The sequence below is a fragment of the Salvia miltiorrhiza genome, unplaced genomic scaffold (assembly GCF_028751815.1).
Source record: "Salvia miltiorrhiza cultivar Shanhuang (shh) unplaced genomic scaffold, IMPLAD_Smil_shh original_scaffold_266, whole genome shotgun sequence".
In the NCBI taxonomy this organism is placed as follows: domain Eukaryota; kingdom Viridiplantae; phylum Streptophyta; class Magnoliopsida; order Lamiales; family Lamiaceae; genus Salvia; species Salvia miltiorrhiza.
This window is the reverse complement of record NW_026651513.1, coordinates 303,431-375,519: the sequence shown is the minus strand read 5'-3', so window position 1 is coordinate 375,519 and position 72,089 is coordinate 303,431. Positions and strand designations below refer to the sequence as shown.

General features: G+C 35.8%; 4 protein-coding genes and 2 long non-coding RNA genes across 7 annotated transcripts; 3 read left to right on the top strand and 3 right to left on the bottom strand.

The window, feature by feature from the left end:
- Positions 1 to 1,322: 1,322 nt before the first annotated feature.
- On the top strand, positions 1,323 to 2,040 carry LOC131003751 (uncharacterized). The gene is made up of 2 exons (XR_009094783.1): positions 1,323 to 1,469; positions 1,806 to 2,040. It is a non-coding gene; the product is annotated as an uncharacterized LOC131003751 (long non-coding RNA).
- A 10,532-nt stretch (positions 2,041 to 12,572) lies between these two features.
- On the bottom strand, positions 12,573 to 13,728 carry LOC131003752 (transcription factor bHLH36-like). Its single transcript, XM_057930300.1, has 3 exons — positions 13,395 to 13,728; positions 13,008 to 13,328; positions 12,573 to 12,936 (listed from the first exon to the last, which is right to left on the bottom strand). Exons 1-3 carry the CDS (start codon positions 13,644 to 13,646, stop codon positions 12,871 to 12,873), a joined length of 639 nt encoding a protein of 212 aa, XP_057786283.1. The 5' UTR covers positions 13,647 to 13,728; the 3' UTR covers positions 12,573 to 12,870.
- A 24,702-nt stretch (positions 13,729 to 38,430) lies between these two features.
- LOC131003754 (transcription factor bHLH36-like) lies at positions 38,431 to 39,650 on the top strand. 2 transcript variants are annotated; one of them, XM_057930301.1, is made up of 3 exons: positions 38,431 to 38,879; positions 39,028 to 39,339; positions 39,412 to 39,650. In XM_057930301.1, the coding sequence occupies exons 1-3, from the start codon at positions 38,586 to 38,588 to the stop codon at positions 39,475 to 39,477; spliced, it is 672 nt and encodes a 223-aa protein (XP_057786284.1). In that variant the 5' UTR covers positions 38,431 to 38,585; the 3' UTR covers positions 39,478 to 39,650. The 2 variants fall into 2 exon arrangements, with proteins under 2 accessions (XP_057786284.1, XP_057786285.1); XM_057930302.1 differs by having other exon boundaries at positions 38,470 to 38,879; positions 39,028 to 39,333.
- A 5,470-nt stretch (positions 39,651 to 45,120) lies between these two features.
- Positions 45,121 to 46,676, top strand: LOC131003760 (transcription factor bHLH118-like). The gene is made up of 3 exons (XM_057930309.1): positions 45,121 to 45,581; positions 45,843 to 46,190; positions 46,435 to 46,676. Exons 1-3 carry the CDS (start codon positions 45,297 to 45,299, stop codon positions 46,498 to 46,500), a joined length of 699 nt encoding a protein of 232 aa, XP_057786292.1. The 5' UTR covers positions 45,121 to 45,296; the 3' UTR covers positions 46,501 to 46,676.
- A 14,985-nt stretch (positions 46,677 to 61,661) lies between these two features.
- LOC131003749 (uncharacterized) lies at positions 61,662 to 63,150 on the bottom strand. Its single transcript, XM_057930297.1, has 4 exons — positions 62,618 to 63,150; positions 62,487 to 62,554; positions 61,774 to 62,397; positions 61,662 to 61,669 (listed from the first exon to the last, which is right to left on the bottom strand). The coding sequence occupies exons 1-4, from the start codon at positions 63,148 to 63,150 to the stop codon at positions 61,662 to 61,664; spliced, it is 1,233 nt and encodes a 410-aa protein (XP_057786280.1).
- Positions 63,151 to 64,676: 1,526 nt separating this feature from the next.
- On the bottom strand, positions 64,677 to 66,309 carry LOC131003764 (uncharacterized). The gene is made up of 2 exons (XR_009094787.1): positions 65,445 to 66,309; positions 64,677 to 64,975 (listed from the first exon to the last, which is right to left on the bottom strand). It is a non-coding gene; the product is annotated as an uncharacterized LOC131003764 (long non-coding RNA).
- Between the last annotated feature and the right edge of the window lie 5,780 nt (positions 66,310 to 72,089).

Here is a 72,089-nt window from a genome sequence, read left to right as displayed (position 1 = left end):
TAGATTTTCATTGTTATTTAGCCCATTAATACATTCCTTTGAACATGAATTAATAAAGTTATGAACTTTGTATTGAACATGGGAATTAGTAGTGTTTTTCGTTTCAGATGTTCTTATGTTGTGTGGAGTTCACTGCGTTGTTTTTTAGAATTTTTTAGATATTTATTGATATGGATTTCGATTAATGATCCGCATTTGGATGTCAGCAAGTCTACAATGACAAAGGTTATAGACATATATACAATAAAAATTCCATTATAAATATATTTAATCTACAAAAACAGGCATACAATGTTTAAAAACATTCCGTTTACAAAAATATGGATTGCGTTTGTATTTTATTATTATTGTTTGATACATGTTCGGCAAAAACTCCCCTAAGTTCAATAGAAAATGTAAAAAGTTCAACGAAAATATTGTAGTAAAGAAAACTTATGTTTGGGTATGACGCAACCAACTAGCTGGATAATAAGCATGCAAGTTCAGAACATGTTTCTGAGACCAGGACAAACTAAATAGATTGCAAAGAAAAATCTATAGGTTCATTTATAACCTGTATATACTGAACATAATGATGCACTTTAATGAACATATTTTTGCAAGAATCAACTATGCAAGTTCAGCACTCATCTGAACCATTCACGACATAAATTTTGAAATTAAGCTATGAATAGTTCGTTGCAGTCAAATGAGCTTAGGCTGCTACTAAAAACCTTAGTTAAATTATCAATTATAGTTATTTTATTATTTGAAACTTAAAAAAATATTAAATTATACATTTACGTCACTAATGACTAAACCATGCGCTGCCAAAAGTAAAAAAACTGATTCCGTAAAATATGGAGAGCGTCGGTTACAGAAACTAAAGAAAGACACTAGTAACCTTAATACGTAAAATAAGGCAGACGGATGGAATTAATCGTGATCGTCAAATCCAGCAGATCGAATGGACGACAACCTTTCTCATTTCTTTAAATATTTACCTTTCTCAATAGAACTTTTCCCTATATATATATATATATATATATATATATATATATATATATATATATATATAGGGTTGAGATCTATAAAGAAACCCCTTACATATAGAGATTAAGGAATTAATCATAACCGCCCAAGTAGTGGAATTGGACGGTTAGATTGATTTGATGCTGTACTATTTTAATTCCATAAATTAATAATTAAAATAGTTTTTAAATTGAATAAGGGCAACTTTGACAAATCTATTCGGATGAAACTTACCATCCGAAATTAACTCCCATGAAAATAGGATTTATTCATCCCCACCAACCATGACTACACCTCATTCCAAAAATCCTACCAAATTGACGACGATTTCTCTCCAGGCAAGAACAAACCTCAAACCCTACTTCTTGATAGATCGGCGACGATTTCTCTCCAAGAACGAACACACCTCAAACCCAGAAACCTTACTTCTTGATAGATCGGCGATGATTCTTCTCCAGGTATTATGGTTTTTTATTCAATTCTTCCAAAAAAAATTCATCTTTTCTGATTGTTTATTGTTCAACTTTCTCGATCCAGTGTCGGTCGGAACATTTAGATTCATGGGAAACAAATTAATCTTTATTATTTGCTCTTTATAGTTGGTCGGAAAACATAGAAAAATGCGTTGATTTATTTGTTGAATATTCAATGTATGTGTTGGAAATTATCATTTTTGTTTTCGGATCAATAAATTACTTCCGTTGGAGATTTCGATTGTATGTTATAGATTTTACTTCATGAATGGTTAATACATCATTATTTGAGTATTGAATACCTATTATTGAATTCTCCAGTATGCAACATTGTTCTTATCTGATGAAGGTCTCAGCGAGCCTGCTGCTCGAATATTCGAAGGGTGAAGCTAGAGGCTTGGCGGTGAGGAAAGGATCGTGTCTACAATATCTGTTTTTCTTTTGGATGTGACGATTCAGATATTTTAGTTTTGTTTGATTTTATGTTAATTGAATTTTTATATTCATGAGTAATATTACTTTATTCGATATAATAGTTTTCTTATTCACAATTTAATTATGAGTATCATATAAATTATTCCACAAACTATTTTCCTTATTCGCATAAATATGATTTTTATTCGGTACGTCTTGAACAATATTCGAATATGATATATTCATTAATAATGCTACTTTATTTAACAACCTTATTCACAATTTATGAGTATCATAAAAATTATTCAGCAAACTATTTTTCTTATTCGCGTAAATATGATTTTTATTCGGTACGTCTTGAACAATATTCGAATACGATATATTCATGGATTATGCTACTTAATTCAACAAAATATATTCCTTATTCACAATTTATGAGTAACATTTACGTTATTCAGCAAATTAGTATCCTTATTCGCAAAAATATAAGTTTTATTTGGGTACATTTTGAACAATATTAAATTACAATAAAATTATATTTATCGAACAAAGAAAATTATTCAAAAAATTAATATCCTTATTCGTAAAAATATAATTCTTATTTAGATACATTTTGAATAATATTCAAATACAATATAATTATTGGCTATCGCACAAAGAACAAAAATTAATATGTACAGGTTTTGAAATAACACTTGATATACAAACGTACTAATGAAAAAAAATACTACATGAATTACTAATTTTATTTAAGCGATTAAGACTTAAATTCTTCATAATTAATTACTGAATTAATAAAAATATAAATTAGGTGAAAATTCTATATTATTTATTCAGATAATATTACTTTGTGAATACATATTAAAATTATTTGAACAAATAAATTATTTGAACAAATTATTCAGATAATATTACAATGTTTGCGAATAAAGTGAAAAGTATACTCAATATGTTACAAAATATGAAATACAGACTCTGCTGAATGAACATTTAATTGACCTGAATAATTTAACATATTAAACTGAATAAACTTTCAAGTTGTGCGAATAATATGAACAATCTACTGAATATGTTACAAAATTTGAAATAATGTCGCAATTGGCCATTATTTAATCTAAAAAACAAACAAAATTAATGAAATGTCATCCATAAAAACAAAAATCAATATTTTTGCAATTGCTTGTTTTTGAACTAGTGTTGAAAATTTTATGGTGAAAGAAAAAAAAAATGCACAAATTAATAATTATGTGAAATAAAAAAATAAATAAAAGAAAGACGCAAAGAGTGAAAAAAATCAGACTAAGATCTTCCATAAAACAAAAGAAAATTAGAATTCATCAAAAAAATAAAAATAATTGGAACAAAGAATAATTAATACCTAACCAATTCATCATTGTCGGTTAAATTATAATGATAGATATGCATGATCTCTTTCCCAAATTCAAAGGAATATAATTAGCTTAATTATAGTAGATATCGGTTACCTAAAATTTAGTATAGAGTTTTACATATCTATCCTTTTACCTATTAAAAAACGCAGCAATCATATATTTAATTGGCCGTTGGATGCAAAGAAATAAACGTCCATGATTAATTCTTCATTCTCTCTACATTTAGCTTTCTTTTTTGATCCATTCCCTATATATATATATATATATATATATATATATATATATATATATATATATGGGATTCAATCCCTAAAGTGCCGATCACCCCTATGTAATGGGCTTTTCGACCTTAATCAAAACAAAAACCCAAAGTTAATTAAAACATGAATTTTGGGTATAATTAAATCCAGAATATAATTAATCCAAGCCCAATCTCTAATTTTCTTCCAAATCAACGTCATCTTAATCAAATTCACGTCTTCCTCCATCTTTCTTCATCCATGAGCTTCCAACCACACTTCATGCAATTCCTGCGCCAAAACACCAACGAACTTGGGCAAAATCAAATAAAATATACGATGATAAACACAAATCTAGACTGTTAAATTGCAGACATCAGAAGCGTAAAAAACCCATGAAGAATGATCTAACATAGAGACAACTAGGGGTGTAAATTCGGGTTGCGGGTATCGGGTATACCCTCACCCGCCCTGATACCCGCGCGGGTATCGGGTACCCGATACCCGCAAAATCAAGGAAGAGGGTCGGGTGCGGGTATTGTTTTCCTAAAAACTGCGGGTATCGGGTACCCTCGGGATACCCGTGGGTACTGTGAGGTTGGCCCATTTCTCATTTATCTTCTTTTTTCTTTTTCCTGGGCCATCTTTCTGGCCCAGAACCGAGCCCACTTCTTACCCTAGCCCATCTCTCCTCCTGATATATCCCACCCCAGCCCCACTCTCTCTCACTTCACTCTGCGCCGCTCCATCTAACCCTAATCCTCTCTCTCCCTCTGACCTCTCGACTCATCCACCTTCCCACCACCCTTTTGCCTTGGTTTCTCCATCGCCTTCAATGGCGATTCTCCCTCCCGTTAACCTGCTGCTCTCCTATTAATCTCTGATGCTCTCTCAAATGGGGACAACCGGATTATCAAAGTGAGAAAGGCTCTGCTATTCCTTTCAAGTGTGGTTGTTTTCTTTGATAGTACGGGATTCCCTGTTTGAGTGGTGGTATCACCGGGCTTTTCTGTTCACCGGAGCCCTGATTGGTGGTTACCTGAGGTGTTTCTGAGCCAACGGAGTTCTGTACTTAGGCTCCTGCTGTTGGTGGCTCTGTTGGTGGCTGAGATCTGAGAAGCCGCTCCATATCCATCATTTTTGGGTCTTGATCGAACTGCTGCCGGAAGGGTTGCCGAGTTCTAGGGGAAAATCTGAGCTCCACCGTGTTCCGAGGACACCTTTTCCCCTTCTCTGAACTCTATCTTTCTTCATCTTTCTATTCTTTCTTTCCTGTTATCACTGTTACTTGCCTTCATTCTATTGTGTAGATCTGAAGCTGAAGAAGAAGAAGACTTTGAAGAAGAAGAAGAGAAGGAGTAGCAGAGGAGAGAAGAACTGAAGACCTGAAGCGTTGAGAAGACGAAGATTCAAGTGCTTGAGCACGAGTGGGGAAGACAGGAGGTTCGGGAATCAAGTGGTGAACCCTGGCTAGGCGAAGATACCCAACAGGTACCCTCGGGATACCCGCGGGTACCCGCATGTAAGTTTTAATTAAATAAATAATTTTTATAATTATTAATTAATCTTTAGGAAATATTAAAATACGAATGTATAGGAGATCAAGTCTTATATTTTTGTGTAATAATCACCAAACTACATAAGGGAGGTAAATTTAATTTACGACAAATTATAAATCACTGGTAAAATTTGACCTAGAGAACTTTTAATTATAGGGTTAACAGTATTTGCAGAAATTGACCTTCAGAAGCTTTAACTCCTTTTATGATTTAATCCGATATTGTCGAAGGGATGCTTGAATCAAGTTCACAAGATAATTAATAATCTTTATCGCAATATATCGAATGAACTCATTAGAAAATGGTAATTATGAGAATACACACTAAAGAGTCATTTGAGGACTCTTAGTTGTGGTTTACAATTCAGGTCTCGGTTTTAATATCAACTCGTGCAGTCCCTAAGGGGACACCAAGCGGTGCAACCTCCTGTGTGTAAACAGTGAGGTCTTGGGTTCAAACCTCACTGCTCTCCCTCCCCAATTCCCCCAAGTCAAAAAAAAATATCAACTCGTGCACATTAGTTGTATAACTCGGCCACATTATTGAACGATAAAAGAATTAGGAATATTTTTACCTAGATGAATTTACTATAAAATAAAATAAAAATATCCTTCCTATTTTTTTTTTAAATAGAAAGGATATTTTTTAAAAAAATTGTGAAATGAGGGACAAAATACCCACGGATAAATGAGGGACAAAATACCAATTGGTGAAGGTGGCTTTGACCAACATAGAGATTTAGTATGAAATGAGAGAAATCTAACCTATAAATGAGACGCCGGTCTTTCTTTAATCAGTAATAGACCGAATCAGAGTCTTCGCTAGAATTAGGCTGCTTCCAGGTTCCGTGATATGATTCAGATGGGAGATAATGGTTTGTTTTGATGACAAGTGTAAAGACCTAAGATATTTTGAATGATGAGGGTGGATTTTTAGAGTGTAACACTAAGGAATTCAAATGCAAATAAATGCCAAGTGTTTTTAAAACTAGAAAACTTGTAGCAGAATTTTTCGTGTTGAAAATGCAACGTGCCTTTGATAAATATGGAAATAGTACGACCAAAGGTAATTCCATCTTTTGAACTTCCTTCTTGATGTTAAGGGGTAATTTGGTATGTTCAACCTTTTCTTTTTTTTCAAATGTGCCGATAATGAAATATTCTTCCTCCTCCCATCTACGGAATTGTTGTGGGACCACCTGTAAAACGATTACGAGATCACTCTCAGATGCACTCTTTTTTCAACTATAAATTATTTCTTATCCTCTTCCTTAGATCTGCTGCATTTAGGTGCTCCTATCAATCAGCTCTGCCTTGTGATGATTATTATTTTACAGAGTCACTTGAACAACTCCTTTCCCTAATTTGCTTGATATCTTCTATTAGCTCTACCATGCCTTCATTGCTTCTCAAACTATTCTTAAGTTATTTGTAATGTATTGAAACTATATCATTTAATTATGAAAATATTATTCATTATTATTACTATTATGTTTATTTAAAAAAAAATCAAAATATCAAAAAAAATTAATTCAGAGGCTATCACCCCCAAACCTACTTAAAAGTTCAATTGAGTAACCCATTTTATTTGTTAATTTATTGTTTATGCCTATTTATTTAATTTTCATTTTAATATATTGCGTTTCACTACAAATACATAGTAATTAAAAATTACGTATTGTGTACTAATAAAGTTTTAATCTATTATCGGCTAATTTGACATATAATTAATATGGAGATTCACGGAAGTACGAAAATATATACAAATGGCCATTAAACTAATGGTTAAAACTTAAACGTACAAGAAACAAACGTGTTGCCAACTCTAGATAATCGAACTATACCGTTTACGGCTGAGTTTGTTTGTTGTGTTAATAGGGAAAAATGCCCCCTTCTTATAAAAACTTGTAAAATTGCCCACTTTTGTTTATGAAAGTGGGCAATTTTACAAGTTTTTATAAGGATGTGGGCATTTTTGCAAATGTCCCTTGTTTGTTTCCGTTTTTTTCTTTTTCTTTTTCTTTTGAGGCATTCTATTTTTTGTCTTTTGTTTTCCGGTGTGAGTAGATAAAAGTCTCGAAAATTTAAATCCAACCGACAGCCAAACACAATTGTCAACCAAATTCGTACTTGACTACTATAGTGACAACCAGAAACTTATTAGGGTCAAAATTTAAAATACTCACCTCTATAATCTATCTATAAAAAATATTCGCTTTCATAAAACATATATCAAACCTACTCAACTCATAATTAATGATAAAACTATCATTTAACAAAATCCTCTAGTAATTCATCATAATACAATTCCATAGTTAAATTGAAAATAGTCGGTGAAAACTTATCAGGCCCAACATGCTTCCGTAACATTCAAAATTAATCTAAACATAAACCCACATTATACATTTAGTCGAATGGTCTTCTTCAGAAGTCAGTACTTGTTGCGTTTTACGGATCGTTTGCCCCCAGGCTCCATCCAACCACGCGCGTTCGGGAGGGATGGTTGCAACATTCCTCCTTCACTAAGTTCCGACGTATAATATTTTGTTGGAAAATGATTTTTTTTTTTACTAAACCGAAAAGTTGAGCAAAAACAAAGCGTTTAAAGATGAATTATAAAATACTTAATTTATTTCATAAAATCTCCCTAAGGGAGGAGACAAACTTGTTTAGCTACTCATTAGTAGCTTAACACTTGTGTACATAAAATAAAAGAACTAAAATTAAAACTTTGAAAACTAAAATTTAAATATTACAAAGATAGATTTCTAGAGAGAGAATGTGTTGTGTGAAATTATGATGGTTTTTCGATGCCCTTTTTCCTCTCCAGAGCTTGGTTTATATAGAGGTCTGATACCCTCTATTTCCCTTGGGGATTCTTTTTCCGAATGGCCAGCTTGTGTTGAATGTGATGGCCATTTTCTTTTGTCGGCCATGATTGCCGACGCTTGTTAGTGCCTTCACATGAGGCTGGACCCTTCCTTTGTTATCTTGTGATAATGCTGGTAGGGGCCGGCTACTTTTATCCTACACTCACCTCTATCGTCTGCTTTTGGTGAGTGGCCTGTATTTCCACCAACTTCTGTCGTTTTCTTTTGGTGGGTTGTCCGCCTGTATGATGGCCCACTCACTTTTGTCGTTTTCTTTTTGGTGAGCGGGTTTCTTGTTGTGAGTCACATGACTCCCTTTTCTCTGTCGGGCATCTTACTTTTTTGGTACCCGAGGTGCTCGTCCACGTGGATTTTTGTGTTCCTCGTGTTCATCAGACCGAAATCTCCTTCGGTCAGGTTTCGAGTGGAAACCCTTTCCGAACTCCGGCTCCTTCTACGTTGGACATTCCGCGCAGATATGCTCGATCCAATGACCCAAGTGAGCCATGTTACAGAACTTGCGGCGAGTTTCTTTGCTCCCCGTGATCTTATTTTGCCAAAGTGTTGGCCTTTTTTCTTCAAAGGCCTTCTCGGCAAATTTGGTGGTGGTTCCTGTCATAGAGTTTAACAGGAACGATTCCAAACTTGAATTCTATAAGATTATAAAATTTGGTGGTGGTGGTTCCTGTCATATACTTGAATTTAATAGGATTTTTGGGTACATGTAAGTTTCTTGTTTTGAAGAATCAATAAGATTATAATATAAGTAATTAATGTTATCCCTGTAATAAACAACTTTTTTTTAAGCCTGTAATAGACAACTATAAGGGAGAAAATGGGATCATGGAATAAACCACTTTTGCATACTTTGACAAATGCGATCTTCGTTTTGACTTCCAAGATTTACTTAAATTCTTGATCCTTTTTTTAAAATAAAAAATAAAAAAACAAAGAAAAAATCTGAAAGTTTTTATATCTATTTATATTGGAAGTGGCTAGTTTTAGTTTTTTGTTTGTAAGTGAATCCTTTATCGTTCCATGTTGACCCTAAAACCGAATAATGGAGAGCCAGGTGGCCGGCCAGCACACTAACATCAGCATTTAGCAAGTTATGATGGAACATCAAACAATTTTTGGAGCAACTTGCTGTTTCTAAATGACACATATATATTGTAAAATTGTCCATTTATGTCTTATCAAATAAAAGCTATTACATGAAAACAGCTCACGCGTATGAAATATTAGTACATTTATTGAGGTGGGGTATAAGTATTCACTCTTTTATTCATATGTATACTGTAAAATGTATATGTACCGATGCAAACAAGATCGTATCTATAGAAATTAATAGTATAGAATGAAAGTATGCATAAATAATATAAATATGCTATAATCTATTTAGTCTAATGAATTCAATGAGGATTTGAAAAATCAAATAAAGAAGCTCATATAAGAAAGTACTTAAAACAAATGAAAATTAATTAGAAGATTTATTCTTGGAATAAGATTTCAAACTACGTGTGATGCATCGAAAATAATTTAATTTTTTAAAATTTTAAATTATACCATAAATATGAATAGATTTAGAAATTATGATTTGCAGTAAAAATTAATAATGTGATATTGATTTAATTGTTAAACTACCAATATATATTGTATAATTTTAAGTTGAAAAAATATTTTAGAACTACTTCATCATAGTTATATAAATATAAATGAGATATATATAAATTCATATTCATTAAATAGTTAAAATATTGTACGAAAATAATCAATATTTCATTGCAAAGAAGAAAAAATAGAAATACAATATGTTTCAAAGTTCGTAACATACATAAAAAGTACTAATAAATATATCTACAAATATGTGTGGACGTTTATTTCACCAAAATCTATTCAAATAATATATAGATATACATTTATATTATATTTATAATATATATATATATATATGTTTAAACTTTATAATAACATTTGTCATACAAAAAATAAAATTGAGTGAAATGAGTTGGTTAACTATGAAAATTCTTTATGCAAATTAATTATATATGCATATAGCTACATACATATTAATTTAATTAATAAATGAGTTAATTATTATTAATTAATGATTATATGGTGAATGGAAAATATTGTACTCCCTCCGTCCCCAAAATAAGTTCCTCTTTGGGGACGGCACGGGTTTTAAAAAAAAGTGGTAAAGTGTATTGATAGTGGAAAAAAATATGTTATAATTAGTATTGAGATTGATGAAAAGGTGAAAAAGTGTTATAATTAGTATTGAGAGTGGTTAAAAAGTGAAAAGTAAGAATAAATAAAGTATTATTAGTGGTGGGGTAGTTTTCCAAAAATGAAAAGAAAGAAAGAGAAACTTATTTGAGGGACGTCCCAAAAAGGAAAAAGATAAACTTATTTCAGGGACGGAGGGAGTAATAAGTAGTTATATATATATATATATATATATATATATATATATATATATATATATATAGGAGGCCGCTCCAATGAGACCCCCTAATTTTAGTGAGATCTAGGGCACGATTTGGTGCGTTTATTTTATCAATCCTATGGCTGATATTGTATCTGGAGGGTGATTTTTTTTTTGCAGGGTTCGAATCCTGGAGGGAACAGAATATTTTAAATTTTGTTATTCATCAGTATATAATGCATTGTTCATCAGTATATATGGCTCTGTTCATCAGTATATATATCTTATTCATTACGAATTTTTTAAATTTTTTTTTCATCAGTATATACATCTTGTTCATTAGATATACGTTTTGTTCATTAGTATTATATGTCTTATTCATTGTACTCATGTTACACGAAAAATAGGGGGTCTCACTGGAGCGCGCCCCTATATATATATATATATATATATATATATATATATATATATATATATATTGAAGATCTACGGTGGATGTATCATTTTCATGGATGAATACAACATTTGGGTTCGAATCGTGGAGGGAACGAATTTTTTCTAGTGTAGTAAATTTCACTATGAATACAGTAATTTTATATGTCCAGTGCAGTGTTCTCACATTCTCACTATAAATGTAGTTCTTATAATAATCAACTCCTATGCATATAAGGATTCTAGAATTCATTTCCTCTAGAACTTGTGAGAATTCAATTTTTTTTATTAGAACTCTGGTGCTTGTTATCGTGAAGACATGAGAATAATGCATATTTCCTATAAAAACTAATGCATTCACTGTTAAATTTAATGCATTCAAAAGAAATAAAATTTTCACTTCATCTAGAATTCGGACACATGTGTTGCATTCATCCATCAAGATGAAGCATCGTCGTAGATCTTGACAATAGAAAGACTGAGAATGGTTTCCCTTTCTTATTTGTAATAAGGACACCAAGAGATGTGTTACAAAATTTGTTACATCTTTAATTATAACAAAGTTTAGCTACACCCACACATATATCTATATAATTAGTTACACATAAAAATATAATTTAAAAAGTTTGTTACGTTTAAAAATGTAACAAATTTGTGACATCTTTTTTTTTTTTTTTGATCGGGCAAAATCATGTTAGATGTTAGTAATTAGTTCCCCATCCACTCCAAGAACCACCTTATATCTCCAATCTCCAATTCGCTCCCAAGAGGAATCGAACCCGGGTCACTTCACTTAAGTGAGGACCCGGTGGCCAGTGGGCTAAGCCCCCTGGTTAACAAATTTGTGACATCTATCCATATAAATATTTTGTGATAGTGACATCTATCACAAAATATTTTTACTACACATATGTGTCACAATATATTTTTGCTCTCTCTTTGTATATGTGTGTGTCACATACACTCACAAAAACCCAAATATACACACACAAATATTATTACTTACTTTAATTATTAATAAAATTATTTTTTTGTAAATAATCAATTATAAAATATATTGTCATAAAAAATAGCTACACTTTCATGTCACAAAAGTAACTACACTACATGTTACAAAAATAATTACACCTATAAATGTCACTCGTGACGTGTACTACAATATGTCACAATTTTATTTAGTGACATTTATAAGTGTCACTATTTATCAAATATTATATCACTACTGAAACGTTTTATTGTAGCGCGAAAATATTTTTTGTAAACAAATAATCTTGACATTAATAAACGATTTTATATACTTTCAAATTTTTGTGTGATTTTAATAAATATAAAGATAATCTGCACAATAACTAATAATCAAACTAGTATGGAGTATATCAATTAGGGTGATTCTATTAATAGCCTTCATTTTACTCTTTATAACTCTCGTATTTAAATAGAGATGGTCTTGGGTGTAACATGTTGCACCATGCAACATAATAGTGTAAAGGGTCCGAATCGGAGCTCCATGCCGCGGATCGATCATGTTGCATGGTGCAATATGTTTGCACCCAAATTTTTATCATTTAAATTTAAAGTAAAATTTTAATTATTATTTTAAATAGTGACTATAAAGAATAGAATGGAGGCAATGAATAGAACTACCAGTACCAAATGAATGGAACCAAAGCCCCATCTAAATTTGACCCCATTGGCTCATGGAATTTTAACTTTCATTAGGCAGCTTTCGTTAAAACGGTGCTAGAATTGCAGCATATCGCTGAAATGCCTCATCTTCCAAGGTTTCTATTGAGACTAGGGCAAAGATGATTAAATATTTTTAGTACAAATTTTTTATGTACAATATGAAGATATAGTATTTCTTACAAGCTGTACTAACACATTCTTGATCGACGACGATTCAATCGAACTTAATTTCCACTAAGAACTCCAAATTAATAAAATCCCAAACATCCAAATATTTACCTCCAGCAGACTATTTAGAGAAGCCCAAGCAAATTTCGATTGATCTTGCCACAAAAGTCAAAATTGATCCCCAAAAGATTCAACGACTATTAATTGATCTCATACGCGAGCCTCTGCTGCAGCTCAGCCAGATTAATATATGCCAAAGCATTTACCTGCAAATCGATGATTCCCAGAAATGAAAAAATGTAAAAATAAAATATATACTGTAGGATAATAGAGTTACCTGAGTATGGATTTTGTACAAGAATCTGCCGTTCACTTTGTTTGAAATGCAGGTGACTACATCGAGTCCGCTGTGAGTCAATTCCACAATCACTCTTGATAGGGAAAATCCATAACCCTCTTTGACACCACAGTTGATCAAAATCTCAAGCCCATCACAACAACAATTCACCGTTACAAAATTTGGCAGATCAAAAGTAGTATTTGAAGCCGATGCATTTTTCAGCTCATCTCTCCGCAACTGCAATTCCTCTATCTTCTTCTCCATATCCTTTATGTAACTTGCGGCCTCGTGCATGTGATCAGAGACCGACCGTTTCCCCTACCATGTATATTGATTTAGGGCTTCTTTAAAATAATATTTAAAAGGAAAGAAACATATATATACCTTGATGTATTCAAGAGGGAGAAGTTCTCGAAGTGAGGCGTAAAGAGTAGACATTTCTTGCCTTCTTTGCCTCTCAATTTCTCTATGCGTAGTTTTCCTCAGCTCATCGCTTACTTTGTTTTCTTCGTTTTGTTTGGGACCTGATTTTGATGTTCTTCGCCTCTTTTTCGTTACAAGTTGAGGGCTTTCCAAAACAGCCTCATTCGATATCGTCAAATCTTGTTCAAGAATCATTTCGGAAAAGCAGCTCATAATTTGGAGGAAACCTATTTTTATGATGATGAAAATAAATATTAAGCTACATGTCGATGGAGCATATATATATATATAGGAGAGGAAGATGTGAAAAATAAAAATAAAAGAATCTAGTGAATGCAGGTTACCAATAGATGTCAGCATTTCACAATGTGCTACCGAGATCTGAAATGCCCCTACTATAGCTACCTAACCCTTTCTCTTCTTCAACTATTTTTTTTTATTTTGTATTTTGTTATTTTTTATCTCACTATAAAAAAAAGTTTCACTAGTGACATAAGATTTGGTAACTATCATATGTGTCATAAAAATTAGTGACATTTGATTATGTACGTAACCAATCACTAATATATATATACACACTTTTAGACGCCACTAATTTTTATGAAACGAATATCAGCTATCAAACCTTATATCACTAATAGAAACTTTTTTTTTAGTGTTTATTTGGTTTTGGGAAGAAATTGATGAGATGGATATCATTAACAATCATTTTAATAAACATATATCTGTCTTTTATTATTATTATTAGTGCCCACAATACCTATCATTATAATTATGAAGATTGAATAAGTCCACGTTTGTTGAAGAAGGTTATGTCAGAATCACTACATGATTTAACCAAAGTTTTTTTATTTGGATTCTAACAATGTTATATAGCTCATGGCCTTAGAGTAGAGCGAGTGAACATATAGTTTAGTGGAAAATATTGAGTTCAGTCACTAGCTAGCTGGGATTTCATTTAATAAAATATACATTTATGGAGATAAAGCAAAAGGAGAAATAGATATGGCATTTGGATTAATTTTCTATTAATTCCACTTTTGATATTCCATTATTATGTTTTGTTTTATTATATTTCTTTAATTTTAATTTTCTATATTTTAGTTTGTTGCATGATGGATGATTTGAACTTTTGCGTTAGGTGATGGTGATTGATAAATGAGTAAACGTGTGCGCAGACTATATATTTTGGAGAGAGAAGCCAGTATCTGATTTTGCTAGGAGTGGACTAGCAACAGCAATTTCAAGCTTCTCTTATTTTTTTCATTACAACTATTGCCGATATACAACATAGTTTTAACGTCACGTAATGTATGCACACTCCTCCGATGAAACACGTTATATTTCGAATGTCGTTTAGATATTTAAGTGTATGTACATAGGTTGAAACAGCAAATTAATCAAATATTTGAACTTCAAAAGTCTCGACTAAAATGAAATATTGTTTAATGTGGTCGGAGATAGCAAATTACCCAGACGACTCTTTTTCCCAGATTCTTTAATGTGGCTAGTTTATAAGATATATCCAAAACAGATTCTTGAGGTAGATCTATGTATCTATATGTGTGGATTTAGATATACACCTTTAACAAAATTGAGTACTTTTATTTGAATTAAATATTTGTCGTCAATATATTTATGGTTAGTATTTTATAGAAACATCAAAGTTGAACTGAAGAAAATATTTTAATAACTTAATTGAATTAATACTTTTTTATTTTTACAAAATTAATATTATGTTTTTGTCGTTTAGATATTTAAGTGATTGACAGAAACGCTTGTTATATAATTAATTTGTGGACTTCAAACTCGTAAAATCTAATATAATGTTAACTCTATTTTTAAATGATATACTATATTAGGAACCTTATCTAATCATGAAAATTAATTATATCCAATTCCTAATCGATGATTAGCCTAGAAAAAGACTTGTTATCAACTTTTAAGTGAGCAAAAGATTATGCAGGTGTGGTGGACAAGAACAGTACAGAGCTATCCTTCCCGACCAAGAGCATCAACTAAAGATTTTAGCTGAAATTTTGTACATGTTGTCCGATAAACAAATAAACTGACATCAGACATGACCTCAGTAATCATAATTTAAACAAATAAAGCGGCCTGACCCAGTAATCAACTTACTAATCTCTTAACATATATAAGTAATTAATGACAAAACGAAATTTTTATAAGTACTTCTATATATCATTAAGAGTAAAATTTTGAAGTAACCAAAATGAAGCATAAAACACAATTTATGGCCACACATTGAAAAAACACAAATTTTGGTCATTTTTATTGATTTGGACGTTTTTATCCTTAATGAGGCGGACCGGGTAGGATTAGGCACGCGGGTCGCGTGCCGGGTCGGGTTAGGCACTTATGGCACTATTAGTGCCATAAGTGCCAAGATTTTACTTTGAAGTGCCATCGGAAATCCAAAATAAAACCAAGTAAAATAGTCATCTTGGCACTTATGGCACTAATAGTGCCATAAGTGTCAACGGAAATTCAAAATAAAACCAAGTAAAATGATCATTAACCAAGTAAAATAGTCATCTTGGCACTTATGGCACTAATAGTGCCATAAGTGCCAACGGAAATTCAAAATAAAACCAAGTAAAATGATCATTTGGGCACTTATGGCACTAATAGTGCCATAAGTGCCATACGTGCAGCACAAATACAGAAACAACATCATTTAAACCCTAAATGGAACATCTAAACCCTAAATGGATAATCTAAACCCTAAATGGAACATCTAAACCTCAAATGGATAATCTAAACCCTAAATTGAATATCTAAACCCTAGGGGGAAGTGTGCAGTACTTATGGCACTTATGGCACTAATAGTGTCATACGTGCAGCACAGATCAGATCAGATCAGATCTGTCGATGGCTGAAATCGAAGGAGGCGAAGATCAGATCTGTCGATGGAGGAGGCGGCGCAACGATCAGATCAGATCCACCGTCTCCGCCTTATCAGATCAGATCCACCGCCGCCTTATCAGTTCAGATCTGCCTTCGCCGCCGCTTCATCCTCCGCCACCTGACCGACCTCCTCCACGCTGTCGATTTCAGAGGACCGGATCTCCTCCACCGCCGCCGCCTCATCCTCTACTTCGACGAAGTCTGCCCAAGCCGCGAGAGCTCCGACGAATTCTTCAAGCTCGGCGCCGCTGGAGAGAGAGAGAGAGGGAGATGAGAAAGAGAGAGGAGAGAGCGGCAGCCGAGATGAGAAAGATAGATGAGAGAGAGAGAAGGGTAGAATAGTCATGACATACAAAAAATGGCCAAAATTTATGTTTTTTCAAATGGTGGACAAAATTTGATGTTGTATGTTAAATAGGGCCATTTGACCCTATTATCTCTATCATTAAACTTCTATTTGATTTATTTGGATCCTCAAATTCTGTATTCCGTAATATATCTTGATGTATCAGCAAATACTTATAATTAATTGGCTCCAATGACACACCACAAATTTTGAGGTCCGCACTAAACCATATAAAATTGGATAGCTTTTACCCATTTTTAAAGGCAGAAAATAAAAAAATACCTATTGGAAAGAAAATTATAAAACTACTCATTTTGAACTTAAAAGGGTAAAATTCTTTTTATTTAACTAATTTAAAATTCGATCTCGCTGTTTTATATTATTCGAATCGCGAACTTTTCTTAACATGCTCGATAGATGCGAGTCGACCTAATCGAGCATTAGTGTTAAATGAACTAATTCTCAACATGCTCGACTATGTCAAACATATTGAGTGTGGTAAATGCACTAATGCTCGACCTCTGTACATTAATGATAAACACTCATTTTGTATTGTTTTTATTGACATTTTAATTAGTGCTTAAAGTGTTAGGATTATGCATGATAGTGATGTCATTGATGGTGTAAGTTTTATATTCTTTTGTGATATTACGTTTGGGTATATTTTTTGCTGTTTTGGTATAGGTTTGAGTGTTTTGAAAGCTTAGCACCGATAATGAAGTACCAAGGTTCGAGTTTCAAGTGTTTCGAACGCGAGACTCAAGAAAATGAGCTCGAAAGGCTTGAAAAATTGAAACGAAGGAGCGGGGACCGCCAAATGGGTCGCTGCGATGAGGAGAAATTTTACACTATGCCCGGCGATCAGCACGGCGACCGCCAGCTGGATCACTGAAAATCGGCGTTTGTGGCGGAGGAGCGACGATCACCGCGTGAAGAAAGAATTTTGTGCTGAAGGTGGCGACCGTCATCTGAGTTGTCGTGGGTCCGAGTTTTTTGATTTTTATGCGTTATTCTGTATTTTTTGGGTTTTTAGACTGGATTTTACCCTGACCCATAAATATGTCTTATTATTGACCTATTGAGGGTTCTAGACTCTTATTTTCATATCTTTAGAATTTTATTGTTTTTTTGGTCTTAAGAACTTGGATTGGATTTCTGCAAGATTGAAGATTCAAGTTGTCACTTTGGTTTTATTTCGAGTTTTATTTAATTCAGGACTATTGTTTTCTTTTTAATTATGTTTATGTTTTCTTTTGTGGTGTCTGGCTAGTTCGTTATCTGATTCTAGGGTTTGTAAATAGTTGATTGGATTTATGTGATTGATTTGTTGATACTTTTTTGCCTTTCACTTTCTGATTCATAATTCCTGGTGCTGATTTCGTGGAAATTATCTGATCAATAATTTGCATGTTTAACTATTCAGTTTGAGACCTAGCGGAGATAACTGTTTAGCGAATTCAGAGATGTATGATATGATTTTAATCTTGAGACCTGGCGGAGATAGGTGGATCATAGGAAACTATTCATATGTGCTTTTGTGAGTTAGTATATATTTCTTTCTGATACTTACGGGTGATAGATAGTATATTAATCTACTGTCATAGATTGCTCTATGGAGAATATATGGCGAGTTTTGTGATCTCTCATTAGGATTGGATTAAACTGATAATTAGGATTAATAGGTTAATTGTGTGAATTTAATTAATAAAATTACATTATCTATGATCAGCCTTTTATTTATCTTGTTTTATTTTTGAATTTAGTTTTGATCATCTATTATAGTTGTGTTGTTTGGATATTGCTTGAGAATTTATTAGGATTATTTGGAGTTTTTTTGCTTATCAGTCCCCGTAGGTACGATACTCTGTTAAATGTATAGTGTTATTAGTTCTCGTTTTTGTTGCTATTAAAATAGTGATCAATCGAGCATTAGGGGTAAATGCATTAATGCTCGACATTCTTGATCACTGCGAGTCGAGCAATCGAGGAATCAGAGAAAATGCACAAATGCTCGATATGCTCAAACACTGCAAGTCGAGTAGTGGAGCAATATTAGTGGTCGAGTATTAATGCGAATATACACTATTGCTCGAAATCAATCTAAGAAGTCTTAAATGGGTATATATTTTATAAAATGTGGGTATTTTTAAAATTTTGTTTTTCAAAATAGATAAATACCATTTTCACCCAAATCTGAAGGAACTATACAATTTTTAATTTGAAATCAATTTCAAATATATTTTAAAATTGAGTGCTAATTTGATTATAGGTTTATTTGCAATGCATATATACTATATTTTTCTTTTATTTCCTTTTCTTTATTTTCTTATTTTTTCTGTTTTATTTCTGTATTAATGATAAATATCACTTTAAATTTTAAATTATTTGCTCATTATCATTCATATTTTAAATTATCCAAAATATTTTTTTTAAAATTTAAAATATTTTCTCATTATCTATTAATTTTTGGTGCGGAAATGTTATGGTTTAGCAGATACCACGATATATTTAGATTTTTGTAAAACTTACGTGGCACATTCGGATTCCCCGTCCAATATTTAGGGGGGTATATTCGTTGTGGAATTTGATAGATTTCTATGGATTTTAAAAGTCTGGGTGTATTCGTTCAAGACTTTTAAAAGTCTGCAGAAATCTGGGTGTATTCGTTCAAGACTTTTAAAAGTCCATATAAATCTGGGTGTATTCGTTCAAGACTTTTTAAAATCCATACAAATCTAGGTGTATTCGTTATTCCATTGACTTAAAATCCGGAATGACTTTCATGGATTTCATCCAAAAAATACACACGACGAAATCCGGCCAAGAACCACGAGAATTGAAATCCACGAAGTTTTAAGCGAGCGCTGGGTTCCAGCGGCCGCTGGACCCAACGCTCGCTGAAATTTTTTAAATACAGTTGGCAAAATTTTCCATTACCCAGCGACCGCTAGATTCACAATGCAATAACTTGATTTTTAGGGGGGTGTATTCGTTCTGGAATTTGATGGATTTCTATGGATTTTAAAAGTCTGGGTGTATTCGTTCAAGACTTTTAAAAGTCTGCAGAAATTTGGGTGTATTCGTTCAAGACTTTTAAAAGTGCATATAAATCTGGGTGTATTCGTTCCAGACTTTTTAAAATCCATACAAATCTAAGTGTATTCGTTATTCCATTGACTTAAAATCCGGAATGACTTTCATGGATTTCATTCAAAAAATACACACGACGAAATCCGGCCAAGAACCACGATAATTGAAATCCATGAAGTTTTAAGCGAGCGCTGAGTTCCAGCGCCCGCGGCCAAGAAGCCAGCTAGCGCTGGAACTCAGCAATCGTTGAGAGTACTTCACTCCTTCCTTCCTCACTTGAATTTTCCGGCAATGGCGGCGGCGAACGGCGGCGTTGTCGATTCGATCGTGCATGCGCCCTACGCCGCTACTGTCCGCGTGATGCTCGCTTCACTTGAGCGGAATTTGCTGCCAGACGCCGTCGTGCGCCGCCTCACGCGGCTGCTGCTCGCGAGCCGCCTCCGCTCCGGTTACCGACCGTCAGCTGAAATTCAGCTCTCCGATCTCATACAATTCGCGCATTGTACGGTTCTGAAATTCTCTCGCTCTGTTGTTTTTTAATTTCGAATGGAATTATTTGTTTTTTTCTGGAGAGTTTGCTTTCTGGTTGTGCTGAATAGTTGTTGCAATTTTTTTTTATATTTTTTTTGTTAATTTTTATTTAAGTGATTGTCTTTCCTTTTGGATTGGAGATGTTAATTTATACATAATGTAGAGCTATAGTAACATTGAATATCATTAAGTCACATTCTCTAATTGGTTGAAGCGACGATCTCGAGTTAGCGGTTGTGGATTTGGAAAAAATATCTCCAGTTCTTCATTGCTATTTTTGTGGTGTTCTGAGAAAAAGAATGAAGAAAGATGGAGCAATTCTAGAAATTTTGAGTGCTAGGTCGAATTTCTTGCGAGAAACAAATGGATTTGCTTGCTGCTAACAACTTCACCTTGCAGCTTTGAGAGAGATGCCGATAGCAATCAAGACAGAAGAGCCCAAGTATCAACATTATGAAGTTCCAACCTCTTTCTTCAAGCTCGTTCTTGGGAAGCATCTAAAATACAGGTAAATTTTCCCAGAAAAACTCAGAATTTTTTGTTTTCTTTTTTCTTTTTCAGGAATTTGGAGATGGGAATGGCGATCGAATCCCAATCTCTCACCCTTACATAGGCGAGGAGTACTGTTAGGCCATAGGACTCGTGCTATTTATAATCTGCTAATTTTTTCGACTCAGATTTTAAACGTTGATCGTGCTTTTCCATATGGCATTTTGCAGTTGCTGCTTCTTCCCAGACAAGTCGAGCACCTTAGAGGATGCTGAGAAGGCGATGCTGGAGCTATACTGCGAGAGGTCGCAGATGAAAGACAGCTATTCTGTTCTTGACGTCGGCTGTGGCTGGGGATCGCTTTCTCTGTATTTAGCACAAAAGTACCCTAATTCCCAGATTACTGGGATTTGCAATTCAACAACACAAAAGTCACACATTGAGGAGCAGTGTCGATACATACTCTTTTTTCTTTGTATAAAGCTTTGGTATCAAAAGTCAAGAATGCTGCTATATATAGCACTTATTTCCAGCGGTCGCTGGGTTTCCAGCGCTCGCTAGAACTCAGCGGTCGCTGGGTCTTTTCTAGCGGGCGCTGGTTCTCCGCGGACGCTGGTTTCATGGAATTCAATTCCAAAATTATCCCGTAAAGTCTTCGAAAATCAGTGAAAATCGAGGTGAAATCCAACCACGAATTCTTCGAAAGTCGTCTGGAATCTATGTGAATTCCATGGAATTTAAATTCCATAAACTTTTTAAAGTCTGTGGAAATCCACAACGAATACACCCCCCTTAATTCTGTGTTAATTCATAACCATATCAATAAACATTTCAATACTGGGCTTGGTTCGTTGTTGGATGATATTATTAGTGCTCTGATAAATAATAATCTCATTGTTGCACCAACCCTTCTAGACCTAGTAATAGTTCACCTCTGTCATCTTCCACCACCAGGGAGGGGCAAATGAATTTATTCACCATACAATAGAAAATCTCATAAACCATGGTTTTGTATATTAGGTCAACTGGAACGGATTGCATTGTGTCCTCAGAATGCTGAAGGCACCGATCTCCACAGAATGTGATTTGAACGCATACGACATGAGGCAAGTAAGTGTAACATGCTTAAACTAGACACCCTCCATTACCCAGCGGTCGCTGGGCTTCAGCGAGGGCTGGGCCTCCGCGCTCGCGTGAAGCCAGCGCTCGCGGGGCCTGCAGCGCCCGCGCGGTCTCCACGCCCGCTGGCTTTCAGGATTTGAAATCCGATAAAATCAATGAAAAATTCCTGCTAATTCACCTAAAATCCGAGCAAGAATTCCTTCCAAATCATGAAGAATCCACGAGACTTCTATAGACTTTTAAAATCTACAAAAGTCTTGAATGAATACACCCCCCTTAGATTTGGTACCTTGCTAATTTTATAATAAAAATTCACATCGAATTTCAAAGAAAAATGCTGGAAATAAACTTGTAAAAACATTCTAAATATTAAAGAATTTGTCTGCGCCGTCGAATTAGAGATCGTCTTCTCGATTAAGAGAGAGGCGAATTGGAGCAGCAGATGGTCAATTGGATAGGGTTTCAGAGAGGATTTCGTCAGGGGAAAGTGAAGGTATTTGGGACTTTGATTTTTAGTGGGTTTCTTTTTATTGGAATGGTCTGATTTTGAGTTTTAAAGCCCAGACTGCAGTTGCGAAGATAGGATGGTTAGATTAAAGAGAATATGCAATTGACCATCTGTTGCTCCAATTCGCCTCTCTTAATCGAAAACACGATCTTCAATTCGACGGCGCAGACAAATTCTTTAATACTCCCTCCGTCCCACGATTCATGACACAGTTTCCTTTTTGACCTGTTCCACGAAGCATGACACGTTTCTAAAAATGGCAAAAAAAATTACCCTTTATTCACATTTTCACTTTTTTCACCTACCACACTTAACACACAAAATACTAATTTCTTAATTCGCATGCCGAAAAGAAGTGTGTTATGCTTCATGAGACGGAGGGAGTATTTAGAATGTTTTTACAAGTTTATTTCCAACATTTTTCTTTGAAATTCGATGTGGATTTTATTATAAAATTAGCAAGGTACCAAATCTAAATATTGGACGGGGAATCCGAATGTGTCACGTAAGTTTTAGAAAAATCTAAATATATCGTGGTATCTGCTAGGGCTGGGAATCGGGTCGGGATCGGGTACCCTACCCAAAAAAATTGGATACCCGGTCCCGATTAAGGTGGAAAACTGATACCCGGTCCCGAACCCGAAAAAAATCGGGTACCCGAGTCGGGTATTCGGGTACCCTAAATTACCCGGTCAAAATTGCATGTTTCAGGTCAAACTGTGAAAATCGGGTATTTCGGGTATTAGGGTACCCGATTTTCTTTAATTGGGTATTAGGGATACCCGATTTTTTTAAAAAAAATTCGAAAATGTAACCCCTAATTAAATAATTTAATATATATTTAATAAAAAACCGGGTATTTCGGGTATACCCGATACCCGATTTTTCCCCACCCTAAATACCCGCTCCCGAACCCGGTCCCTAATTTTTCGGGTATAGGGTACCCGATACCCTATTTTTTCGGGTCGGGTAATCGGGTACTGTTAGAGATCTTGACAAAGATGCTTCCATGCAAGCCCCTATCCAGAAATCTCCCATGCAAGCTCCTTGTCTTAAGGTTCCAACTCAACAATGCAAGCCACGTTGCGTGCCACGGTGGAATGAAGAATTCTTGACCAAAAGCATCTTGGCAAAGGATATTCCTTCAGTTGTCTGCTCGTGAGAAAATAAAGTTGTTGTTATGTTTTGTTTGCTTATGAATGTACCTTCTGATAGCTTAAATGCTAAGGTGATAGTACGTTTGTATAGCTGTGTTTAGGGTTTGTGTTTGGCCATCTAGAATGCTCTATAGGTTACTATGTATAGCTATCTACTCTGTAATAGTTCCCTGAGGTTTAAAACTTATCAGTATGAATACATCAAAGCTCTTTTGCACTTCTGCCTTGATTTCCTATTTTCCTTTGTTTTCTATCATGGTATCAGAGCGGGTTCACTAGGACCTGTCTCTATACTAATCTTTTACTTTTTCCTTGTTTCCTGATCCATCACTATCATGGCAAACCCCACTGGTACTGCTCAAACTCCCATTATACCGCAAAATAATCAGATCTCCGTGAAGTTAAATGAGAATAACTTTCTCATTTGGAAGCAGCAAATTATGGCAAATGTGAGGGGCCTTGGCCTCGAGAGATTTTTCATCAGAGATCCACCTTCAGCCACCATAATCAGTGAAAATGGCGAAATATTACCGAACTCAGAATATATAGGCTGGGTTCGACAAGATCAACTCCTTTCTGCGTGGATTCAGTCTTCGCTCACAGAGAGCACCATGATTCTAATTGTTGGGCTCGACACTAGCAAGGAGATCTGGGATGCACTCCTTCAAAATTTCTCAAACCAGTCAAAGGCGAAGGTGATGCAATATAAGTTGCAGTTGCAAACATTGAAGAAAGATTCCCTTTGTATGAGAGAGTATCTCAACAAAGTGAAAACGTGCTGCGATCTTCTCGGCTCAGCAGGGTACAGAGTCTCTGAAGATGATCAAATTATGCACACTCTTGCTGGTCTTGGACCAGAGTACGATTCTGTAATGGTGACCATTACTTCGAAACCAGAAGCTTGGACTCTCGGAGATGTTAGTTCCTTATTATTAAGCTTTGAAAATCGCATTGAGTCTGCCAAGACTCAAGCCCCAAATACAGAAGGATCTCAACCTTCTGTGAATTTTGTTCAAGGAGCCAGTCAGTCAAACAATGCTGGTTATCAAACTGGAAAAGGAAAGAATTATCAAGGATATCAAGGCAATAACAATGGTGGAAGAGGAGGTTCCTTTGGAGGAAGAGGCAGAAACAGTAATCGTGGTGGAAGAGGTGGCAGATATGGTGGCAATAACAGGCCAATCTGCCAAGTCTGTGGCATCATTGGCCATACCGCAGATAGGTGTTGGCATCGTTTTGAACATAATTTTGTTCCAGGATCCTCAAGAAACAATGCTATGCGGCCACCCTCGGCCCAAGGCAACTTTTCTTCTGTTTTTCAACAACATGGTAGCTTCCCACAGCAGCAACCTGGTCTGAATCTTGCTCAGTTACCTGCACCTTCTCAAAGTCCTGACCAGTGGCTAGACAATAGCAGTACTTCAACTTGGTATCCTGACTCTGGAGCTACTAATCATGTGTCACATGATTTTAATTCCTTCCACTCTGCCACTGACTACCATGGAGGTAAGAGATTACAGATGGGAAATGGTGCTCTTGTTAAAATATCTCATGTTGGCAACTTTGTGGTTTCCTCTTCTTCTCACCCTAAGCATTTTATTCTTCAACACCTTTTACATGTGCCTCAGATTAAGAAAAATTTGCTTAGTGTATCTCAGTAATTTGCTCTTGATAATAAGGTTTTCTTTGAATTTCATCCCTACTCTTGTCTTGTTAAGGATCAGGAAACAAAGGAAATTCTACTCAGGGGCATTCTTAGAGACGGGCTTTACCGGTTCAATCTCAACAAAACTCCTCCTACTCCTTCAATCAAGAGCTCTGCTGCTCATCCACCTGCCTCTGCTCAAGCTTTCAGCTGTGATCCTGCTGTTTTTTCTTCCAATGTTACTAGTTCTAGATCTACTCCTGTAGTTTCTCTTGATATATGGCATAGGAGATTAGGCCATTGTGCTTATGATGTTGTTCAAAAAGCACTTAATAGCTGTAATATCTCTTTTCAATCAATTCCATATTCCACTTTATGTCACTCCTGCTCCATATCTAAAATCCATAGACTTCCTTTTACTGATTCTCACACTCTTCACAACACTCCTCTTGCTCTAATCCACAGTGACCTCTGGGGACCATCTCCTGTCACTTCTTCTAATGGATTTCATTATTATGTCTCTTTCATTGACCACTATAGTCGATTCACTTGGATATATCTATTGAAGCAAAAATCTGAGGTTAACCAAGTGTTTCAATCTTTCAAATCCATGGTGGAAAATCAATTTTCTCACAAAATTAAGATCCTGCAGACTGATTGGGGAGGAGAATTTCGAGCTCTCACTCCTTTTCTTCAAACACATGGCATTCTCCATCGTGTTTCATGTCCATACACTCCTCAACAAAATGGTCTTGCAGAAAGAAAACATCGCCATATAGTAGAAATGGGACTCTCTCTTTTAGCTGATGCTAACCTTCCCTCTAAGTTTTGGGACGATGCTTTCACATCTTCAGTTTTCCTCATAAATAGAACACCTACTAAAGTACTTCAGTTTCTTACACCCTATGAGAAGTTATATAACTGCAAGCCCAATTATTCCTTACTCAAGATTTTTGGCTGTCTTTGCTATCCTTACTTAAGACCTTCAAATGCTCATAAGTTGCAGTTCAGATCTGCTCCAGGGACTTTTTTGGGGTATAGTTCTTCTCACAAGGGTTATAAGATTCTTCTTCCTTCTGGTAGACTTATCATTAGTAGGGATGTTCTATTCGATGAATCTGTCTTCCCATATCACTCTCCTCCTTCCACTCCTGCTCCAGCCACTGATACCTTTTTGGTTCCACCTCCTATCACTCATACTTTCCCTGTTCCTCCTGTTTTTCATCAAGATTCTACATCATCTGATTCCACCCCTTCCTCTCTTTCACAGTCTCCCACCCCATCACCAAATGCTGCTCCTACCTCTTCTTCATCTCCACCCTCCAATCCTCCCTCTCCACAGAGTACCAACAATCAGTCAAGATCTCCATCTCCTGTTCCTGTTGTTTCTCATCCCATGGTTACTCGGTCTAAGATTGGTGTTTTTAAACCAAAGCCAAGAGCATATATGGCTGATACTTGTGATTATCTTTATGTTGAACCAAAGACACATGCTGAAGCCATGAAAGCTTCTGTTTGGATGAAGGCTATGGGCCTTGAGATTTTTGCACTTATCAAAAAAGGCACTTGGGTTTTCTGCCCCTTACCTCCTGGTAAACATGCTATAGGATGTAAATGGGTTTTCAAAATTAAGAGGAAAGCAGATCGATCTATTTCTAGCTATAAAGCTAGACTTGTGGCTCAAGGTTATTCACAGGAGCCTGGTTTTGATTTCAATGAAACGTTTAGCCCGGTTGTCAAGCCTGCTACTATCAGGTTAATTCTTTCTCTTGCTGTTAATAATGGCTGGTCTGTGAATCATGTTGATGTGGATAATGCATTCTTGAATGGTGACCTTCAAGAAGAGATATACATGAAACCACCTCCTGGTTTTGAACCACCCTCTTCAGGGTCTGTACCTATTGTTTGCAAACTCAAAAAGGCCCTTTATGGCCTTAAGCAAGCCTCCAGATCCTGGTTTCTCAAGATTAGATCAGTTCTCATTGGCCTGGGCTTCACACAATCTCGAGCAGATACATCTCTCTTCTTCCGAACTTCTGGGAATTCTGTTATCTATTTGCTCATTTATGTCGATGATATGTTAATCACAGGGTCTAATCCTTCTGATGTTCAAGGTATTATTGCTCAGTTGAATCATCACTTCTCTCTTAAAGATCTTGGTGCTGCTCATCACTTTCTTGGAATTGAGATTACACCTACTGCTCAAGGTCTTCACCTCAGTCAAGAAGGCTATATTTCCGATCTTCTCACTAAAGTTCAAATGCAGGAAGCCAAGGGTTGCCCTACACCTATGGTTTCTTCTTGCCAACTTTCCAAGGGGGTCGGTGTTAGTAATGTTGATGGAAAATTATATAGAAGCACTGTTGGTGCCTTGCAATATGTCACAATCACAAGGCCTGAGATTGCCTATAGTGTTAATAAGGTGAGTCAATATATGGCCTCACCTCTTGATACACACTGGAAAGCTGTCAAACGCATCATGAGATACTTAGCTGGATCTAAAGACCATGGTATTCATTTAAAAAGGTCTTCTTGCTCTGTTGTGGGTTTCTCTGATTCAGATTGGGCGTCTGATTTGGATGATAGAAGATCGATCACTGGTTATTGTGTATATTTGGGTGATAATCTCATATCTTGGAGTTCCAAAAAGCAAGCTGTTGTTTCACGATCAAGTACAGAAGCTGAGTATAGGAGTCTAGCTAATTTGGTTGCAGATATTACTTGGCTCACTTCATTACTTAGAGAACTATCTATTTCAGTGAAGCCAGATGTTGTATGGGTAGATAATATGAGCACTATCTCCCTCGCCTCTAATCCTGTCATGCACGCTCGAACCAAACATATTGAGCTGGACATCCATTTTGTCCGAGAAAAGGTAGCAGCTGGTCTTATTGATATTCGGCATGTTCCATCACAAGATCAGAGAGCTGACATCTTAACTAAGCCTCTTAGTCTGCAATTCTTCACTCGCCTGAAGAACTCCTTAGGAGTCTGCTCTTTAGGCGCGCTTGAATTGCGGGGGGCTGTTAGAGATCTTGACAAAGATGCTTCCATGCAAGCCCCTATCCAGAAATCTCCCATGCAAGCTCCTTGTCTTAAGGTTCCAACTCAACAATGCAAGCCACGTTGCGTGCCACGGTGGAATGAAGAATTCTTGACCAAAAGCATCTTGGCAAAGGATATTCCTTCAGTTGTCTGCTCGTGAGAAAATAAAGTTGTTGTTATGTTTTGTTTGCTTATGAATGTACCTTCTGATAGCTTAAATGCTAAGGTGATAGTACGTTTGTATAGCTGTGTTTAGGGTTTGTGTTTGGCCATCTAGAATGCTCTATAGGTTACTATGTATAGCTATCTACTCTGTAATAGTTCCCTGAGGTTTAAAACTTATCAGTATGAATACATCAAAGCTCTTTTGCACTTCTGCCTCGATTTCCTATTTTCCTTTGTTTTCTATCAGGTACCCTATACCCGAACCCTATTTTCCCACCCCTAGTATCTGCTAAACCATATCAACATTTCCGCACCAAAAATTAATAGATAATGCCAAACGGTGAAATGAATTCATAAGTCCACTTTTTTAAAAAAGAAAAAAAAAACAATATAAAACATGAAATGAATTCATTTTAATTTCTTATATTTTGTTTTTAATGGAAACATTCAAACGGTGCAAATTTCTGAATGTAAAAAATAAAGTTTAGAGTTTAAATTCCATCGCTCTCTCTCCTAAGTAAAAAATAAAATAAAATAGATATATATATATACATATTTTTTCTATGTCATGTACGCTATTCACTTGTCTTTCCGTCATGCTAGTTATACGAAGATTGGGGCCGTTGGGCCCGAATCCAAAATTAAAATGTAAAATTTGGATACGTTTATAGGTAAATTTGCAATCATTAAAACACCCATACGTTAAGGTGATAAGTAAGTATTTTTTCTTAATTATATATAATTACTAATGATATTATATTAATACATAATATCAAAACTGAATTTTAAAATAATATAAAATGAATAGTAATGATAGCACTGACTTTTATGATTTTATCTTAACTTAAAATTTCTTTATAATAAAACATGACTCTAATCATGCTAGGGATAAGAATGGGTGAAAGAAAATAAGATCTCTGATCACAACTGTTGGAGAGTGCAAATGGGCTTTCAAATGGACTTGTGATTTTTTTTTGTTTGAGCTGTTCAAATGCTGTTAGATTAGAGACTAAAATATGTGGCTCAAATAGTGATAATATTATATATTACTCCCCTCATCCTTCAAATGGGATTTATATTTTCTTTTTGGTTCGCCTTTTAAATGAGTATGTATTTCTCTTTTTAGTAATTGTACCTAAAGTTGTAATCGAACTGAATCCTTGCGAATGTCTCAATATTTAATTCGCATTCGTGAAATTATTTTTATATTCGATTCGATATTTAATTAAGTTTCCAATTTTAAATATGATCCAATATTCGCTTCAATTCAAATATTCGATCCGTTTTTTGAAATTACTAAAAAAATGAATATTTAATTCATTTCCCATGCTATTCAATTCGATTAGAAATTATTCAATTCAAAATTGTAAAGGAAAAAACATGTAAAATATATTCTAAAGGGATAATTACGCCAAAACCCATGAACTTTGGCCTGTTTTCAAATTTTTCCATGAACTTCAATTTTTACCTTCAATTCCCTGAATTTAAAGCCTCGTTCAATTTTTCCACGCTTTTCTTAAATCCTCAAATTAGAAGCTGACATGGCACTTTTTAAGTTGTCGAAAATATGACATGGAATTGTCGATGAATGAATAAAACGACGTCATTTAATTGAGTAAAACGACGTCGTTTGAGCCCAGACTCATAAACCCTGGGCCCCCAATAAGATCGATACATAAGTCATTGTTCAATCAAAAGGTGATCGAGGCGATATCAGGGCTGCCGCACATCGAGATTAAGAAGTAGAAGGAGGAGAAGGAGCGGACCATGGCGGAGGTGTGGCGGCTGCAGAACGTCGGGGCGACGCTGCCGTCGGACCTGTGGGCATCGGCGCTGCAGAAGAGCCGGAAAGTGAATGGGGACGGGGGACGGGGGGCTGCCGCCGAGGTCGATGAAAGGGGTGAGCTTCAAGCTGTCGGGGCAGATGGCGAAGAACATGGAATCGAAGAATCTGGAGAGGAACAAGAACCAACAAGATGATAACGAGATAGTGCCAATGGAGATTTTGCATAAGCTGAATCACCGCTAAGTTGAAGAAGAGTTGGAGGAGGCCGGTGAATTTTCCAGTCACCTTTCCCCTTTCCATCTCTCTAAATCCCTTAACTCAATCCTTCATTTCAGTGTATAAATCCAAAAATTATGAGTTAATGGATTTTAACTATTCTGTCCATAAGCTTCCCCTACGTTGGCTTCTCGCTTGAATGAGTTATGCCCATAAATTATTAAGATTTAGAAAGACCCAATTTAACCTTTCGAATGGGCAAAGCCATGGATAGAGACTCCAACTCCAGTTATACTCTTTGGAGGCTAAAATTCCTTTCACCTTTATGTGCGGCCAAAACCCCTTTATCAATTAGTGATCAGTTAATTAATCAAGTTGCCCAAACCATTGGCATCAAACCTAGTGTATCGGGAACATATTCATGCAGTTATTAAGGATCAATTAGACCTCATGAGTTTTAGTTCATGTTTAAATCACCTTGCCCAAATCAGGCTAATAAACTTAGCTACACATAAATGAAATAAACAAGGAACAAAGGTAAAATATATATATTGGAATTAAAAGAAACTTCAAAATGAAAATTGTACTTACGACCAAAAGTGCACGCACTTACGACCAAAAGTGTCGTGCAAAACATGAACATAATGTAAAAGTATTATGCCCAACACGGTCATAATCTCTCTAAATAAAGCACAACAGCAATGGTCTCTGAATGGTACCATCAAGTTTGAAGCATTCATGTATTTATCAACGCGAGTTGGGCTCGAGATGGCCCAGCCCATAGAGAGTCGTCGGCTAGAGCGAGGAGTCTTTCATCCTCACAATTCATCCATATCTTCAGGCCTAATCCTACAGATCTGAATCTTTGTGGATAGGGTAGATGTTTAACCCTATCGACCTCTCATCACCTTCTGCCCTTGATCAAGCGCCCACATGTCAGTCCTACTGCATCCATCTGTTGTGTTGTCTTCTGCCCCGGAATTTTCCGTCCAATGCTGCTGGATTCCGCGAAGTACTTTGGGCAAAAGGGTTGGGTCATTTGGCCACCTTTACTTTAGACCATTGGTATACTTAGTTTCCTTTGAGTATACTTGTTTTTTCGAAGAGCTTAAATTTCTCCAACGATCTGTCCGAATCTCTTTTCCATGAATTCGAGGTTTTCTACTTTTAGCATTCTAAAATCGTCGAACTTTTGACAAGTTATAATGAGATTTTCTTCTTTGATTTCTTCTGAACTGACGCTCATTGATTTCAAAATATCCTACAACTGCTTGGCAGTTTCACATCATGCGGTTTTGAGTACGTGTGCATCACTAAGTGTGGCTTCCATGGCATTCAGGGCGATGTTTTCTAGGTTCATCAATTTTCTTTATTCAGTAGTGTAGTTAGTTGAATCCTTCCGCTCATAGACTGTTTGGTCATCTCCAACTAATGTTTGGATTATGAGTTAGGTGGATAGGATGAAAATGGGACCTGTTGCAAGAACTTCTCACATCCTGTTGTGTTGGGACATTAGATGCCTCTTCATTCCGAGCTTCCATAGCTCGTAGTTTTCTATAAAGAACATAGGAATGAAACGTGTTGAATGCTCCATGTTTAGAATCCAATAAGAATGATATAAAAAACACAAATTCTCCTGTGCACCCGGGTGTACAGTGTCATTTCGATAACATGATAGTGTCATTTAATGTTAGTGTCATTTCGCGATAGTTTTATTTATATAACATGATAGTATCAGTTGTAAAACAAAATAGTGTTAGTGTCATTTCAAGATAGTGTTAGTTTTAGTGTCATTTTGCACCCGAGTGCACGGTGCACCCGGATGCACAGGAAACCACCTCTATAAAAAATGAAGAGATTTTCTATGATCAGTTCTGAAATAAAATTATGATGGAACAAAGTTGATTTTCTAGATATTCTATAACTATATTGATTGAAATAATGCAAGATGCACTTTCTTGCAAAAAATCTTAGAAACTTCGGTAATGCAACCAGCTAAGTTGCAAATTTATTTCAACTTCTCCATATCCTTTTTGGCCATAATAATCCATTCTTCTTTAGGGTGTTTTTATGTTAATTATAAAAATTTTATTGGAAAATAATAGATCAAAAAAAGATAATAAAATATTATTATTATTTTTTATCTTTTATTATATATTTACTAGAAATAAAAAGATAATAAATGTGTTATAATTTTATTTCGTTTATTGTATTTTATCTTAAATTAAATAATTTCAATACATTTATATAATTTCATAAAAAAATACACAATACATAAAATAGAAACATTAAAAAATATAAAAAATAATAAATAAATAAAAATAAAACCCTGAAACCTCCGGGTTCAGGGCCATAAATCGGCCTGCTAAGAATATTATATGGGCCGGATACAATTCATTTTTCCGATGAACCGTAATCGCTGTTTTAGGCCCAAAATCGACGGTTTCCTGTCCGTGAGAATCACTAATACATATACACTGATCACCTATATATTTCTATGCACTATATTTTAGTCTCTTAAATTTTACCTTTGTGGACAATATATCTCTTATTAACTCCGGTAGAAACACTGCTAACCGCGCTGTAATTCTGCAAGAATTAACTCGCGACAGCCCTATATCTTCAGATCTTTCGATGCTAGGGAGATGAGAATCTCCATTCCATCTGAGACGATATGTTTACTTCCATTTGAGCTTTCTACATTTTCTATATTTGACTTTTCAATTCTTCAATTTTCTTCTTCATCTTTTTTATGTGTCTTGCAGCTACTTGTAATTGATCACAAACATTGTGTTTTCCTTTAGGGTGCGTTTTTTTTTAATTGATAAATTTATCATGAAAAAATAAGGGATAACAAAAAATTATCCCATTAAATTCTCTCTTCCTTTTCCCTAATTTTTTTACAAAAGAGAATTTCACCATTTTTCTTTCCTCATTTTCACTTCAAGTACATCAAAAATGGAGGAATCATCTCATCTTCCCATGATAAAATTTTCCCACCTTTCCATTTCCATTCTTTTCTCATAATAATTTTACAACCAAAGAGAACGCACTCTTGTACAAAACCATGAAAACAACTTTAGCCAGATAATATAAGACTTTGTAGTTGATCGTGTAATCAAGAAAGGACTAGTGTTCATTATACTGTTATTCAAAGCCTAAAATCTAAATCTCTATCTGCAAGTTCAAACCTTCTGAACTCATCAAGGGTTTGTGTTTTGATCTAGAGATTTTTTTTTTCTTTTCTTTTTTTCTTTTTTAAAACGAGCAATATATCTAAATGAGAGTTGAAACCATAGTTGATCAGATGAATTGATTTTTGCTTTGCCTTTTTCCGCACAACTCCAAATCTTTCCTTTTTCTCACTTCTAGTTCCAGCTGCCCACAGAGAAATGGATTTCCAATAAATCATAATCAATAATCAGATCATCCTGGATTGGTATCTTTGACAAGTAGTTGGGATTCCGAAACCTATATATGTTAAAAATCCTATATTCAATGGGATTTTTGTGTGTTAAGATCTGCAATAACTTAGGGGATTCCATGAAAAATGGTTAAGTCATAGAAAAGATGAGGAGATCGATGGACCTACATTTCATATTTTTATTTAAACTTGTGTTCACGTGTATGGTGACTGAACAGAAAAGAAAGCAAGCAACCTAATAAATAGTGTTCACACATGAAGTAAACGCATAATTATCAATGTCGTGAGGCGCCGAAAATTTAGGATGGGGCTTTGTAGCAGATCCTTTTCTCACTTGACATATTTTATTGTACGGTGCATTCACATGTAAATTAATAAAATGCATAGAAAATAATATTACCGAATGTATTCTATGTTTCCTTTCATTTCATTTTGTAAAGGACATTTGATATATAGTGTAAGTGACCGTTGTTTTGAATAAAAGTGATAAATTAATTACACCACCTCCATCCTCTAAATAAATTCTTAGGAAGGGCACGAGTTTTAAGATGAAATTGTTGAGTGTATTGAGAGAAGTGAAAATGTATTGTAACTAGTATTAGGAGTGATGAATTAAAGGTGAAAAATAAGGGTAAATGGACCGAAGAATTAATTGTGGTGGAATAGTGTTCAAAAATGAAAAGGGAAATTTTTTTGAAGTCGAAGCGCAAAGGAAAATAATAAAAGTAATTAAGGATTATTCTGAATAGAAGTGATAGAGTATTTCAAATTAAAGTGATACTCTCTCAGTCCACTAATTTAAGACCTATTTTTCTTTTTGGTCCGTCCACCAACTCAAGGTCTATCTATTTTTAGTAAGTTTTTATTCATATTTTAATTGGTGGGTTCCAATAAACAATATATTTTTTCTCCACTCAATTAATAAACAATACATGGTCCCTTTCTCCACTCAACCAATTAACAATATATTTTGTGAATACCTTTCTTCACTCAACTAATAAAAATACATTTTTTTCAAAACCCGTGTTTTATCTCCTAGACCTTTTAATTAGTGGACGAAGGGAGTATTTTTTATAATTAAAAGTGATAATCGGATGATTTTGAGGGAGGGGGAGATCTGCAGACACAGCAGTGCGTCTCTTGTTAAATTCTTTTCTATTAGGTGACAAGTGAGACTTAAATAGTATTGTGAAAAAAGATTGGAAATGAAAATGAATATATATTATCACCTTTTCCACTTTAATTAATGCCCATCAAATTGTTTTTGACTAGATTAAAGACATGTTCACATGAAATAGTGTAGAAGACTGGAAAGTAATCCTCTTGATTAGTGAGGAAATTATCGAATAGAATTTTAATCTATTTCTATTTATAGCCTCTAAAAAAATCGAAAAATGTTTCAGAATCAATAGTGACATAATTAGTGATATTTTTAAATATAACCAAAAAAAGTTATAATATTATAGTTGGTAGCTAGCTATTATGCGTGTTACAAAAATAAAGACATGTCATTGTATTTAGTGACATTTGAAAGTGTAATTATTTTTATGACATGTAAAAGTATGATTATTTTTGTGTCATGTGAATGTGTGGCTATTTTCTATAACAATGTAATTTAGTTCTTTGAAAAAAATAATTTTATAGATAGTTAAAGTAATATAATAATATATGTGTGTGTATATATAATATTTGGGAATGTGTGTGTGAGTGTGACACCTTCACACACACACACACAAATTATATTGTTACATTTATGTGTGTAACAAAATATTTTGTGATAGCTTTGAATGTCACAAAATTTGTTATATTTTTAAATGTAACAAAATTTATACTTATATTGTTATGTGTAATTAAAGTATATAGATATATATATGTGTTGGTATAGCTAAACTTTATTACACTTGAAAATGTAACAAATTTTGTGACACATCTTTTGATGTCACTAAAATTGTGTGATTGTGGAACTATCGTGGAAATGAAAATGAACAAATATATTATCAAATTGGTGAAATAAGTCATTGTTATATGTGTTCTCCAATTTTCAACTGTTGCAAATTCTTCTGGATGTATTTTGATTAGGATGAGAACCCTACTCACGACATATATAAATTTGTAAGAGGCGCACTTCAATGCGCATATATCAAGATCGATCCATGGCGCATCTGTCTCAATTAAATTATAATTATAATTATAATTATAATTAATCCAATTTAATTTACACAATTTTGCCAATCTCATGTGAATTTGAAAAGGGGATTTATATGATCCAATCTCCTAGCTACCATCTGAATATAAAGAAATCAGATTGTGACAATATGATTTCTGAGCACTCTTTAAATTGCTCCTTTAAGATACGATTTTTTTTTTCTTTTTTATAATCCTCCAAATATTCAATTCACATCAATGTTTCTGTGACTGTTTGCCGTCTGTTTTTGGTGGTTGTGAAATTAATTATATTGCTCGATCGCATGAATGCATGGTGTATAGAGAATCATATATATGGTGTAGGATTTTGTCGTCGTGAGGAGTAGTTTGGATTCCATGAGCTCATGCATATATATGTTTACCGCTGGGCTGTAAAGGAAAAAGCACCTTACATATATGCCTATAATTTAATATGTACGAGGATCTTAATTAATACTCCTTCCGTCCCGGCTTTTGGTATCCAGTTGAGAACGATACGAGTTTTAATAAAGTGATTGATGTGTTATGAGTGGAATAAGGGTCCCACATTTTATGTGAGAGTTAAAATAATTAAAGTGGAGTAAGGGCCCCACCTACTTTTACCAAAAATAGAAATGGATACTAAAATGTGGGACGGCCAAAAAAGAAAAGTTGGATACTAAAAGCTGGGACGAAGGGAGTATCTAATTTTTAATTGGACATCTTTGAACTTGCAATCAATATATGGAGATTAGTTGGTGAGGATGCTTCCGCATTGGCCTTAACGATGGAGACTAGCTTTATGCTTTTTAAGTTACTAGCTACCGAAGAATGCATGCATTTCTACGTAAAAACAAACCTTCTAATAAATAAATTTTGATTATAACTTGTTTTATTTTTAAATATTTTGAATATATTTTTTTATTCAATTGAATTTAACCATAATTACTAATAATAGAGAATATATATATATATATATATATATATATATATATATATATATATATATATATATATATAAGAATAGCAAGCAATGGTTAAAATCTTACTTTTTGTATTTTAATTTTTCAAAAAAAAAAAATCTTAATTTCTTTTTAAATATCTGTATATGTGGATTGGTATCGTTCAATCAGTACTAACTAATGATTCCGTTAATCAATATTTAACAGAGGTTAGATTAAGATAAAAGTTTGAAAAATTTAAAATATAAGAGTATATGATATTTTAGAGCGTAAGTCCATATATAGTATGGGTTTATTTTTTATGACTAGCAATACATTGTACACATAATTAATGTTATCTTATTTGATAAAACAAAAAATATAGATTTAATAATTTATTATATTTAATTTTTCAATTAACAATTTGGTCTATTTGATTCTACAAATATAGTAAACCCTTTCTAAAATAAGTACTCAATAAATCAATAAACTATATACTATATAAACTAGCTAATAAATTTCTTATGCCCCAACTTGGGCCAATTAATTCGAAAAATCATTAATTTTAATAAAATAATAATTTTTTTAGAATCTCTTTATAAACATATAGGTCCTCTTGATATTTTAAATTAATAATTATTAAAATATTATAATTATGAATACTATGGTAACTTGTTAAAATATGAACCTATTGTTGAATATCATCATTAGGATCTTCAATAATATAAGCCACAATAAATTGAAAAATATATACATTTATTTAATTTAAATATTATCTTTCATTTATCTTCACACATTATAAAATTAATAAATTATTAATTTATCGATGTATTAATAAATTGTTAATTTTTCGATGAAATTCTTAGGTCCCAAAGTTATTAATTTATAATTTTCAAACACATGCATTTCAATGTATGATAATATTTATATACAATTTAGTGAATATGTTATACGTACCCTATTTATTTATATAATAGTGAGTTATTGTTATTTTCATTTATGTTGTTAAGTAAATAGATTTTATAAGATATATATTGATCTTTTTTAAGATTCTAAAAAGACTTCCAAATATATATCAAATAGATTTTGGATAACGTAATGTAAATAATTAATATATTTTTTTGCAGTATTTTGATATCTAATAAATTAATATATTCTTTTAAATATATAATATATAATTTACACAATTACTCTTAAAATTAATTACTGTAATAGGCAATCTATATTTTGTGCCCAATATATTTTTTTATATTAGCATAGATTTTTTGTATTTATAAAAAATAAGCTAAAAATCTCAAGTGAACCGAGGCACAGGATCAAGTGGTACTATAGAACACTAAATAAAAGCCATATAAATGTATATGAGGTGGCTTGAGGTGCTTTTATTTAGTATGTTAAGTGTGTCGTCTAAAGTCAGTCACTATACACATCAAAATATTTTAAAATATGTAATGTAGGGTCATATATATACAATCTTATAGCTGCTTTTCTAATTCCATGGAATTGCAGATCTCCACGCACTAGACCAACCGTATCCCCTTCTTGATTGCGAGCTTCATTGAAAATAAGATATTGAAGATCCTCAAATAACCAAAGATGTTTCCCAATCATCACGAGTTAGGTTTCGGAACCCCAACCACTACTTCTCAAGGATTCCAAATCGGCCAGGATACGGATTACAATTTCTTGGAAAATAATTTAATTAGTTTCTCAATCGGCACCAACGACACAGAAGTGAGCAGAAGGAAAGATTTGGAGTTACATGGAAAAACGAAAAAGGAGAGCAGCAGCAAGAAGGTTATGCATCGAGAGTTGGAGAGGAAGAGGAGGCAAGAAATGTCACACCTTTATGCTTCTCTCAGCTCCCTTCTTCCTCATCATCAGATCAAGGTTAATTAATAATTTTAATTTTTTTTTTAATCATGTGAATTGTTTTGTGGATGCATGGGATAATTAACCCCAAATCTGCAGGCCACGTTCTAGATCGAAACTTAATTTTAGGCTTTGATTAATAGTATTCCATGATTTTATATTTAAGGGAAAACACGGTGTTTGTGATCAAATACAAGAAGCTGCGAGTCACATAAAGAAGATGGAGAAGAAGATTGAAGAATTGAAAATTCGCAGAAACAAGTTGAACGGAGACGTGGAAACTTCGAATGGCATATATAATAATGTGATAATAAACATAGTCGCGGATGGGATGGAGATTATCATTTCCCATAGCAGCGAAAGATCTGATTTAGGGCTATCACGAGTCCTTGCTGAGTTACAGTGGAGAGAGTTTGATGTGATTAGCAGTGTCTCGACCAGAATGAAGGACAGATTTGTCCACAAAATCCAGGTTGAGGTATAATTTATAAGACAAAAATTATGGTGCAAAGATGTTGGATTTGGTTGATTAATTTAAGTGCTGTTGCAGGCCCGGGATATCTCAAACCTTGATGTGTTGATGCTGCGAGATAGATTGACTGAGGCCATCAAGTAATTTGTTTCTCAGGTTTTCTATTATTACTATATAAGCTAGATTCAACCATCATGTGGTTTAACTTTGACTTATCGATGATCTTCTCTGTGTGCAAACCACTACTTTTGGGAATCTTCATATTTCTGCTACGTACTGATCGAAAATGGTGTATAAAATAAGAAGGGATTAAAATATTTCTCTCGGACTAAATCATGATTTTTGTTCCCCATTAACTATTTTGAGATTCAAATTCATGCTATATATCTATGGCGGTTCTAGTCTTCAATGATATTCCTATTCCATATTTAGGAACTTTGAGGGAATTAATTACATGGATAAATAAATTTTATATAGTCATTATTCTAAAATTTTGTCAGATTTTAAATAGGACACATTTTGAAACACCAACTGCATTCTAGAGGATTTCATCTTGTACATTTTTTTTTTTTTGGTAAGGAAACATAGATTTGTAAAGATCGCATTACCGTGGACTTGAATTGAAACTCATGTGACCTTTGGCTTCAGGTATATATTACACTAACCACTACCACTAAAAGTGCATTGTTGGATTTGATTGTAACCTAAAAACCAACATGCATGAACTGTGAGCATGTGCATGAGAAATCCGAAAACTAAGGAGAATCTTTTCTGGATGGATCGGATAATGTAATGGGGTTGGTATAATAAGCATTTTAATTTGTTGTACTAAACCATATATGATCCAATCATTGAGAAGATTGTACATATACACACACATATATATATATATATATATATATATATATATATATATATATATATACACGTAACCATTTTCTTGTCCATTTTCTCAATTTATTCTTCACTAGGAAGCGACCTGTACTCTTCTATTCTACTCTGTCAAATTTCTTGATATTTACTTTAAATTAATATGTGCTAGTTTAGATTTTCGATCATCGGACAGGAATTTACAAGTTCAGCCAGGAGTAGTATGGTAATTAATGAAATGGTATCTGATGAAACATGAATAATCATCATCGTCATTCTGTAGTTTCCAAACATAAAATTCAATTTTATTAATTTGGGATAGAGGATTATCATGTTTCTATGTGCCTATGCTTTGTAGGGCATGCATGCACCCACCTATATCAAACTCGGATAGCTCTTTCATTTGTTAATGCATGCATTTGTCTGTGTCCCCTCAATTTGTATAAGAGCATCCGCATTGGGGGTTCCTTGATAGCCTACTTGATAGTGCTTGTGTTATTGAGTAGGTAGTGCTGCATTGAGGTTCCTTGATAGTCTACTTGATAATATTAGTTTTGATTTTATGTTTTTCATTTAAATTTTATTGCATAATTTAAATAGCATATTTTTGTAATAGTTAAATGATGGATTAAACATAAATTTAAAATTACTTAAAACATTAAAAAAAATACATAAAAATTTAAAAACACCTAAAAAAAATACATAAAAATTTAAAAAACCTAAAACATCATTAAAATCACATTCCTTGATAGCCTAGGATAGACCACGACGCCTGAGCACGTCGGCGACCATGGACGCGTGCAATGCACGTTGTGCGTCTGTCATGTGCATCGTATCCGTGTTCAGGAGCTGCATATCGAGCTCCCTCTCCCGGATATCGTTCCTCCGCTGGTACTGGGCGGTGAATGCCCTCATCTGCTCGTCGGTCCTCTCCAACCTCTCCACTATTTCTGGTGGAGGATCCGAGCTCGTATGCGACGCTGCTGCCTTCCCTTTCGCCGCCGCCTTGGCCGCCGCCTTCGCCGCCTTGTTGCCAATGGGCCGGGCAGAAGAGATCTTCTCGCCCGACGCCGAGGTGGTGAAGCCGCCCTCTTCCGTAGTCTTTGTCCTCTTGGAGGCATGCACGTCTTCAAGGAGGTACATCGACTTGAACTTGGGATTGTTCCGGAGAACTCTCCACGCGTTCCAGAAATTGAAGGAGGCCCTGTGTGGGCTTCGAGCCTTGAAGAGGGTTTGGGCCTTTTCACGAATCATATCATCCGAATGACCGGACGGCCAATTGTTGCGCGTCTCCACCCAAACAACTTCCCAGAGACGCACATCCATGCTCACCCGGGACCAGTGGCCTTGAAGTTGCTTGATCTTAAGGTCGATGACGCACACCAATTTGGATTGTGTGGATCCATGACGGAGAAAATTGTAGCAGAAGAAGAGGTGTGAAGAGAAGAAAATTGGAGAAGAAGAGGTGTGAAGATTGTGGGGAGAAGGTGGGGTTTTTTAAAGAAGAGAAGAAGGAAAAAAAAAAATTGAAAACGGTCGGTCAAAGGTGCGCAAATCGAGGAGGTGCAGTCAAAATTCGAATAAAATTCGAATTTTCCAATTTTTCCTTTTTTCTTTTTTTTTTTTAATTGGGCGCGTGCATTGCACGCGCCATCCATTCCCCCCTATCGAGCATACCCGATAACTCGGGTACTCCTCGAGGAGCTCCCCCCCGCATCGCCCTCCTCGACCGCCTCCCTCTCCTCGAGTACCCACTTGAGTACCCGCGTTGCGGGTGCTCTAACTACTGTTTTTTATAGTCCGCCTGAATATCCACAAGTTCTAGTTGAAGTTTATTTTAGGATAAAATTGAAAAATTAACTTGTAAATAGTTTGGAATATATTTCATTGTTTAGCCTATATTTAATTTTAGATCCTTTTTGTAACATAGCAACCAATATGCATGACATGCATGAGAAATCTGAATACGTATTTGTTTATCCGTTTAATAGTTCGATTTGATCTTATCAATGAACTCTGACACTTTTCTTGAGAATTTATTTGAATTTGGTAGTTGACTGTAGAATCATGCGTTTATAGTTGGGTGGGGTTTCGATATTTTGTCTATCGTGTAGCGTTGATCATCATGAATGAAATTCTTAATTAAGTTCAGCTTCGGAATGACTGGGAGCATTATTAATTGGATTTCTAATAAATAGTAATATTGAACAATTTATTCTTGAAATTAATGCAATTAATGTTTTGGTTCCATGTATTCCTTTCCTCGCTCAGTGAGATGATTGCTGCCTCAATTTGAAAATTAGATCTGTCGATTATGAGGTTGTGGATTTCTAAGAGAATATTGCTTCATTTTATTCAATCTCTGTTCAATCTTGCGACATGTACATTTGTTGATTGATTGTTTGAGCTATCTATATATATATATATATTAATTAATATTTTATTTACATCCTACGAGCTAGCTAGATTCAGTATATAGTATTTTTTACGAAAGCTAAATCGGTAATTAAGTTTATATATTTTGATTCACGAATAATTTGATATGTTTAAATTATGTGTGTATTCCAAATTGTTGTTTCTCCATTAACTAATCATTTCATGACTTAGTAATAATTTGGAGTTATTTGTCTTTCTTTTGTATATATACTTTTTTGTTTATAATAATAGCTTGTTGTATGTTTCAAATAGAAATAATAATAATAATAATAATAATAATAATAATAATAATAATAATAATAATAATAATAATAATAATAATAATAATAATAATAATAATAATAATAATAGTTCAGAAAAAAAAAAAAACCACATGTGTCTTTTTGTAGGTGCCTAGCCTAACATAGAGTTTAGCTAGTTGTATTTATTAGACACAACCGTTCCCATGTTTACGATTATGTCAAAAATTTGTGTACATTTGAATGTCTCACTGTAATAAATTAAATTGTTTAATAATGATAACTTTAGTAAAACTAAGAGAATTGTCATAAAATTTATTGCATCTCTAGACATAAATAAAGTTAGTGACATCAACACATGCATCTATAAATTTTGTCCCATATAAAAATGCAAGTAAATTTTTTAACGTTTAGAAAGTGTAATAAATTACTTACACCATCACATGTCATTAAATATTATGAATGCTTTTATTTTTATGAAACGCGTTCTAGCTAAGACATCACAAGATACCACAATTTATTTTAGTGGCATTTATACATATTAGAATTAATTCTTTGAAAAATGTGTCACTACTAGAATATTTTAGTGTAGTGCATATACATCCAATTAAGGTTCCCAATTCCGAATTAGGATTTATTAATTAAATTTTATTAATCCTCTAGTTAAAGCTTATTAGTCACAATTAAGATTTAATCAGTACGGCCTCTTACATTATTATGATAAGGTCGCCAATGGTGAAGTCGGTCAACATAAATATATCCTGACCAACCATATCTCCATTTGATTACAAGCTGAAGATATCCTATTGAAATGGAGATCCTCTAAATATATAATCCCTCCGTTTTTTTTTAAGTGTCCTATTAAGATAAATTTATTGTTCATTTTTAAGTGTCCTATTTCAAAATTTGAGAATAAAAAATGACAAAGTTCCTACTTTACCCCTTTTTAAATGTCCTATTTCAAAATTTGAGAATAAATTTATTACACTTTGAAAATAATAAATATGGGCACAAAAGTAATACTCCAACTTCCTTGATATATGTAATTTTTTTCCATGGGACACTTAAAAAAAAACAGAGGGAGTATATGTGTGCATATAACTAGTTGAAGATGCTTCCTTTACAACCAACATGAGCTCATGGAATCCAAACTACTCCTCAAGAGAGGATAAAATCCCGGACGATATATGATCCTCTATATATTATATCATGCATGGGATATAATATATTAACAATTATTAATTTACTCACAAGAATCATAGCCAGCAACAACAGACAGCTGGGGTAGGAACAAAAATAGTCAGAGAAACATGCGTGGATGAATTTAATATATTAGGAGGATTATGCATCTTTAAAGAAGGAAATGAAGAGATCTCAGATACATTATTTGTGGATATGTCAGATCCTATATGTTGTCACAATCTGATTTCCTTATATTTAGATGGTGTAGGAGATTGGATCATGATATTGCTCGTCATCACTGCCAGCTACCGCACTTGCGCTGATACATTCCCTTTGTAAAGTTCACTAATTATGGCTTTTTACTAATTTATGTGATGTGAGTACCCCTATAAAAATGTGAGTAGGGATTCTCATTTTGCATGAAAAAGAATTGTCAATAATTTTCAATAAACAGAAGATAACGTACAATGGCTTTTTTTCATTATTTTTCAGTACTGGTGCAATAAGCAATACAAGAACAATTGAGCAAATATTATGAAAGAGACTTGTCCAATTGCATGCCCGTTTATATAATTTGCACGTGGATCGGATCAAGAGTTCTGATGGACAATAATACCAAAAGTAATTATAAGTATTATAAAACTAGCTAATGTAAAACCCAAGGAAGCATTTAGCTTATCAATATTATTAAATTAAATTATATAGTGTTGACCTTAAAATAAGTATACCACGTGGATATAATATACGTACGATATATATATAGAAAGTCAATTTTATAAGAACATGTTATTGTGTAATTAAAACGTGAGGGGAGAATCCTAAAACAATAGTTTGCTAGACTATAAAAAATCGTAGTAATTAATATTTATAAATTTAAAAATAGAAATGCATATATGGTCCCATATTTGGCGGATACTAATAGCACTTACAATAAATAAAGTCTTGGAAAATCCGGCAATCAATAATGCGTGTTTTTATGGTGTTAGAGAAAATATTCGGTGGGAACTTCCCTTTGTGTATACATAAAATAGTGGTGCAGAAAGCAAGCTATCACCGTCCATTATTAAACATTTAAAATGAGCAATGTGGGGTCTTCCTCTTCCTTTTTTTTTTTTTTTTTTTTGTTTCAGATCATTTTTGCAGTGGAATGAATCAAAAGGGCCATTGCAACTCACCAACCGTATCCTCTACTCCATCAAATCCAATTCAAAATAAGATTTGAGATCTAAATTAAACATGTTCTCTTTCCAGCCATGTGATGAGCTGCCTTTCCCTATCCAAACCACTCCTCAAAACTATCAGATTTCGGAAGGAAATTTAATTAGTTTCAGTGCGACCACCACCAAAGAAGAGCAGCTGAGCGGAGCTTCAAACTCCCGATCGCCGAAGCAAAAGGGTCAGATCAGGTATGGATCATATAATAGGAGGGTTTTGCACAGAGATATTGAAAGGAAGAGGAGGGAAGAAATGTCCAAGCTTTATGTTTCTCTGCGCACCCTTCTTCCCATGGAGCACAACAAGGTCAATTTACACCAACTATATATATATATTTTCATTGTTCTTGCTGCGAGTTGATTGTGGATGCAGAAAGTTTAGGGTTTAATATGATTTTCCAGTTAAGGGAAGCCATGTTTTAGGTTAAAGCTGAAACCCTAATTATTTACACAAGTATCAAAATTAGGGATTTGCAGACGCTGTTACTCAATCATGATATATGTGTATGAAGCTTGGTTTTAGGTATATCTCTGATTTTTGTGCTCTTTCCATGATTTTTCTCCATAGGGGAAAAGCTCTGTAAGCGATCAAATGGAGGAGGCTACGAAATACATAAAACAGATGCATGAGAAAATCGAAAAATTGCGAAGTCAAAGAGACAAGCTCAAGAAATTACACAATTCCTCTTCTTCGTCTTGTGGCACAAACGTAGAAAGTTCATATGATAGAAATGGGTTGCATAACAGTGTGGCGGTGCAGCGGGTTATGGATGGATTGGAGATCCTCATCACCAACAAAAGCCCTCAGTTTGAGCTTTCTCACGTGCTTGCACAACTCTCTGAAAGAGAGCTAGATGTGGTTAGCTGTGTTTCCACAACAACAAACGGTGGATTTCTCCACAAAATCCTTATTAAGGTATATATACTCAACACTATCAAGTATCCAAGAAATTGTGTGCGTGTGTTGGCTTAGCGGTAGGTGGTTAATACCTAAGGCTTGAGGTCATGGATTCAGGTCCACCATCGCGCGCCTTTAAATTTCTATATTTACTTATTAAAAAAAAAAAAGTATCCAAGAAACTTGTGTTTTCACAATTCTTGTGCAAATTACCTACAAATATTTGTATTTATTACTCTTAATTATTGCCCTTCAATTGCAGGCCAGCAATAGGACGTGCCTTGATGTGTGGGGGCTGCACGATAGATTAAGTGACACTATCAAGTAATAAGGGTGGGTTATAGCAAGTGAGTGGGAATTTAAAGTTTATGAATAAATTGGCTTGTTTGTTTTAGGAAACTTACATGATCTATGTGATCGATCTGGTAATTAACTATGCACATTTAATTTCTGAATTATCTTGGTGGTGAATACTCCTATTAGTGAATAATTTTGACTTTTCTATTGCGCACACTATAACACTCCAGAGGAATACGGTAAAAATCTCATTTTTGGACCGCTAATTGTAGCCTTTTTCTCGGCCATGCATGTTCACGAGATTAGAAATCATGCATCTCCCTTCTTTTTCGTTCTTCTAGGGTGCATTTACTTTGATGGATAAATTTATCCATGGAATATGATGGATACAAAAAATTTATGTCTTTAAATGTCTCATTTCTTTTCTTTTTCCACATTTAACACAAAATAGAAGTTCATTATTTTTCCTTCCTTATTTTCACTTCAATGATGGATAATATTATCACATCAAAAATGGAGGGATAATACTATCCATCTTTGAAGTGAAAATAAGGAAGGAAAAATGGTGAACTTCTCTTTTGTGTTAAATGTGGGAAAAGAAATGAGACATTTAATGACATAAATTTTTATTATCCATCATTTTTCATGAATAAATTTAGCCATAAAAGTAAACGCAGCCTTAAGAAATTTGCTCCATTTTCTCGAGCTTTTATGAATTACTGGGGGACTATAATATTGCAATATTAATCTTGGAATTTATTTTGATAATTGACCATTTTAATATACATTGCTAGTTAATCTATACAAACATCATGTTTGTATTTGTGTTTCTATTGTGTTGTCTCTACCTTGAAGAGTTTTGTGCACGTAATCGTGCTAATAATTAGTACTAGTAATAAATTAATAATGTTAGGTAAGCTCTGGCTAAATTTTGACAGCGGTGACACAATTTTATTCTGCATTTCGAATATGCAAGTTGGCTATCATATGCTGTAGCCTAACAACTTGCATGCATGAGAGATATGAATAATGAGATGATTTGGGTTTGGGAGGATATTTAATGCAGTTTGTTACAGAGCTACCTTCTTTTTTTTAATTAGCTAAATCTTCTGTGCATTCATAATATCTGAATATATAAATATATGTTAGTGTTGTGGCCTGGGGAATTAAGTGGGTTCATATTGATAAATTTGTTTATGCATCATAAAACTTATTATTACCCTGAATCTGTAGAAGTCTTTTAACAGGAATATTTTTGGTAACATTTAATTTGTAGATGCTTGTAATTCAAATTGTCGTTCTTTGTTCGTTTTCTAATTCAATATATATATTTTGGGCTTTGTACTTAAAGAGGAGAGATTTCGGATTTAATCCTCGCCACTTCTTTTTAGCCAACTCATAATAATAATAATATTGTACGTATGTATATCATATATTACAGTATTTAAATTAAAATAAATACGTAGCAAGGACATAAGTTTGTAAAGCTTGCCTCTTTTCTTTGTAATAAAGAATTTAATTTGTAAAGCTTGTATTCCGTACTGGTATTTTTTTTTATCATACATAAGTATTTACATCAAAATCAAGTTCTTTTTCTTTTATTAGAATTAAAATTAGGTAATAAATTCTAACAAAAATTAGAATACAGTTAGGATAGTGAAGAAAGGTGGTTTGCGCGAGGGAACTGTTGCTTGCTACCACCACGACAGAGTGGGCCAGCGCCAGCTGTGTGGTTTAGGCTTCTCTTCTGGCTGGGTTTCAATTTTTGTTTTTCTTATTTATTTAAGATACTACTACTATAATTTTGAACACTCACCCTAACAGTGGCTAGAATTTAAATTAACAGCCATAAATCTTAATGATCTGATACGACAAACAAGCATTTAATTACTGTATACTACTTCAATAAAGAGGAAGACAAAAGTCGCTGCGGACTTACCAGAATTCTACAAATTAATTACTATGTGGGTTTATTCTGGCTATAAGTTTAGCTAAAAGAATACAGATTTCTATGTTGTGATAACCTGATTTATAATCTTGGGCTAATAATTACAATTTACAACGTCTCTACATCATATATGATGTACTCCTTGAGAAATGTAATCCAGTTGATTTACTTAAAAAAAAAAAAAACTGGACATAAACTCAACCGAGCTTCAATATCTAAACTCAGACGTATACGAGCTAGCTCAACTGGGTCCATCATAAATTGTCTTTCATATCCAAAACATGGAGCAATTAAATCTTTCTAGAAAAGGTCAATTAATCAAATATGAAATTGAAAAATGAGTTGCAAATGCAAGGAAAGTACGTCTACAACATATACCAAGGTCCGTCACCCATATTAAAGAGAAGAATGCTATAATTTGCAATATTTGTGGTGTTATATATATATCGCATATTTTACTACTACCCAAACCACATGTTGAATACCATATATAGATACGGTTGAAATAATTGTATAGGTGCATAGACATGTAAGGTACTGAAATCTGAGATGCAACATAATTAAAAATATTAAGAGAAACCAGCGGTCTATTATATTCATTCCTCGTTTGAGTCCTCCATCCCTCAATTTTCTACGTAAAATAAGATCAATTAGGGGGCGTTTATTTTAGTATTAATAGATAAAAATAGTAAGGCTAATCCCTTGTTTATGTTGGTGGATTGAAACTTTGGGATAAAAAGAAACGAAAAACTAAGGGAGCATTTACTTTGCATGATTGATAAGATGCATCATTGAGTATTTTTATCCTCCATAGTAGGATTTTTTCAATCTCACCCTTTCAATGAGATAAGAATCAAGCAAAAAAAATGGGGATATTCCAAAGTTTCAATTCATTAAATTAAATAAGAGATTAGTCTTACTATTTTTATCTATTAAAACTAATCCTTCAAAGTAAACACCCAAAAAAAAATTATTAATGGGCCGGATCCAAATATAAAACATAAAAAATGGGGATACATGATCCGAACTACAATCAGCTTGCTCTATGTTCTCCATCAATCATTGTAATTTCTCAAAGTTTGCAGTTTGTCCCAATTGCCTGTTTCTCCACGAAAGCGTGATCTTTAATTAGATCATCCAAGATTGCTGAGTTCCGAAAACCAGCTCATTAATATTTGATTAATCTGGCTTACGATCACGAAGCTGATACGGTAGGTCAGCCCCATTCATGGCAATCTGATCTATAATATCTAAGATTACATTGGCAATAAATGTTTTTAAAGAGGAGAGACAGAGGGAGAAGAAATGACCCTACACCTACATTGTTAGTATAAAATTTTCTTAACGGATAGTGACCGACTTGCTTCCTACTACATACTCTATTTTATAAATAAAGAGTAGCTAGAGTTCCCACACCTGATATGATTGATCATCATCCGTACATAAAATAATTAGATGCATAAAGTAATTCCACAAAAAATATAACGGCCTAGCTGGCAGTGGACTACTGTCAATAATGGATTTTGATAAATCATTAAACTATTTTTGTTTTTAATTAAGTTTAAGTTTTTACTTACTGCAAAAGAGCCTTATATTCGAAAATTTAATTTATCTATTGTATCTCAATACATATTTAATTTATGAGCAATACTGCAATATCCACTATGGTGTATTATATTGATGTGTGTATTTTAGTTGTTCATAATCTTGGATATTTTGTGCTTTAATCGAATTTAATTACACAATTAGGTGATTTTGGTGCAGGAATTGAAGATCTCGATGTTGATGGAGTCGAGTGAAAGAAAGTAGAAGAATAAAGTTTTTTATGCTAACTTTTGAAGAGCCCGTGCGATTCAAGACGAAGAAAAGTTGTTGAAATTAATCTTGATACAAGAATATTATTATATTATTGTATTAAGTTTATATTAGTGGCCTAAATGGATTAGTATATATTACGGCCCATTATTGAAAGGTTAGGAGTTAGGCCTTTTTAATATCTCTTTGTCCATGAATTGGAGGATTTTTATTTTTACGGGCATTAGGTCTCTTTGATTAGAATAGGCGAGCAGTAGGGAATTAGAATTTGGCGGCTGGGCATCGCAAGGCTTGGGGGCGAGAAGAAAGAGAGCATTGACGGCTGGGACGCGAGCAGACTTGATCTTGATTTTATTTTAATTTCATAGTTAGATTTGTTCAGTGATTTTTAAGATTTCGATTAGTTTTTCGATAATAATATTTCAGTTCTTTCAATTCTTTAGATTATTATTTATGCGTTCTTTATATTTTATTGTGTTTAATTTCATTAGTATGAGTAGCTAATTTCTTAATTCAGCGAGAATAATGAAATATTGATTTAATATTTGTGAGACCTAATTGAGCATATAATTGATTTATGTTGATTCCGATTAATTCCTTGGGTTTAAAGATAATTCTGATTTTGTTTAAGCCTGATCAACTTAGATTTAATTGGATTACAGTCAATTAGCACATCCAATCCATAATTGTTGGAATATGGCTGATTAGTGATAAAACTACCGTGTTCGTAGTAGGAATAAATTGGTAGATTAATTATTACTAGCGTATCTAGGATAATTGATTTAAACTGGGTTCATTCTTCTTAATGCTATTAGAATATTAAATCTATGACTGGCGTATCCAGCTAGGTTATATTTTAATAAGGGAAATAGGCAGGACTGGCGTATCCAGCCGTCTATCGACACAGTAAGTAGGAATTGAGGTATGTCAGTGTGTATCACGGTATCCTATAACTAGTTGGTTGATAGGAATTAATTAATCTTTGCATCGATGATCAGAGCTTTGAATTAGTGTGGATTTATTCGAGCCGAGTTACCTTTCATTAATTATTTTCTAGAGTTAGTTTATTTGATTTATTGCTTCCTTAGTTATAGCTAATTTTCTCAAAATTAAGGCGTGGTGGTATCACCAAAAATATAGATTTTAGGAAATTGAATGATTTTATCTGCTCTCTGTGGTTCGACCCTGCTTATCATTATACTCACTTAATTCTTGATAGTATTGCATGAATTATTTTGTGGAATACGACGCCCACCACATTATAAAATATATGTGTATTCTTAAAAAATTTGGTCCTATGATTGCCTTATTTCAAATTTTTAAGTGCTATATAGTAACTTAATATAAATAGGTTATAAGTATATTTGATATAAGCTTATACAGTAATTATTTTATATCTAAAATTCTTTAAAATTTTGGCAATTGTTGGACGTACTTCCTCTATTCCTAATATTTATAGAAAAATCTTTTAATACAAGTTTTAATAAAAAGTGGTTAAAAAGTTGTTGAACATATTAATAATGAATAAAAGTTTTTGATAGTGAAGAAATGATCTCCATATTGAGAGTATGGATAGTGAAAAAAGGGTCATACATTAAGGGAAAAAAAATTAAATTATATGTGAAGTAGTGCCCGAAAATAGAAATGACATGTATTTGGGGGACTTACAAAAAAAAATGTATAATTTGAAGGGATGGGGGAGGGAGTGTGTTTTTACACACACACACACACACACACACATATATATATATATATATATATATATATATATATATATATATGGGAGAGGTTCAAGAAAGAACCATAAATAAAAAAAGAACGGAGAACCATTTCAGTCATTCGATCATCAAGATCTACGATGGATGCATCATCTTGTTGGATGAATATAGAACTTGGGTTCGAATCCTGAAGGGAGCATTTTAAAAAAAAAATTAGTGCATTAATTTTAACAGGGAATGCATTAATTTTTACAGTGAATGCATTAGATTTGATGGTTCTCCCGTTCTCACAAATAATGTAGTTTGCTCCAGAACCAGACCCTATATATATAGGGGCGCGCTCCAGTGAGACCCCTTAATTTTTGTGTAACATGAGGACAATGAATAAGACATATAATACTAATGAACAAGACGTATATCTAACGAACAAGATGTATATACTGATAAAAAATAAAATTTAAAAAATTGGTAATGAATAAGACATATATACTGATGAACAAGGCAGTATATATCGATGAACAATGCAGTATATACTGATGAATAACAAAATTTAAAATATTATGCTCCATCCAGGATTCGAACTCTGCGAAAAAAAATCTCCCTCCAGATACGATATCAGCTAGGGATGTCAATGCAGCCCGAAACCCGTGGGCCGACCCGAATAACCCGACAAAATTAGAGGGTTAGGGTTGAAAAATCGCAACCCGAAAAAACCTCCAGCCCGATTAGCCCGCACCAGACTAACCCAGAACCCGATAGGGCTAGCCCGAAAACCCGATGGGCTGGCCCGGTGGGTTGACGGAATTGTGACTGATGCATCCAGTTATAACTTCTGCTATGTTTAGATCTATGGTATAATTTGCTTAAATATATATATGTAGTCTCATTAAAAAAAGTGAAATTAATTAGTTAGAATATGTGTGTGTGTGTGTGTGTGTGCAATCTCATTAAAAAAAGTGAAATTAATTACGGATTTTTTGTAGAAATTGATTATTAGTATCTCATTAGTTAGAAATTAATTATTAGTATCTCATTTTAAAGTGATACCATTTTTTTTTTCTGTCAATGAGACGTGCATGGCAAATCCACTAATTATTCAGTAATAATCCAGATTGATTCTAGTGCATTGATACATGTTAAATTTTACTATCTCATTTTAATATAATTTTGTTTATGTAGTCTTGAATATCTTATATTTTTGCATTTCATGCTTTGCAATATAATTTATATCTTTAAATCTATGTATATTTTATACATTATACATTAGATCATTAGGAATAATAAAATACAAATGATAATTTATTTTTACGCCTTTAACCTTATTAGCCCGATGGGCTAGCCCGAAACCCGAAAGTTTAGGGTTAGGGTTGAAGATTTACAACCCGAAAAAATCTCCAACCCGATTAGCCCGCACCCGACTAACCCGGAACCCGATAGGGCTAGCCCGAAAACCCGGTGGGCTGGCCCGATTGACATCCCTAATATCAGTCATAGGATTGATAAAATAAACGCATCAGATCGTGCCCTAGATCTCACTAAAATTAGGGGGTCTCATTGGAGCCCCATATATATATATATATATATATATATATATATATATGGAATGAATCAATAAAGAATGCTAAATGTAGAAGGAAACAACGAAGGCTGAATAACTCAATACATTTACTGAATAAATCATGCGAGCGCATGAACGAAAAATGTACGTGTTTATTCAGTAAAATAACTATTCGTGCGGTCACGTGATTTATTCGGTAAATTTATTTACTTATTCAGAACGAAATATAGTTACTTCTTCATAGATCCCAACCCTATATATATATATATATATATATATATATATATATATATATATATATATATATATAGGGGAGGGCTATAGTGAAAACACTTCTTAAAATATAAATATAAACGTTTTTTAATGTACGAATTTTATCCAACATGGTTACGAATTCATCCAACATGGTTACGAATTGTGAAAAATAAATTTTTGCTACCTTTGGGATTCGAACCCAGGACCACGAATTCATCCAACAAGGTTACAAATCAACCGTAGATCTTGATGATCTAAGGGCTGGAAATTGTTTACATTTTATATTTTAAGAAGTGTTTTTATTTTAGCCCTTCCCTATATATATATATATATATATATATATATATTCTTCTGAGAATTACAAGAGACATCTAATATACGCAGACGGGACACTATCCACACAATGGGAAAATTGCATGCAGACGGAATTAATGAACTCAAGACCTCTCACAAGGGAGAGTATTTGGGTGCCTTAGCTTTGCCACTTGAGCTAGGGCTCATCGGCAATTCTCTTGATATATTTATTAGTTTGATATATGTCTCTTTGACCCTAGTAAAAATCTTCGACAAATTAAAGGAAAAAAAATAAAAATAAAAGGAAAAACTAAAAACATGGCTTATAATAAAACATGGAATTAATCAACACTAAAAGAAAATGATGTATAATTGGAAAAGGAAGCAAGCAAGGTGTAGGTGGGTCATCTCTTCTCCGTACGTAGCACACGAGCCCATTCATTGATCCTAATCCAAATTGAAAATTAAGATTTGAAGATCTTGCTGCTTAGCTATATATGTTTTCTTTACAGCCATACCATGAGCTGGATTCTATCAAATCCATGCCCAGGACCACTCAATAATCTAATTAGTTTCGCTATGATATTGAAAGGGGAAGCTGCGCGCCGCCGCCCTTCTTCCTCTCCACCGCTGCAAATAGCTCCATCTTCTAGGTCTCTAAACCTGATGCTCAAAATCAACAACTTTTGATTTAGGGATCAAAAATATAAATTTATGACGTAATTTAATTAGGAGAAGCTTACTTTTTCCACAAGAACAAAGCTCCACATAAACTCGAGATTCCGGTAAGGGAAATTGTTTTCTCTGCAGTCATTCGTGAATATATTGTTTACTTTATTGATCATATACTATGAGTGCAATTTATTCAAAATTGTGATACAAAAGGTTGTATATTAAAATAACATGCCCCCATTATTTGGTATGTCAAATACTATTCCCTCCGTCCCACGGATCTTGACACGTTTGATTTCGGTATGAGAATTAAAGAGTTGTAGATTAATGTTTTAAGTATGTATAAAAGTGATAAAGTAGGAGAGAGAAGGTAATAAATTTTTTTTTGGGGAAATAGTATTTTTTTTTATTTACCAAAAGCATGTCAAACCACCACTTACAACAAGAAAACATAGAATAAACGCCTTAGTTCACAAACATTTTGTGAACTTTAGGGTTCAACTCTCCTCTCACCACCATCATCAATTGACATTGTCTAACTACACTGTCTTCATGGGAAGCCTTGCTGTTAAATCTTCGTTCATTCCTTTCTCTCCATATGTGATAGACAATTGTTGCCACCAAAAGTCTATACATAAGCTGCTTCCCCGTCTTCGAAGCTCCTTGTCTTTCTAAATACTCCACTTCATCATCCCAAAGCTCCAGCTTTCCTTTGAACACTTTGACAGAATAGGGACAAGAAAAATAAGTGATTAAGTGATTCATTTCCTTGTGAACACAAACAACAAGCTTGGTCACATTGAATACCAAATTTCTGCAGTCGATCACATGTTGTCATCCTCTTCATAATAGCTAACCATAAGATGAAGAGACACTTTGGCACAACTATGCTTTTACTGATCATATGATGAAGAGACAATAAGGTAATAATTATTATCTTATTTGAAAATGTGTCAAGATTCGTGGGACGGTCCAAAAAAAAATACGTGTCAAGATTCGTGGGATGGAGGAAGTATAATTTTGAGGCCGTATGATGAGCCTTGATTTATCGGAGCTGCACAATGGATTGGCACATGCCAATCATGTAATGAGGGGTTGCATTGCATGCATTACGTAGCTAATTAGTAAAAATTTCAGGTTTGTGAAGGATTTGCTTGCTTGATTTAGGAAACTCGCATGAAGCATGATGTGACCAGTGTCCAAACTTTGAATTATCTTCATGGTGCATGTTTAAACAATTACGTACTAGCGCCACGACAAATATTTTTATAGTTTTTTTATATATAACATAAATACTAATTCATTTACCATATAAAAATTATAAATATAATTTTAGCTGTTTTTTTTTTTTTGACTTGGCGGAAGGGGGATCAATGAGGTTTGAACCCTAAACCTTGCTGTTTATACACAGAAGTTCGCACAAAAAATAAAAATAAAGAAGAATTCACAATAATAAAAACTCGTATTATTATAAAGTAAAAAGAATTCAGAAAAGAAAATAAGTTAAAAGAAAAAAAATAAAAATAAAAAAGAATTGAAAATAGACTTATTCAAAAAAATGGAAGATGGGAGAGAGAATTTTTTTATAAGTTTTAATCTTTCAACAAATATAATTTTATATTTTAAAATAAATATTTACATAAAAATATATTAAGTTATAACTCGTATCGTGATCTTTAATTTGATTTGCATATCAAATATTTGATAACTAATCGAATTTCACAATTTTAGAAAAGAAATAAACATAAAAATAAGAAGATAAACGTTCAATTTTATCATAATTTCAAAATTATCATTCAATTTTAAAATTAATTTTAAATTAAAAGATGTATTTTTAATATATTATACTCCCACCGTCTACCAAAAGTATAACACTTTTGGTAGGCACAAGTTTAATAAAATTGGTGATGATTTTTATGTAGAGGAGAAAATGTCCCACCATTTTATGTGATGTGTGGTTAAGATTGAATTTGAAGTGATTTTTTTGTAAATAAGAATTGTTTGTAAGGATAAAAGTTAAGGAAAATATATGGGACCATATACTAAAAAGGAAAGTGTCATACTTTTGATGGACGCTAAAAATGACAAAAGTGCAATATTTTTCGTGGACGGAGGGAGTAAATTTTTATTAGTTTATATTCTTGGCCCTTTTTTGTATATTATAGATAAACTCAAGATTAGGAACTCTAGGTGAGCAAAAATTGTGAAAATAAAATATCTTTTTAAAAGACAAAACCTGAAAAATATTTACCTTTTATAAAATATACTCCTTACGTCCATTATATTGTTTCCACTTTTTTGTAGACGACATGGGTTTTAAGAGCATTGGCAACGCCTACACGATAGCAGCTTACTCGTGTAAGTCTACTATCGTGTAAGCGTTGCGGGCGAGAGTTACACGAGGGCTACACGTTCTATCGTGTAGCCCATTTTGATGATAGTGTAAGGCGCGTGTGATGCACGCGCCGATTAAAAAAAATCGATTTGACCGTTGCTGCCTCGATTTGCGTGAATTTTGACCGTTCAATTTTTTTTTCTCTTCTTTTTCTTCTATTTATTCTTCTTCTTCCGCATTTGTTCCCTACACCCTCACTTCTTCTTCTTCTTCATCCTTACTTCTTCCTTTCTTTCTCTCTCTACACCCTCCATGGATCCACACAACCCAAATTACTATGACCTAAATTGGTGCCCCGATCTATTCGACGAATATCATCCCGATTTATCGGGATGTAACTTGGGGGATGCTCCTCAGTCCGGCGAGGAGATGCCTTTGGCAGCCCATAGTGCCGCCAAACTGAATAAAGGCAGCCGGAGGAAAGAAGTCGCCCACAAGATCCGGCATGACAGGCAGGTGCCGGTGGCGGAGGAGGAGGGGGCGGAGGATGACGGAGGAAAGACTATCCGTCATATCTACACCTAGGGATGTCAATCGGGCCAGCCCACCGGGTTTTCGGGCTAGCCCTATCGGGTTCCGGGTTAGTCGGGTGCGGGCTAATCGGGTTGGAGATTTTTTCGGGTTGTAAATCTTCAACCCTAGCCCTAAACTTTCGGGTTTCGGGCTAGCCCATCGGGCTAATCAGGTTAAAGGCGTAAAAATAAAATTATCATTTGTATTTTATTATTCATAATGAGCTAATGTATAATGTATAAAATATACATAGATATTAAAGATATAAATTATATAGCAAAGCATGAAATGCCAAAATATAAGATATTCAAGATTACATAAACAAAATTATATTAAAATGAGATAGTAAAATTTAACATGTATCAATGCACTAGAATCAATCTGGATTATTACTGAATAATTAGTGGATTTGCCATGCACGTCTCATTGACAGAAAAAAAAAAAAATAGTATCACTTTAAAATGAGATACTAATAATTAATTTCTAACTAATGAGATACTAATAATCAATTTCTACAAAAAATCCGTAATTAATTTCACTTTTTTTAATGAGATTGCACACACACACACACACACACATATTCTAACTAATTAATCTCATTTTTTTTAATGAGGCTACATATATATATATTTAAGCAAATGCCATAGATCTAAACATTAAAATAAAATTTTATTAAAAAAGAAAGAGAAAAACGAACCTAGAACCCTTGAGCGCACAGACAACAAACTAAGGGTCGAGCCTCATTAAAACCCTTTTAAGGCCAACCTGGTTGGAAAATCCTTAAAAGGGGAAAAAGAGTACTCGTCTAAAAAAAAAAAAAACTGTGTGGGAACGAAAGTGAGACAACTTCAGAGATTCCGGCCGAACCATCACCCCTAAGCAGCTCGGTTCCCGAACACAGCAAAGCAAACCAACAAAAGAGAACAAGCAAAGAAGAAGCAAAACCAACAAAAAAGGGATCCAAACAGAAAACCGGAAACAGCACGACACCAGCCACCTCCAAACCGCCCCAGCCATCACTAGCAAAACTAAAAGGAATCTCAGTAGACCAAGCAAAATCATGCAAACGGAAGAAGGAGATAACACTCCAAGAGGCGGCACATCGACGACGAGAACTGCTGCCCCACAAACCAGCTTGACGTGAAACAGCAGAAGCACGCCGATCACGGAGATCCAAGAGGTCCGACCAGACGGCTCCCAGTGTCGAGCTCACCCGAGCACTGCAAAAAGACGCCGCTGACACCCCGACCCTAACACCAGAAACCGCCCACCCTCCTGCAAAACCATCCCAACACCAGCTGACAACCGAAACCCCACCGAAGCAACCGCACCTGTCGCTAAAACACCCCAACCTATTCGAAACAAACAATAACACCTTAAAGCACCATTCTAACAAAGCTATGGGTAGAAATATCACGAGCCACCGCATGTTTAATCTCGTCAATCGCATAAGGCCACCAACCCTCTTGTCTATCATCATTGGCCATAATGTCCACGGGATGATTTCCTTCCCGAAAGATGTGAGTAACAATCAAAGAAAAATCATTAAGACGACGAAGAATCTGCTTCCAGAAAACTAAGAAACGCCAGGGAACATCCGTGGAGCGAGTCTCCAACAACCGCACCACATACATCGAATCGGACTCAACCCAAAGATGAAGCCAGCCACGATCATGAGCAATATTAATAGCAGTAATAACCGCGAGAAGCTCAGCTTCAAAAGCAAATCCACTACCACCCTTGATGTGAAAACAACCACGGACTGAAGCATAATTATCCCTAAAAACTCCTCCCGCGGCAATACTACCAGGAGCCCCTTTAGCAGAGCCATCGGTGTTGACCTTAATCCAATGAGTCACCGGAGGCCACCAATAAACCTCCACCATGCGAGGGGGAGGAGCAGCTCGACTGCCAATTCCAAGACTTCTAACAATCACGTAGTCACTCCAAGTATTCTTGATGGTACCAAGACATGAAAAATTAGAATCCATCTCTTTAAAATAAGCTTTAACAAAGGCAAGAATCGACCGAGCCTCAAAACGAAGATCATCGAAAACAAGCGCATTCCTACAGTCCTATATCTTCCACAGGATCGAAATAATGCCTGCTTTCCAAAAAGCCAAAATTTGGGGGCTGAAGCAAGCATTCCAAGCCAGCACTAAAAAAGTGGGAATATCCAAGCAACTTAACAGATCCGTTTTATCAGACCAGACCAGAAACGTTTCCCAAATGTAACTAATCTGAGGACAGCTCCACATAATATGCTCAATGGTTTCGGCATCCATATAGCAAAAAGGACAACCATTAGGAGTGACCATACCTTGTATAACAAGAGTATCCAAGGTTGGAAGTCGCCCATGAAGAATCCTCCAACATAAGATCGAACGGCGAATCGGTATGTACGGTTCCCAAATTCATGTCCCCCATTTCACCATAGGATAACGATGACAATTCTTGGAGAAGGCTAAAGCCGCCGAGACGTCCCTCTTGAGCGAATGCTTCCAATATCTAGAATCTTTTTCCTCGCTCATAGGTATCAATAAAATATCAGCCACCACCTCAGGAAAATAATTCACAAACGAAGCCGAGAAATGCCACAGTCCATCATAGTAGCAATCTTTCACAGAGAAGTGAAGATAATCATGCATGTAGTGAGGAATCTTGAGCTTATCCACCAAAATATAACCCAGCCAATCATCCTTCCAAAAATAAGTATTAGCACCATTATTGATGCAAGAGTAAGAATCAACCACCAAGGGATCAATCTCCTGTTTCACGCCTAGCCAAACAGTCGAATTAGCGATATTTTGCTTAGCATAGCTGAAGGTCGTGAGATATCTGGACCTCATAATCCGATGAGCCCAATCATCACCTTTTATCATCTTCCACGCCAGCTTCATCAAAAAAGATTTATTCATTAAGGTAAAAGAACGAATGCCAAGACCACCTTCCTCTTTAGGAGAACACACCCGTCTCCAACTAACAGAACAACGCGGTCGCTGATCAATGCTGCCCGTCCAAATGAAATTACGAAATTTACGGTCAAGCGAATGCAACAAAGATTTAGGCCATTTATAAACCATCATCGAATGCACAATCGAACTCTGAATCATAGACCTCACCAAACATAACCGGCATGCGATAGACAGCTGAAGACCTTTCCACCTTGCAAACTTTTGAACAATTTGATCAAAGATCGGCATGAGATACAAGGCCCGCGGACGACCAACAAATATAGGAACTCCCAGATACGTCATCGGAAGATTCTCCACAGAGAAACCCATGACACGCTGAATGGCCCTTCTCCGATCCGTAGTCACGCCCCTAGCAAAGTATAGATTCGATTTCTCCTGACTGCAAACCTGACCAGAAATCGAACCATAATAATTCAGAATATCCTTAATCTTGCGAGCATTACGAACCGTAGCAGTGCTAAAAAAGATAATATCATCAGCATAAAATAAGTGTGTTGGAAAATTAGTGGCCCGGCTGAAACCCATTGGACTAAGGTGTCTCGATTCCACACAACTGCTGATAAGGTGACTCAGGACGTCTTCCGCAATCCCAAATAAAATCGGCGACAACGGATCACCCTGCCTAACCCCACGAGAACAAGAGAAGTACCCCGAAAGCTGACCATTGTAAAGAATGGAAAGCCGGGCAGAGCTAAAAATGATCCAAATCCAATTGACAAACTTCTCATGATAGCCATTCGCTCTCAAAACTTGTATAATGAACTCCCAGCGAATGGTGTCAAAGGCCTTACAAATGTCAATTTTGCAAGCCATATTCGAACCCCGATTCGTACGTTGCATCGAGTTGAATCTCTCAGAGCTGAGCATAATGCAATCATGGATGTTGCGACCACTAATGAAACCAAATTGGTTATTAGAAATATGAGTGGACGCAATCCTGCTAAGCCTTGACGCCAAGATTTTAGAAACGATTTTAAAGAAGAAGTTCGACAGAACGATGGGCCTCAAATCTGCAACAGTTGAAACATCCTTCTTCTTGGAAATAAGAATCATGGTACTGGAATTGCAACCAGTAGGTAAATAAGAAGATCAAAAAAAATGTTTGAACAGCACTTACAACGTCCGTCTTAATAATTTCCCAGCAAGTCTGAAAGAAGGAACCAGAGAAACCATCAGGCCCAGGGGCACTATTAACGTCCATGCCAAAAACCTCCGCCGCAATCTCACTCTCCTCAGGAATACTGACCAAAAAATTATTCTGAGCATCCGAAACCGCCACATCAATAAGCGCCTCAATCTCCAAAGGATCAGTGCTCGGGCTTTCATCATCCATGAAAAAAGCCGAGAAGTGCCCGATGATATGCTGCTCGATAATACTCGGATCATAGACATCCACTCCGTCAATATTCAAACGAGTAATCAAAGTATTCCTCCATTTGAATTTTATCATTCTGTGAAAGAAAGTCGTATTTCTATCCCCATCTTGCAACCACGAGGCACGGCTTTTCTGTTGAAGAAAATTATTTTTTCTAGAAAGCGCAACATTAAGCTCAGCTTGCAAACGAATCTCCTCATCGAAAAGCTCATCAGTATAGCCTGTTTCCGAAATCTGGTTCTGAGTGACCGCCAAATGATTCTGAAACTGACCAATCGAATTATCAACATTGCCAAAAACATCTTTATTCCAGGCCTTAATATCATAACGCAGTCTCTTGAGTTTCAACATAACACACAGAATAGGGCAGCGAGTGTTAACAGCAACCGTCCACGAATTCTTTACCATATCTAAGAACGAAGGATGAAGGGTCCACATATTCAAAAATCTGAAGTGTCTTTTGCCAGAGGGAGTAACATGACGGCACTGCAGAACTAACGGAGAATGATCAGAGGTGAGCCTCGGAAGCGTCGTGGTAACAATAGAATCCCATAAATCAGCAAAACCCTGGAAAAAAAAGCTCTATCAAGGATAGATTCAACATGTCGGGGAAGAAACCGACGTCCAGACCAGGTGAAGCGAATCCCTTCAGTCGGAGATTCAATGAATTGAGAATCATCAATGAAAGCGCAGAAGTCCAAGCAGGAGCTTCTTGAAGGGGATCGAGAACTAATCCTCTCATTAGAGCCTTTTACTGCGTTAAAATCACCAATAAAGACAGTATTACCCGACGTGAAATGGAGAAGATCATGCCAAAGCCTACGGCGGAGGATCTGGTCATTGGCTCCGTGTATAACAGCTACACGGAAGTTGTAGGTTTGCCAAATACAATCAACGATCACAGATTGGTCAGAGGAAAAAACCGTGGTTGCAAGAACATCAGGGTGAGCAAGAACCCAAATGTTCGAGCTTTTAGAAGCTCGACAATTTTGATGAATATGCACCATATTTAAAGAATTCCAGTAGCTCTGCCTCACCTTACGAAACACCTTCTTAGGTTCAATTAAACCCAAGATAATAGGAGAAAAGGAGCTACAATGCTCCTTAAGTAACCGCTTGGATTCGTCCGTCAAACCACGGACATTCCAGGTGATGATATTCATGAAGATTGATTCAAATGGGCGGAGGAGCCTCCGCATCTTTCCACCTCAGCCGCCCAGCTTTCACGTGCGACATTCTCCATCGCCTGAATACAGTCTTTCTTACTATTGTCAATAATAAAAGCTTCCGGCTTATGTCCAGCATCTCCAGCTTTTCGAAGACGATGTTTTATACTCTCCGCTGCCTGTTTTGAGATTTGTTCCGCTGCACGAGCTGCGAGCTCTTTTTTTGAAGGCCGACCGTGCCGCTTAGCTGCCATATCCGAAGTAATTGGCTCCTTAGCCAACGCCAGAATTTGTTCCAACCTCTGAGCCTTCATAGCATTCTCAATAGCAATCGCATCAGTTGGTTTCTGTCTGGAATGAATTTCCTCACTTATAACATCTGCTTCAATTGTTTCCTCCTCCTCTGAACTTTCAGAAACATAGACTGCAAGCGGCCTATCGTAAACCGAAGTCTCCACATTGTTGGTGATAGCGTCCATCATATCCGGCCCTCTGATATCCTTATTATTCCTCAACTGAAATCTAACATTCTCCCCATTGATTCTGTTCTTAGCAATCTCCTTCTGCTCCAACAGATGAGGTGAAGAGCCTCTATACGAGGGCTGCTTAACCTGCTGAGGCGTAGCTCTTGGCTCATTGCCCTCACCGGAACCTTGTTGCTGTACTCCCGCGGATTTATCAGTTATCTGCTCAGCCTCCAAGATTTGTAACCCAGATTCTTCACCCCTCAGGTTTTCCAACACAGCAAAACTGTTTCCAATCGTAGTCCCCGAGCGCTGCTTCTCTTTAACCGAATGTTGCTGAATCTGCTGATCGCCGACAGATTGATTTCTATGCTCATGCAAGGCGGCTTCATGTTCCTTGTTCCGGGACTGAATATTCTCAATTTCTTGCCAATGTTTTCCCCTCGGCTGCTGCTCGGAAATCTTGACTTGAGTAATCTGCTCGTCAGTTCTCTTTTGAGTAGCTTTAAAATATCTATCAGGAGAGTGTCCTGTTATTTTGCACCTGTTGCAGTAAAGTGGGAGCTTTTCATAAGTGAACTCAATGTAGAAAGCGAACTCTCCTTCATCAGAAAGAAGAGTAGTAGGAAGAGGTTTAGACATATCTAATTCGACCAAGATCCTCGAAAACTGTCCAAAATCCTTCTTCACTGATGCCGCGTCGATTCTAATAGGATGCCCAATATATCTTGCAACTCCAACCAGCACTTCCGCGTGCCAATATTCTATCGGCAAATAGTGTATTCTCACCCACACATTAGCCAACGAAGAATGCTCCTTGAAGGGATCGAAATTCCTTGACCATTCCCTGAGTCGAAGATGACCATTAAGAAGTTCCCAAGTGTTTTTAACCTTGGCACGGGTTTTGTCCGCCTCACTTTGAAAAACCAAAGTGTAGTAGCCTTTGCCAAGGGGAATAATGTCGCAGCCCGACCTAGGAGGAAGATAGCTAGACCAGGTATCATACGACTAGGGTGGAGAAACGAGAGATGGAAAGTAATTGAAAGGAAACTAAGACAATTAAATAATTAACAACTTACATACATAATCAATGAATTTCACAAGGTTCGGCATCATCAAACTTTAACAAAAGAAGTTTAAACCAAATAAACATCATAACCAAGATTTGTCAAGCTCATATACAGGTTAAAGTTTTTAAAACATTCTACAACACGGCAAAAGTGATAAGAGAGACAAAGTGTTGCAGCGGAGTACATCATTGGACATTATGTATGAAGACACAATATCCTGAGCCTATTACTATTTACATAAACAAAAAGCTCCAGCTCAGCACACTTCCATCTTCATCCAAACTTAACCTGCACATTTAAAAAGGTATGCAGGGCTGAGTACCACAAGCACTCAGTGAACATATGCCGAAAACATTTAAAACTCTGCATGATAATGCTATATATTGAACTTGCCACTTTAAGCAATACACAAGGGATTTTCTGAAGCAACCTGTGTTTGCTAAATTGTTTTTACATAGTATTTGAAAGTGTCTGCGCAGACTAAGTTCTCATGTAAGTATGTACCATATCTACTAGTCTCAATAAACACGTTGAGAAGTAGGCCTCCTTCCCAAACGTAACGACAAGCTAACTCAAGGTTAACCGTCACTCTGTGTACACAAATCCTGACTCGTTCAGGATCCGAATTCGTTCTTCTACGTAGATGGTATCATACAAATCTTAAACATTGGCAAGTCAACAATTTGAAAATAAATGCATACACTTAAACTTTATATATTAAAGTATGCATCTTTGTTTCTTGAGTTAGTAAGCCCACCTGATATGTTTCTCTTACTTCGTACTCTAGTGTCAGGCTCGTTCCTAGCAGGGACCTTTAAATAGATAAAAATTTCGTAAGAAAAATAAGTAAGTAAAATATATATATCTAATATTATAACAATAACTCATGTTTCCTGTTAACTTATTATTCTAACATTTCCTCACATCATATCATCAATACAATAACACCACTCATCCTCTTAACTCAATAAGGAAAAAAAAAAAGAATAAGCCCACAGATGTTTGTCAACTCTCACTGAAAAGATACATATTTAGTTTAATAAACTATCTTTATCAATCTCCTCAATCTCTTTGAAATAAAATCTCAATGATGATCTCAATTTAAACTCAATTATTAAAGTCACTAATCTCATCCATATGCATAAAAAAATAGAAACTTTATCAATTCCTTGCTCTTTATACTATAGAGCTGTACAAAAGAATTGGGTAGTAAAGGCTGTTCTACTCTTAATAATTTATAGAATCACTATAATATACTTATATCCATCAAACAATAGCATATAACCCTTCTCAACTCAAAAGCCCCAACTTCCCCTAAACTAACAAAATCAATCTCACAAACCCTATGGTGCAAACTCATAATATACTCATATATAATCATAATTCCAGCTCAAGAGCACATATATAAACTCATTTATTCAAGAACATAACTAAAATTTTCGAACTCAAGCCTAGGGTTTATACTAACTTGAGTAAAATCAAAAATCAAGTAACAATTACTGCAATTAACCACCACAATCATGCTTAGGAATCATCAGAAACATAATATATATCAATATTAGAATCATACTTCAACTCTAATATAAAATCCCTAATTTTCGAAGAACCCTAAAATTCAAAACAGAAATCTCCTTCAAGTTAACAGTTAGAGAGAGGTAGAAAATCAAGAACTTTACCAGTTCTTCCAAAATATGTAGTTATTGCTCAAAATTTCTAGGTAGAATTGAGCTCGCAGGATTGGAAATGGTGGTACTGTGTGGGGGAGTCGAAGGTTGTGGAGGTAGGAAATATAAGTAGGTTTTCTTCTAATTTCTAACTTGAGTAATATATATATGTGTGTTCCCCTTTTTGCTCCTTGGAAACCGTGCAATTAAAATAGGTTGATAGAGTTAGCAAATTTTTTTTTGTAATCTGACTCCATTCGCTCCACTTAGAATTTCTCTTTTTTTTTTAATACTAATAAATCATATAAGACCAACTACAAATATTAATAAATAGATTTATAAATAAATGAAATTCTTTTAGGAAAACGCCTAAATAATTATTCTCCAACTACAAAAATTTAATGAAGCTATCTATCAACAATTATTCATCTTCAAGAAAATAAAATTAAATACTCTCATATTATTCACACTATTGATTTAGTAATAAATCTTGGTATTTACGAAACCAACACCTAAAACTATAGAGAGAAACCGCGAACTATACCTAGTGTGGTGACTTGAAGAAGACGAAGTAAAAATGATCGGAAAACTTTGCCTCAAAGAGAAAACAGCAGTTGTATTCGAAAATATGAGATAGCGTCCATCATAATACACGAGCTCGGGCCCTATTTATAGATTTACAAACGGAGGGGTAAAATAGTAAAAACATCTTCGGTGCATGCGTCTTGCGTGGTGGAAGGGTATACTAGTAATTTCGATAATACGCGGGAGGCCTTCCCGCGCATTTAATGACTCCTCTGGTAAAGATGTCTCTTCTGGCAAATGCGTCTTCTCTGGCGATGTAATCTCTGGTGGAGGTGACTCTTCTGGCAGACACGTCGTCTCTGGCAAAGGCTTCTCCTCTGGCGATGGTGACTTCCCTGGCGCGGATGACTCTTCTGACAAACACGTCGTCTCTGGCAAAGGCTTCTCCTCTGGCGATGGTGACCTCCCTGGCGCGGATGACTCCTCTGACGAAGGTGGTTCCCCTGGTGAGGGTGACTTCTCTGAAGAACGCGATTCCTCTGGCAAGAGCCATTCCTCTGATGGGTGATATCCTTTTGGTAAGGATGGTTCTTCTAACCCATACTGCTCCTCTGACGGGAGTGATTCCTCTGATTTGTACTCTCTCCCTACTCTGCACATATTGCTCCTCACCAACCACTCCCCCCTCTAGTCTGGTTGAACCGGGTATTCTTCGTGTTCAACCAGTGGTGTATTATTAGCATCAACACTTTGTTGTTTTCCTTGACCCCTGTAAATCATAAAGACATAAGCATTTTGATATTATGAGAGAGTAAAGATAAGCCCTGTAAATTGTTCTCTGGCGTTTTTGTTGCTCCCACCCCCTGGTCTGGCTAGTTCACTCTGGAGTGGTGCAACTAGCCAGAGGACTCGCCCGCGTGGATGACGTCATCTGCATTAAATGCCTGCCCAGTCTACAGTGTTTTCCCCGTACCCCGAGGTTACTTTTTAACCTTTGCGTCCTTTCGCCTTTCCGTAGAAATTCTCATCCGTTGATTTTTTCCGTATGCCACGTGCCGTTCATCCCGCGTGTTAGTAGTTACCCGCGTACAATCTTACTTAGCCGATTCGAACTCCCATTTTTTCACTATTCTTCTTCTCCAAGTTTTCCGAACGATTTTTCTGCGTTTTCCGGCGATTTCCTCACTGTTCCGGCGTCCTCCCGCGACCCTTCCGCTCCAGGTTTTACCGTCTATCTTTCTCTGGCCTAGGTAACTCGCGCATCCTCTTCACTGCAATTTTGTGTTTAATCGTAGCGTAGTGGTATAACTGTTGGTGCTCTGATTGAGCGTGTTAGAAACCCTAGGATTGGCATTTCCCATCATGGCCTGCACCTCCGCCCCTCAACCCTCTCGCTCGCCTTCTCCTTCTGCCCGAGACCCTTCGTCTTTCTCCCCCTCGCAGCAAGATCCCGAAAGTCTTCCTTCCCCCTCTGTTTCTGACGAATCTCAAACTGCGCCCCTTCCTACTCCACCTAAGAAAAAGGGGAAAAAGACTCCTCAACTCCCCAAACGTGTTCCTCCATCCCGTCTTAGTGTCGCGGAGGTGGAGAAATTGAGAAGCAAATGTAGGCGTCCTGATGGTTTAAAATTCGAGACCTTTTCTAAGGATTCAACGCCTCCTGAAAGCCTTCGCCATCCCAAGGTGATAGTTGTTTGGAAAGCCCAGATAGATGCTGGTTTAAGGCTCCCTCCTCCTACTCTGTTGGTCGACGTTTGTAACTATTTTCACATCCCTTTCTTTCAAGTCGCTCCTTCTGCTATCCGGAGGTTATATGCCTTCCATGTTTTGTGCCGGGCTCACGGTGTTGGGGACACCGCCAAATTGTTCTGTCAGACCCAGACCCTTCGCATGCAGGGCAATCCCCTGTATAGCTTTGCTGCTCACCCGAAATATCCTACCACCTTCCTTTCCTCTCTGAATTCTTTCGATAAGGGCTTCCTGAAGCATTATTGTTATGTGCGCACTCTTTTCGGCACCTGGCGCGACTATCACGTTTTGGAGCTGGAATGGCATACACGTCGCACTACTTATAAACCAGCCTCTCCTGAGGTCCCTTCTACTCGTGACCAGAGTATTATAGCCCATCTTAACGCTATGAATAAGGCCCAGCCCCTAGACTGTAGGTACCTTGCTGAGAATAATTCATCTCTGGCATACAATGGTCTATTTCCCCTGTACCCAGAGAAATCAATAGGTAAAAAATATATATTAAAAAACATATTAGCTTTTGTTACCCTGATTTTAATGATGTGAAATTTTGGTTTGCAGATATGTCTTGGAGGCACAAGTGTGGGGACAATTTGCCTGACACTCCTTCTCTTGCTGGCCGCGGGGAACATGGTGCAGGCGGTTCTGCTTCCGTAACGAATCCCTCGGAACAGCCTACTGGGGCCGAGCTGATCCCCATTCCTCCTGTAGTTGAAATCCCAGAGGGGAATGTGGAAGCCTCGCGTCCATTTGACGCGGAGGAAGTTGATGCGGGAGCCCTTGTTCATAGGGGTAGACGCTCCAGTGCTGGTGATGCCGCTGGCACCTGTGAAGAAGATATCCAAATCGTGGATATTACTGATGAGGTTCCTTCGCCCGATTCAGCTCCCGGTGTTTCCCTTGCTGAGCTTTCGAAGAAAAGGAAGAGGGGCTCCCTAATTTCTGTGGGTGAGAAGGAGAAACAAGAAAGCCTGAAAAAGGCCGGCAAATCTTCAGAGCCAGCAAGGAAGTCTGCTGGTGGTGTGAAGATTCTCCCTTCTGCTGGGGACAAGGGCAAGGGGCCCGCTAAGAAGTCAGCTGGTGGTTCTAAAGTTCTCCCCTCGGCTGGTGGAAAGGGTAAGGGCAAAGCTGTGGTGCCCTCGGCTGATGAACCAGAGGATCTTGTTCCTGGGCCGATTTCGAGTTTATCGGGGCAGGAATTGATTGATGCCTTGATAGCTCGTGTCCACTCAAAGGACCAAGAGAAAATGGAGAAGCTGACCCGACCGACTTTAGCTACTCAGCTCTGCCGGTTGGCTCTTCAGGTATCCTGCATCTTATGCTCTTTATTAAGAATTTTTTAAATTACTAACCTTTTTATGGTTTTGTTGGAACCCATTTTATTTTCTTGCAGGTGGAGTCGGGGATGTGGGGAGCTGTTAAATGCATTCATGACTATGAAATGTCAGAGAAAGAGAGAGAGAAAGAACAAGCGGACGTTGCCAAACGTGATGATGCTGTCGCTGGGGTGGTGGAACGCCTGAGTAAAGCTGAAGCGGAGATTGCTGACTTGAAGGCCCAGCTAGCTCAAGCAGAAGTAGAGAAGTCCTCTCTGTTTTCTGAATTGACCAGAACAACTAAGGAAAGCCACGCGAGCCTTGCCAGGTTCAAGGCGGAGTATGAGCAGGCCTACAAAGGAGCTAGGCGCGACTGGAAGAAGACATCTGTAGAAGCTCAGAATCGTGCTTACATCCTAGGGATACGAGATCAGCGCCTGGAGTATTTCCTGTCTCCGCAGGGTCAGCACTTCCTAAGGGTAATGCTGGAAGGCACTCTGGAGGCTTTCAAAAGGACTCCCGAATACCTGGAGGATTTTGGGCCCCTCTTCGCTTACGTGATAGAGCGTACGGCCTCAAAAACCTTGGAGATGGCGAAAGCTACCCCGGAGCAACTTGCTTCCTTGAATTTCCGAGCCCTGATGGATAACCTCAAGGATGAGGAGATAAATGCAATGATGGGGATCCCTGCGAATTCTCCCAGGAAACCGGAATGGTGGTACCCAGTGCTGGAGAAGGCCATTCCCTACTTTACTTTTGGGATTGGATCTGACTCATTGCCCTCCGCACCCATGTACAAGCCTGCTTTCTCTGCTCCCCTAGTGCGCTTTGTGAATCGGCTGCGGGATCCTACTGGCAAGAGCACCCGGACATTCTCTCAGTTCAGCATGGAGCCTCCCCTACCTTCTGACCTGGCACCCTCAGCTTTCTCCGACTCTGCCTCCTCCCCTGCCGCGGTGGACCAGCTGTTTGAGCTGTATCGAGATGAGAACCTATATGTTCAGGAGGCTGTGAAGCTACTGGATTTAGACGCTCGTCTCCCCAAGGTGAAGGAAGCTGGCATGTTGCCCGTATTCACAGAGAAAGCCGTTTCTGGCCATGCTTCTGCAAGTGGTGTTCCTCCCCCAGTTTCGTCTGCCTCTGCTCCTGTCTCCTCTGCTGCTGCTCAAACCGCTCCCGTTCCTCCCTCTTGATGTTCCCACTTTCTCTCCTGACTTTATCAGAAGAAATTTTTGTAACTTTTTAATTTGTACCAACTGAACATTTTACCTCCAATTTTTGATGTATAGCTCTGCCTTCCGTGCACGTTTTAATGAAATTTCTTTCCCATCCTTGCTTCTTTTATCTCTGTTATTTGTGTTGTTTTCGCTGCTTGTTGAGGTGGGGTTTGTATTTCCGTCTTTCCCCTGTTGATTTGAGTTGACTTGTTATGATTGTTGTTGATGCTTCTCTGATCCCCTCCCTTGGAGTTTCTTTAATTTCTGCTATGAGGATCCGTTGACTCCTCTGGCGAGGATTTGGACGACTCCCCTGTTGAGGATTCTAATGACTCCTCTGTCGAGGATTCTGATGACTCCTCTGGCGAGGATTCTGAGGACTCCTCTGGCGAGGATTCTGATGACTCCTCTGGCGAGGATTCTGATGACTCCTCTGGCGAGGATTCTGAGGACTCCTCTGTCGAGGATTCTGAGGACTCCTCTGGCGAGGATTCTGATGACTCCTCTGGCGAGGATTCTGAGGACTCCTCTGGCGAGGATTCTGAGGACTCCTCTGGCGAGGATTCTGAGGACTCCTCTGGCGAGGATTCTGATGACTCCTCTGGTAGAGGTTTCACCGCCTCCTCTTACGAGGATTTGGTTAATTTCTTTGTCAATGATTTTGCGCTTCTCATCCAAGCTGCTTCCCATCCGATCTGCTTCCTCTCGAAGCTGCTTCCCATCCAAACTTGAACACTCTGCGCGGAGCATGGAAGACCCAGAGAGGGTGCAACCAACTTTCGCGGCTTACGATTGTCAGGAACACCCTGCACGGAGCATGGAAAACCCAGGGGGTGTAACCAGCTTTCGTGACTTACGGTTAAAGCAACCTCTGCGCGGAGCATGGAGAACCCGGGGGGTGCGACCAACTTTCGCGGCTTACGATTAAGTG

What these genes read in the sequence shown, in the direction of transcription:
- LOC131003752 (XM_057930300.1), bottom strand. Translation starts at nt 13,646, where the DNA reads ATGAGCTGCTTTTCCGAAATGATTCTTGAACAAGATTTGACGATATCG. An exon ending in TCCCTCTTGAATACATCAAG is followed by an intron (nt 13,329 to 13,394) that starts GTATATATATGT and finishes TATACATGGTAG; the next exon opens with GGGAAACGGTCGGTCTCTGA. An exon ending in TGTACAAAATCCATACTCAG is followed by an intron (nt 12,937 to 13,007) that starts GTAACTCTATTA and finishes ATCGATTTGCAG; the next exon opens with GTAAATGCTTTGGCATATAT.
- LOC131003754 (XM_057930301.1), top strand. Translation starts at nt 38,586, where the DNA reads ATGTTTCCCAATCATCACGAGTTAGGTTTCGGAACCCCAACCACTACT. An exon ending in TTCCTCATCATCAGATCAAG is followed by an intron (nt 38,880 to 39,027) that starts GTTAATTAATAA and finishes TTTATATTTAAG; the next exon opens with GGAAAACACGGTGTTTGTGA. An exon ending in TCCACAAAATCCAGGTTGAG is followed by an intron (nt 39,340 to 39,411) that starts GTATAATTTATA and finishes GTGCTGTTGCAG; the next exon opens with GCCCGGGATATCTCAAACCT.
- LOC131003760 (XM_057930309.1), top strand. Translation starts at nt 45,297, where the DNA reads ATGTTCTCTTTCCAGCCATGTGATGAGCTGCCTTTCCCTATCCAAACC. An exon ending in TTCCCATGGAGCACAACAAG is followed by an intron (nt 45,582 to 45,842) that starts GTCAATTTACAC and finishes TTTTCTCCATAG; the next exon opens with GGGAAAAGCTCTGTAAGCGA. An exon ending in TCCACAAAATCCTTATTAAG is followed by an intron (nt 46,191 to 46,434) that starts GTATATATACTC and finishes CTTCAATTGCAG; the next exon opens with GCCAGCAATAGGACGTGCCT.
- LOC131003749 (XM_057930297.1), bottom strand. Translation starts at nt 63,150, where the DNA reads ATGAATATCATCACCTGGAATGTCCGTGGTTTGACGGACGAATCCAAG. An exon ending in GAAGGGATTCGCTTCACCTG is followed by an intron (nt 62,555 to 62,617) that starts GTCTGGACGTCG and finishes TTTTTTTTCCAG; the next exon opens with GGTTTTGCTGATTTATGGGA. An exon ending in CTCACCTCTGATCATTCTCC is followed by an intron (nt 62,398 to 62,486) that starts GTTAGTTCTGCA and finishes CTTCGTTCTTAG; the next exon opens with ATATGGTAAAGAATTCGTGG.